This window comes from Neoarius graeffei, chromosome 15 (genome assembly GCF_027579695.1).
Source record: "Neoarius graeffei isolate fNeoGra1 chromosome 15, fNeoGra1.pri, whole genome shotgun sequence".
In the NCBI taxonomy this organism is placed as follows: domain Eukaryota; kingdom Metazoa; phylum Chordata; class Actinopteri; order Siluriformes; family Ariidae; genus Neoarius; species Neoarius graeffei.
In genome coordinates, this window is record NC_083583.1 from 13,305,487 (window position 1) to 13,377,575 (window position 72,089).

A 72,089-nucleotide genomic window follows, 5' to 3' on the forward strand; every position below is an offset into this window, starting at 1 on the left:
ACAACTCTGAAATGGCATTTTTGCCAAAAGGGGGTGTTTACGTATTTCACCTGAAGACTGCATTTGTATGTTTAATTTATTAATTTACTATTTAACTTTATTTATATTTCATGGAAAATATCACAGGACAGCACGGTGGTGTAGTGGTTAGCACTGTCGCCTCACAGTAAGAAGGTCCTGGGTTCGAGCCCAGCGGCCGACGAGGGCCTTTCTGTGTGGAGTTTGTATGTTCTCCCCGTGTCTGCATGGGTTTCCTCCATTTGCAGTCCAAAAACATGCAGGTTAGGTTAATTGGTGGCTCTAAATTGACTGTAGATGTGAGTGTGAATGGTTGTTTGTCTCAATGTCAGCCCTGCAAGAACCTGGCGACTTGTCCAGGGTGTACCCCACCTCTCACCCATAGTCAGCTGGGATAGACTCCAGCTTGCCTGCGACCCTGTAGAACAGGATAAGCGGCTACAGATAATGGATGGATGGAAAATATCACATATCCGCGAATAAAAGATCCACGTGTACTATATATTTTTATTTTCTGCAAATCCGTATACAGTGACTCGTCCATATTTTGTATATTTTGTAAACAGGCATTTGTGGTCATTGAGACAAACATGAACTCCACTTTATAGCAAAATATTCTTGAGACAAAAGTTAGGACATCTGTCCAGCAATTTGAGCTGGGTCAAAATGGGGTCATGCAACAGGACAATGATCTCAAGCACATCAGCAAATCAACATCTCATTTCATCTCATTATCTCTAGCCGCTTTATCCTGTTCTACAGGGTCGCAGGCAAGCTGGAGCCTATCCCAGCTGACTACGGGTGAAAGGCGGGGTACACCCTGGACAAGTCGCCAGGTCATCACAGGGCTGACACATAGACACAGACAACCACATTCACACCTAGGGTCAATTTAGAGTCACCAGTTAACCTAACCTGCATGTCTTTGGACTGTGGGGGAAACCGGAGCACCCGGAGGAAACCCACGCGGACATGGGGAGAACATGCAAACTCTGCACAGAAAGGCCCTCGCCGGCCACGGGGCTCGAACCCGGCCCTTCTTGCTGTGAGGCGACAGCGCTAACCACTACACCACCGTGCAGCCCAAATCAAGATCTAAATGTCAAAATAAAAAAAATCAAGGTGCTGGAATGTTCAAGTTAAAGTCTAGGCCTCAACCCCACTGAGACTCTGTGATGGAACTTAAGAGAGCTGTGCATCAGTGAATGCCCTCAAACATCAGAGAAGCAATGCTGGAAAGAAGAGCGGGTCAAAATTTCTCAAATGGTGTGAAAGACTGATAAACACCTACAGAAAATGCTTACTTCAAGTTGTTGTTGTTAAAAGTGATTCTATATGTAACTGAATTAGAGGGTACACTTATTTTTCCCCACCTGGGTTCTGAATGTTGGGTTACTTTTTGGGGTAAAAACACGACATATTGAAATCTTTTATGTTTTGGGTTGGGTTTTTTTTCCACCTGAGGTTATTTTTGAGGTTATTGGGTTACATGTCAATCCTGAGATCGAGATGCTGACCTCTTCTGCTCCTCGGACCTGCCTGATCCATCCTGATACCCTATGTCTGGTTGGAGTCCCATCATATCGCTCCTGTGGAGGACGGCCCCATATGGACAGTTGAAAGTCACACTTGGAAGATGCTCTGGACACTTACAGTAATGCTTTTATGGCTGAGGACTACAGTTGACTTGCTAGCTTTAGGACTGCAGTTGTCATGAACAGTTTTGCACTCAAGTTTCCATCAATGAAGAGTTTATAACATCAACGAAACTGACTTCATGTTAAAACTGTTATTGTTATAGTCATGTTGTCTGTTGTTGCCCGAATGAGGATGGGTTCCCTTTTGAGCCTGGTTCCTCTCGAGGTTTCTTCCTCATGTTGTCTGAGGGAGTTTTTCCTTGCCACCGTCACCACAGGCTTGCTCATTGGGGATAGATTAGGGATAAAATTAGCTCATGTTTAAAGTCATTCAAATTCTGTAAAGCTGCTTTGTGACAATGTCTATTGTTAAACGTGCTATACAAATAAACTTGACTTTTTTGTTTGGAGAAGATCAGTTGTTATTTAGGCCCTGAAAAATAAATATATTGCATTAGGGTGCACTAATTGATGAGCCACACCATGAAGCTATGGGAAAGGGTATTGGAGGCAAGATTGAGAAGAGAGGTAACAATCTGTGAACAGCAGTACGGGTTTATGCCAAGGAAGAGCACGTCGGATGCAATTTTTGCTTTAAGAATGTTAATGGAGAAGTACAGAGAAGGCCAGAGAAAGCTACATTGTGTGTTTGTAGACCTGGAGAAGGCACACGATAGAGTGCCGAGAGATGAGTTATGGTATTGTATGAGAAAGAGTGGAGTAAATAAGAAGTATATTAGAGTGGTGCAAGACATGTATGAGAACAGTGAAACAGCAGTGAGGTGTACAGTTGGGACAACTGAATGGTTCAAGGTGAAGATGGGACTCCATCAAGGATCTGCTTTGAGTCCTTTCTTGTTTGCCATAGTGATGGATAGCTTGACGGACGAAGTGAGGCAAGAGTCACCATGGAACATGATGTCTGCGGATGATATTGTGATATGTGGTGAAAGTAGAAAGGAGGTTGAGTTGGGTTTGGAGAGATGGAGGGATGCATTGGAATGAAAAGGAATGAAGGTGAGCAGTAGCAAAACAGAATACATGTGCATCAATGAGAAATGGGATGAGAGTGTAGTGAAGATGCAAGGAGTAGACGTAAAGAAAGTTGGTGAATTCAAGTACCTGGGGTCAACTCATCTCATTATCTCTAGCCGCTTTATCCTGTTCTACAGGGTCGCAGGCAAGCTGGAGCCTATCCCAGCTAACTACGGGCAAAAGGCTGGGTACACCCTGGACAAGTTGCCAGGTCATCACAGGGCTAACACATAGACACAGACAACCATTCACACTCACACCTACGGTCAATTTAGAGTCACCAGTTAACCTAACCTGCATGTCTTTGGACTGTCGGGGAAACCAAAGCACCCGGAGGAAACCCACGCGGACAACATGCAAACTCTGCATAGAAAGGCCCTCGCTGGCCACGGGGCTCGAACCCGGACCTTCTTGCTGTGAGGCGACAGCGCTAACCACTACACCACCGTGCCGCCCCCTGGGGTCAACTGTGCAGGAAAATGGAGGCTGCAATAGTGAGATGAGAAAGAGAGTGCAGGCAGGGTGGAGCAGTTGGAGAAGGATTCTGGGAGTCATTTGTGATTGGAAAGTCTCAGCAAAAGTGAAAGGTAAGATGTATAAGACGGTAGTGAGACCAGCTGTGATGTATGGATTGGAGACCGTACCCTTAACGAAGAGGCAGGAGGCAAAGTTGGAGGTGGCGGAGTTGAGGATGTTAAGGTTTGCGATGGGAGGTTAGACAGGATAAGGAACGAGCACATCAGAGGGAGAGCACATGTGGAGAGCTTGGGAATTAAGCTAAAATTAAAGCTTAAAAAATTAAATTAAAGAGATGAGACTGGGGGGCGGCATGGTGGTGTAGTGGTTAGCCTCACAGCAAGAAGGTCCGGGTTCGAGCCCCGTGGCTGGCGAGGGCCTTTCTGTGCGGAGTTTGCATGTTCTCCCCGTGGGTTTCCTCCGGGTGCTCCGGTTTCCCCCACAGTCCAAAGACATGCAGGTCAGGTTAACTGGTGACTCTAAATTGACCGTAGGTGTGAATGTGAGTGTGAATGGTTGTCTGTGTCTATGTTTCAGCCCTGTGATGACCTGTCCATGGTGTACCCCGCCTTTCGCCTGTAGAAGAACCTTTATTCGTCATGCACACTTCAAGCACAGTGAAATTCATTCTCTGCATTTAACCCATCTGAAGCAGTGAACGGACACACACCCAGAGCAGTGGGCAGCCCAGAGAGCAGTCAGGGGTTCGGTATCTTGCTCAAGGGCACCTCAGCCCACGTCAACCTAACTGCATGTCTTTGGATTGTGGGGGAAACCAGAGCACCCGGACGAAACCCACGCAGACACAGGGAGAACATGCAAACTCCACACAGAAGGCCCTCGCCGGCCGCTGGGTTCGAACCCGGAACCTTCTTGCTGTGAGGCGACCGTGCTAACCACTACACCACCGTGCCGCCCAGTAGTCAGCTGGGATAGGCTCCAGCTTGCCTGCGACCCTGTAGAACAGGATAAAAGCGGCTAGAGATAACGAGATGAGATGAGACTGAGATGGTATGGGCACATGTTTGAAGGAGAATGTTGAGGATGGAGCTGCCAGGCAAACGAAAACGATGAAGGCCAAAGAGGAGATACATGAAAGTGGCAGGTGTGGTAGAGAAGGATGCGGAAGACAGGGAGCAATGGAGACCAAAGATCCACTGTGGCGACCCCTAATCAGGAGCAGCCAGAAGATGATGATTAGGGTGTACTTTCTTTTTCCCCATGACTGTACAAATCATTTGTTCAGTTTTTAAAAAGAAAATCTAACAAGGGTGTAGTTTCTTATAAATACAGACCAAAGTGACAGAGTATATTATTAATTTGCTTCTTTAATTACACCTGTTTAATACTCTGCGCCATTTTGGTCTGGTCTTTCTTTTTAAGGCGTGTAGTTTCAGGTGCCGTAAATATCGCGAGAGTTGAATACAGTCACGTGGATACGCCTCCACCGTGAATGGTCATGGCGGGACAGCTGAAGGTAGCTTAGCATATAGCATTCACATAAACACAACTACTGAATAATAATAACAACAGAAAAAGTGCGGCAAATAGTATAACTCGAAATATAAATAGTATATAAAATGACGTGTTTAACTCGCGACTTTTACCAGTTGAGACTGAATGTTAGACATGGCAGATTAGTTTTCTCTCTTTTATATTTAGTATGGTCGTCTTTTCTCATTTTTTTTGTGTTAATTCATCACTAATTTATGCCTTTCACAGCTCGAAGGCTATAACCTGTGTATTTTGATAAAACGTGAGCAATTTTGCCACACGCGCAGACATTACTAATACTGATAAAATTTCCTTCTGCCATATGACTGCTGCCCTTCTGAGTTCTCTCTTGTACGCATGCGCAGTATGTGTTGCTGTTGTGTTATCGTTGTATTATCGCGATACTGGCCTTCTGCAACAGCGATATGTCAGGAAACGAGTTCTACAAATCAGAGCACTTTTATGATATTCTGAGATAATCCCCAACTCAACTTTGTTTATATAGCACTTTAAAACAACCGTAGTTGAAAACAAGGTGCTGTACATAAAATACATAAAAAAATTAAAAGCAATGAAATCATACATTTCAACCTTTGGTCAATCAAACCTGTATAACCAACCTCCAAAATCCGTATTTCCCTTATAAAATCCGTATAAGATGCAAATTAAAATAATTGACCTAAAATTTGAATGATAATTAACAATGATATATCCCAGTTACTTTTTATTCAATATTAATAACAATAAACCTTCAGAATGAATACAAAGCTCCAATGTTTGACAAAAACACAAAGTATTATCAGCGTAGTTACGATGGAAATACTTCGTTGTTTGGAGACAGGTTTCACCGAGCGGCTATTATGCACGAGACTTCATATTAGCCACAAAGTCAGAAAAATCTGTTCGTAAAATTACGTTATAATGACCAAATACAATGAAAAGTATTTTTCCAGTCTCACCTGTGAAAGGTAATCCCATGTGATCTCGTTTGGACGGTAAACCTGTTGGTACAGTTAAACGCAGCACATGAATGAGGCATCTTTATTCTCGGCTACTGTCTAGACGCTATACCAGAGACGGGTGAAGAATCTCCACTTTGCCACATCCAATATGGCGGCGAGGATGATGTATAATTCTACGCAGAAGGCGGCGTCTATGTTTATATGTCTATGACTTCATGGTTGGCGGGATTCTCGCAATGCGGTGTGCGCATGATCAAAAGTGGAACGAAGTCTCGCTACCACAAGATAACGCGCGATTTCATAAGACTCTTTACTGGCTGTCTGTGGTGTACAGTACGTTTGTAAATGTTATGTGCTCTTTTATCATCATGGGAATTGATTATAGCTCTAAATAAATATTGAAGTTTTTTTAAAGAATCCGTATAACTTTATTTATACGCCCGTATACTACGTTTATTGAATCAAATCCGTATAAAATACGGACATTCCGTATAGGTTGACATGTATGTGAAATAAATAAAAACAGTCGAACAGTTTTCATTGTTTTTTTTTTAAAAGCAATTAGAAACAATAAAACAATAAATAAAAGCAAACCATAAAAACACTAAAACAAGAGCAGAGTCTCATGCGGAGTTAAAAGCCAAGGAGTAAAAATGGGTTTTAAGACTAGTTTTAAAAATGGACAGTGAGGACGCTTGCCTAATGTGCAATGGTAGCTCGTTCCATAATTTTGGAGCAGCAATGGAGAAAGCTCTGTCCCCTCTGAGCTTCCGTTTGGACCTTGGTACGTCCAGGAGCAGCAAGTCAGCTGACCTGAGGCACCGAGCAGGAGCGTAGGGTTGAAGGAGCTCAGAGAGGTGGGGGGCGAGACCATTTAAAGACTTAAAAACAAATAAAAGAATCTTAAAATGGACTCTAAAGTGCACAGGCAGCCAGTGGAGGGAGACCAGGATGGGAGTTATGTGCTCCCTCTTACGTGCTCCAGTTAGGAGGCGAGCGGCTGCATTTTGCACCAGCTGGAGACGTGCGAGGGAGGACTGGATAACTCCAAAATAAAGTGCATTACAGTAATCCAGCCGAGATGTTATGAAGGCGTGGATTACTGTCTCAAAGTGTGTTTGTGCAAGGAAAGGCTTCACCTTTGCCTGCTGCCTAATTTGAAAGAAGCTAGACTTCACTACGGAACTAATTTGCTGATCCAATTTAAAATCACTGTCCATCTTAAAACCCAAGTTTGTGACTGTTGGCTTTACATAGTCTGCCAAATCCTGATTTAATTCAAAATGGTCCTGATGAATCCTAACGTTCTTGCGATCAGAGAGCTGTGAATAGTTTTGGTCCTGTTTATACACCACATGGACTTGAGAAGCTCTCATCTATCACCTTGGATATGGCTGCCCAGCATTGAAACTAGTCATGTTCTGTCGCATGGCCCCCCCCGAGCTCTCTTGTCCGTAGCCATCACTTTGCCGTGCTCGTGTTGGAGGTCGGTGTGGCCAGTCACTAACTCCAAGTCCTCTTCGACGCACTTCAACCAAGTGACTCACTGTGCTCCAAATGAGTGGTGACCATGCCATGGTGTCCACTCTAGTAGATACTTTGGTAGGCATGAGTTGTCCATGCGTAAAACATGCCCATACCATCTCAAACGTCTCACTACCAGGTGAATTCGAATACACCATATGGATATTAGTAAACTGTCGGGTTTTCCTAAAACCATCCAGGGTGTATTCCTGTCTCACATACAGTGTTTCTGGGATGGTCTCCGGGTTCCATGACCTTGACCAGGATAAAGCGCTCACTTAAGAAGGAACGATGAATGAATGAATGAATGAATGAATGAATGAATGAGAAATCCCATTGAAAGGATGTAGTGTGGTAATGTTTAAAGGAAATGCTTTGCGCTATAGATTAGTGGATTCCTGTTTTTAGTATACTTTTCACTATTTTACTTGCCAGAAATAATTGTCTAAGTCCCGGACACATTCACGAAACATGATCACGAACTGCTCTGTTTACTACCAGAGTGATAAAAGATCAGGTTTTATATAGTCCTTTTTTTTTTTTTCCCCCACCACAGAAGCGTCTGAAGGATGCTATAAAGATCCTAGGATGTGGCAGCACCTTATTCTTGGGATACCTCACTGTGACTGGGGATGAGCGCTTCTACGCGTCCGCTCTCATGCCAGTGCTGCAAAGACTTGTGGGAGCAGAAACTGCTCACGTCATGGCTGTGCGCTTACTCCGCCTGGGCCTGGTGCCCAGAAATCGCTACCAGGATCCTGCATCGCTGGTGAGTTTGGAAAATGTACTCACGTTAACACATGAGCTGTATTGCAGTCTTCACGAAAAACTTTTTAGCATGCCAGCCAGTCGGACTACCAACAAACCAGAATTTACTAGCTCGAACCTGTCCTCAGTCATTTGTACGCTAATGACCTTGTACAGCTTTACCTGTCAATACAGATGTTATTTTTAACACCGGTATAATTGAACAAACACCAGCTGTTGTTAAATCAGTCCACTTTTTATTTCATTTGTGTCAAAGGATTGTTTGACAGTGTTCATAGGTAGCCAGTGAGCATGTCATTCACAAAATCCTCGCTCATTTCATTGTCAAATTCATCTGATGAATATCCATCATCAAAGTCGGGTAGGTTCTGGCCTGCGGCGTGATCATCCATCAACTAAAACAAAATTATAAAACCTGGGTTGATTTCCATGCAAAATACTTATTTTTTTAATAATACAACCCCGATTCCAAAAAAGTTGGGACAAAGTACAAATTGTAAATAAAAACGGAATGCAATAATTTACAAATCTCAAAAACTGATATTGTATTCACAGTAGAACATAGACAACATATCAAATGTCGAAAGTGAGACATTTTGAAATTTCATGCCAAATATTGGCTCATTTGAAATTTCATGACAGCAACACATCTCAAAAAAGTTGGGACAGGGGCAATAAGAGGCTGGAAAAGTTAAAGGTACAAAAAAGGAACAGCTGGAGGACCAAATTGCAACTCATTAGGTCAATTGGCAATAGGTCATTAACATGACTGGGTATAAAAAGAGCATCTAGGAGTGGCAGCGGCTCTCAGAAGTAAAGATGGGAAGAGGATCACCAATCCCCCTAATTCTGCACCGACAAATAGTGGAGCAATATCAGAAAGGAGTTCGACAGTGTAAAATTGCAAAGAGTTTGAACATATCATCATTTACAGTGCATAATATCATCAAAAGATTCAGAGAATCTGGAAGAATCTCTGTGCGTAAGGGTCAAGGCTGGAAAACCATACTGGGTGCCCGTGATCTTCGGGCCCTTAGACGGCACTGCATCACATACAGGCATGCTTCTGTATTGGAAATCACAAAATGGGCTCAGGAATATTTCCAGAGAACATTATCTGTGAACACAATTCACCGTGCCATCCGCCGTTGCCAGCTAAAACTCTATGGTTCAAAGAAGAAGCCGTATCTAAACATGATCCAGAAGCGCAGGTGTCTTCTCTGGGCCAAGGCTCATTTAAAATGGACTGTGGCAAAGTGGAAAACTGTTCTGTGGTCAGACGAATCAAAATTTGAAGTTCTTTATGGAAATCAGGGACGCCGTGTCATTCGGACTAAAGAGGAGAAGGACGACCCAAGTTGTTATCAGCGCTCAGTTCAGAAGCCTGCATCTCTGATGGTATGGGGTTGCATTAGTGCGTGTGGCATGGGCAGCTTACACATCTGGAAAGACACCATCAATGCTGAAAGGTATATCCAGGTTCTAGAGCAACATATGCTCCCATCCAGACGACGTCTCTTTCAGGGAAGACCTTGCATTTTCCAGCATGACAATGCCAAACCACATACTGCATCAATTACAGCATCATGGCTGCGTAGAAGAAGGGTCCGGGTACTGAACTGGCCAGCCTGCAGTCCAGATCTTTCACCCATAGAAAACATTTGGTGCATCATAAAACGGAAGATACGACAAAAAAGACCTAAGACAGTTGAGCAACTATAATCCTACATTAGACAAGAATGGGTTAACATTCCTATCCCTAAACTTGAGCAACTTGTCTCCTCAGTCCCCAGACGTTTACAGACTGTTGTAAAGAGAAAAGGGGATGTCTCACAGTGGTAAACATGGCCTTGTCCCAACTTTTTTGAGATGTGTTGTTGTCATGAAATTTAAAATCACCTAATTTTTCTCTTTAAATGATACATTTTCTCAGTTTAAACATTTGATATGTCATCTATGTTCTATTCTGAATAAAATATGGAATTTTGAAACTTCCACATCATTGCATTCCATTTTTATTTACAATTTGTACTTTGTCCCAACTTTTTTGGAATCGGGGTTGTAAGTTATGAACTATAATTCCCCCCCTTGCATTAAAATTCCTAACTCTGTCCCTTTGAATCATTATCGAATATTATTGTTGTTGAAATTCATGAATGTTTATTTACTTACCTGCAAAAGTAACAAGAAAATGATGACATCGCCATCAGAGGCCAATTTAGCTAGTCCTTCTGCCTTGGCGTTGATGTGTGAAGCATTTCCACTTGAGCCCTGAGGGCACGATATTCACAAACAAACGCATTATGTGACCTCTCCATGTGACGCAGCCACCTCGTGCCTCCAACGCACGTAGGAAGGATCTGCTTTATCTTCAAACCTTTCGATGCACATTTCAGCTGCTTCTTCATCTTCGGACTTCTCTGGTACAAACAGTAGAGGCCAATGAGTAAAGTCAGAGTTCAGGAATGTTTGTATGGCGTGAAAGACACGCAATCTTTAGAAAAATTTACCATTGGTCAAACAGTTCACCATGAACCAATCAATCACGCTCAAGGTTAAAAAAAAATAGCAATGTCAAAGGTTGATGCTAATAGCGGAAATGGTCAGGAAAACACAAGTGCCTCACATATGTGACTATTTTTAGTACAGTTGGCTTTTCCAAAGTAGATCTTGCGTCAAGTTTCGTTTTGACAAAAATAACACTGATTTTCGTAATTATTATTATACGCCTGTTCCAAAGGAGGGGGGAGGGGAATACTGGTTTATTTAACTATGTCCGTCTGAGGGAACACAGACACTTCAGAATATTCTGTTATAGAAAAATAATCATCTTCATGGTTGTAATAATATCTTTGCTTCATATTGGGCCACATCACACCAACTGATGGTTGATTATTTTCCTGGAACAGCATACCCCAAGTGTTGTATTCCTTAAATATTGTTATACCCCTGCTCCGAAAGGGGGGTGGGGTATATACTGGTTTGCCTCTGTCCGTCTGTATTGCCGTCTGTCCGAAACACCCTTTTTCTCATCAACCACAAATCATAGTCGCTTGGTACCAAACTTCAGCTTGGGGTTCTGTACCATGTATACCGTTTTCAGGTCTGTCGCACATCAACTTCCTGTTTACCGACTGAATGTGTTTGCGAAACATATAGGGTGGATTTACAAAATTTTTTGTCTCACTTTTCTCAGCAACTACAAATCACACCTGCTTGATATTTGGTACCGAGCTTCAGCTTTGGGTTCTCTACAGTGTATACCGTTTTCAGGTCTGTCGCACATCGACTTCCTGTTTACCGACTGAATGTGTTTGCGAAACATGTAGCGTGGATTTTGACGCTGTTTCAAAATGACAGTTTCCCAGGTTGCTATTTGAAATCCCTGGGGAGAGACACTGCTCTTTACTTACTTGTTTCAGGGTTCATTATTTGTTGAAGTCAACATTCATAAGAAGTGTCCTATTCCTTTGATCGCTTGCGTTCTGATATAAGTGAGAGCTCACAGTTGATCTTGTTTGATTTGCATTTTCAAAAGTATTTTGCATTCAGGAACAAATTATTACACTACTTTAGGAGACTGTTTTCACACCAGCTCGTCAGACTAGTGACCTAAATAAATTCACTAGACCGATACGGTGTTCTGTCAGCCTCGAGCTTCGGACTACCGGCTAAGTTCGAAGACTTATTGTTATTGTCTGTTGCTCTAATTATTTTAAATGGTGTGCTTTTGAGCAACATGAATTGTATCCTTTGTCACTTTTCAGTGAATAAAACATTTGCTTAATGTAAATTATAATTTTTTTTTCAGAAGTTTGATACAATTTGGCATGCATCATGTGACATTTTCTACTAAGAAATAGCAATATTATAATAATAATTTATTATTATTGTTGTTATTGTTATTATTTTTGTGTGTGGGGGGGGGTAATCCAGGAGGTAAACGTGATGGGACGGAGGTTCGGGAATCCTGTTGGGATCGCAGCAGGTTTTGATAAGCACGGCGAGGCGGTGGATGCACTGTACCGGCTGGGCTTCGGCTTTGTCGAGGTGGGCACCGTCACCCCAAAACCACAGGAGGGAAATCCAAAACCTCGCGTGTTCAGACTTGAGGCTGACCAGGCGGTTATTAACAGGTATGACGCAGCTTTGAGTGTCACTGCACATTTTGTTGTTCTCTTCTGCAACCTCGAACACAGTTTGTTCAGCTCCAGAACGTGATAATGCACCTGATCTTCAGTCCTGCCTGCAATAACCATCCTAATACCATAGTGCTGTTGAATTGAAGCTGATTGGTCAGAAGGTGTTGATTAACTTGGGCAGTAGTACCAGCTGTAGTTCAAATCACAGCTTTATATTAACCCTCCAGGGTCGAGAGCTTCGCCAGTGAAGCTCGGCAGGTTCAGATAGAGTAGGTCATGTATTTAGATAAATATCTTTGCGAGTTTTTATCAAACAAGTATCATAATAATAAGTTTATATAGCGCCTTTCAAAAAACCCAAGGACGCTTTACAATTATAGACAAGGAAAGAAAAAATAAATAAAAATATAATAAAAAATAAAGTCCACCAAGTAGGGGTCAGGATGTAATTCCCGTGGTGTAGCAGCCACAGTCCCACCAAAAGGCGCACGAAAACAAGTCCCACATCTCCAGCACCGCCGCCGTGACGCCGTCAGCAACATCGCTCAACACCACGCCATGGATCCACACAGCGAGCAGAGAAGCTCCGCCACGCAGAGCGCTGGTGTGTCCCAAACCGCCTGCACAGCCGCCGCGACACCACCGAGCAACATCGCTCGGAACATCACGCCAAGCGTTAAAGCACAGAGCGCTGGACAACCACGATGTAAATTGAGCAACAGGCTCACTGCAGTCCACAGCTGGGAGTGCAGGCATCACCCACAGCGAACCAAGGCCTGGAGGGAACCGACGCCCAAACTAGGTCCGGAGCTACACCACAACCGGCGGACAAAACACTCAAACACCAAACTACACAAACACACAGAAAAGAAAAAAAAATAGAAAAAGAAATAAAATAAGAGCTCCGGTGAGAAGCGGCAGCCAGAACGCGCACGACGTACTCTCAACCGGAAACGGAAACTTTGCATAAACATATTGACAAACTTTACACTTTCGTCTGTGCCCACTGCCAAATAATATATTCTATATTTTAAATTAACTAAATTAGATGAAACACAAAACTTGTCACCTTACTCAGTCACACCTGCGTCGGAGCGCTGAGCGCCCACTTACGTGTTCATAAAAGACTGTTCCCATGGTACCGGCATGATGATCACTTTCACTCTTTCGGTTTCGATTGGTTTCTCTTTCGCAGTGGGAACGCACACCGTAAACAGGATAAAATCTGTCAGACATAGTTTAGGCTATTTGGAGGTAAAACTTGTTACGAGATGGCACACAGATTTTATGCACTTCGGATGAGTCAGGACAGCGATTCAATTCAGTCTTGAGAACTGTGACATTGATGATGAGCGGTGCCTTTATTTATTCATTTATTTATTTACTTATTTTTGACTTTGACTCGATCCAGCCAAAGATCAACTCGAATAAGTGTAAATATTTCTTCTATTTATTATGAGCAGATCGGTTGATATGCGTGCGCTGTAGTGCATATACAGGAAAAATGACTGAGCAATTTTTCCAGAGTTAAAAGTATTTTCCTCAAAAATAGTTAATTTTGCTCTATTTTGAGTTTAGAGGGTAAATGTTGGAGTGGGAGCAAAATTAGAGTTGGTTGTGGCTCTGAACTGAATACAGTGCTGCTTGAAAGTTTGTGAATCCTTTAGAATTTTCTATATTTCTGCATAAATATGACCTAAAACAACATCAGATTTTCACACAAGTCCTAAAAGTAGATAAAGAGAATCCAGTTCAACAAATGAGACAAAAATATGATACTTGGTCATTTATTTATTGAGGAAAATGATCCAATATTACATATCTGTGAGTGGCAAAAGTATGTGAACCTTTGCTTTCAGTATCTGGTGTGACCCCCTTGTGCAGCAATAACTGCAACTAAACGTTTGCGGTAACTGTTGATCAGTCCTGCACACCGGCTTGGAGGAATTTTAGCCCGTTCCTCCGTACAGAACAGCTTCAACTCTGGGATGTTGGTGGGTTTCCTCACATGAACTGCTCGCTTCAGGTCCTTCCACAACATTTCGATTGGATTAAGGTCAGGACTTTGACTTGGCCATTCCAAAACATTAACTTTATTCTTCTTTAACCATTCTTTGGTAGAACAACTTCTGTGCTTAGGGTCATTGTCTTGCTGCATAACCCACCTTCTCTTGAGATTCAGTTCATGGACAGATGTCCTGACATTTTCCTTTAGGATTTGCTGGTATAATTCAGAATTCATTGTTCCATCAATGATGGCAAGCCGTCCTGGCCCAGATGCAGCAAAACAGGCCCAAACCATGATACTACCACCACCATGTTTCACAGATGGGATGAGGTTCTTATGCTGGAATCCAGTGCTTTCCTTTCTCCAAACATAACGCTTCTCATTTAAACCAAAAAGTTCTATTTTGGTCTCATCCGTCCACAAAACATTTTTCCAATAGCCTTCTGGCTTGTCCACATGATCTTTAGCAAACTGCAGACGAGCAGCAATGTTCTTTTTGGAGAGCAGTGTCTTTCTCCTTGCAACCCTGCCATGCACACCATTGTTGTTCAGTGTTCTCCTGATGGTGGACTCATGAACATTAACATTAGCCAATGTGAGGGAGGCCTTCAATTGCTCAGAAGTTACCCTGGGGTCCTTTGTGACCTCGCCGACTATTACACGCCTTGCTGTTGGAGTGATCTTTGTTGGTCGACCACTCCTGGGGAGGGTAACAATGGTCTTGAATTTCCTCCATTTGTACACAATCTGTCTGACTGTGGATTGGTGGAGTCCAAACTCTTTAGAGATGGTTTTGTAACCTTTTCCAGCCTGATGAGCATCAACAATGCTTTTTCTGAGGTCCTCAGAAATCTCCTTTGTTCGTGCCGTGATACACTTCCACAAACATGTGTTGTGAAGATCAGACTTTGATAGATCCCTCGTCTCATCTCATCTCATTATCTCTAGCCGCTTTATCCTTCTACAGGGTCGCAGGCAAGCTGGAGCCTATCCCAGCTGACTATGGGCGAAAGGCGGGGTACACCCTGGACAAGTCGCCAGGTCATCACAGGGCTGACACATAGACACAGAGAACCATTCACACTCACATTCACACCTACGGTCAATTTAGAGTCACCAGTTAACCTAACCTGCATGTCTTTGGACTGTGGGGGAAACCGGAGCACCCGGAGGAAACCCACGCGGACACGGGGAGAACATGCAAACTCCACACAGAAAGGCCCTCGCCGGCCACGGGGCTCGAACCTGGACCTTCTTGCTGTGAGGCGACAGTGCTAACCACTACACCACCGTGCCGCCCCTGATGGCCAGTTAATTGTCCAAATCAATGGAGCAGGTTTAAGTTTTTGTGCTTGATCCATTCCTAAGACTGAACAGAATCACCTCAAGTGACCAAAACGGTTCGTCACAATGGTTAAGGTCATATTTTTTTCCCCACACATTCCAATACGGTTCTAAAACTGCTTTTTACAACATCTTTATTTATCTGTTATTCTTTTTAAAGAACAATCATAACATACTGCATAGATATTATTGTAGCTGAACTGGTACTGAATACAAAAAAAGTCATATGACTTTGAAAATACTGCTTAGATTTGTTGAAATTGACAGCAAAATCAGAGCACGCTAAAATCATTAGAGTGACAGAAAATACCCTCAGACCCCAGAGGGTTAATAGTATATTTGAATGTTATTTTGACGCTAGCAGTTTATTCTCTTGCATTATACTCGTATGGCGGTTGTATTTCTACATTTTAGACAGTACAATCATATGAAGTCATTTAAACAAAGCATGCTATAATGAAAGTGTTTGTTATATATTAAGATTTAACAATATCTAAAAAGCATACTGAAGCAAGTAATATTTTGAAGCAGAATTCAAAATATTTAAGATGATAAATAAGTCATTGAGAATCTGGTGACGTTCAAATGGACTGGAAAGAAACTCTTTGCATATAGACGTGACTGGCAGCTTGGATTTTATTTGGCTGCACCTTTAAGTCGCCTTAGGTTAAAATGTAAAAGGGTCAGAAGGAATAAATGTGGCTTGCTGAATTTTAAACGGGGGGGAAAGAACAGAATGAGAGAAGTAACTTGAAATGAACTTCGAGTAGCTGCTTTTTCTTCTGTTTTTTTTTTTTCTTTTTTTCTCTTCGTGAAGTCCGAGTGGACAATTTTATCTGCTCACAAACACTCATAAGCAAAATGAGTATAGGGTTTATGTAAATAAGATGCAGGATATTTGAATGGTTCCCAGTGTTGTCGAGAAATCGGCATGAATTTAAAAATCTGATACATAGACACGTCCTGGGCTACGAAATTTAATTAAAAATTCCTCCCTGCATGGCCTGTGAGTTTGTGACCAGTTTTCATCCATGCTGGACACCACGATCCACCATTCTAGCAAGTTCCTCACAGGCAGGTTAAGCGTCCGAGCCTCTGCTTTTGACGTAAACGAGCAGTGTGTACACACACCTGGTTTTGAAAGGCAAATTCTCTCTCTTTGGTACGCATACTGCATAAGATTGGAAAAAGGTGCCCTTAGACAAGTGACGCTCATGAAATCTGAAGTGACGATATTTGTGCGCACACACCCACAAAATAAAAACAAAACACCATTTTTACTTTCATCATAAGAGGCGCACCTAACAAATTTTCTCCCATTTTAAGAAATTTTAATATGCAGAGAGAAGCATGAAGCATTTAAATTATATGTATATACTGTGCAAAAGTCTAGGCACCGTGTGTGTGTGTGTGTGTGTGTGTGTGTGTATGTATGTATTTTATTTATTTATTTATTTTTCCCCATACAAACTTTGTTATAGATTTCTATTTTATGACTAATACATTATCGAGCCAGTACAAAAACATTTTAGAGTCCAAACGTTTGTTTGTTTTCCAGCACAAAATTTAAATGTTGCAGAAAAAAAAAATGCTTGTATCTGAGCAGTGTATTCCATAAGAGAGCACTTTTCAGATTAAAAAAGAAACCATAATGAAGGCTACTGGGTTTTGGTGTAAAATGAAGAAGTGAGTGTGACAAAAGGGGTGTTCACACGGCAACTTTTACTCCGGTGTAGCACCGGGGCTGCCCCGGTAGAGCGTTCACACGGTACAAAGTTATCCCGGTGTAGCCCCTGAAAGCTGCTTAAACCGGTGCAAATCTAACCCTGCTCGGGAGGTGGTTTAAGAAATTTACTCCGGAGTAAATGCTAGTTTGCGGTGCAGCACCGATATAAAATGGGACGTCTGAACGCTACAGGGGTAGACTCGCTACGCGTGAGGAGAGTTGATTACATAATTTGCATCCTGGTATTTTGCACTTCCAAAATGGCGAATATCAACAACAACAGAACTGCGTGTCTTCCAGTGTTGCCAGATTGGGCGGTTTTAAATGCATTTTGGCGGATTTGAACATATTTTGGGCTGGAAAACGTCAGCAGTATCTGGCAACACTGGTGTCTTCATCCACGTTGTTTTCCCGGTGCTTGGTGATGCCATGACAACCGGGAAAAGGAAGTACATTTTCACGCATGCGCATATTTCATTTCCGCATTATTACTATCGTATAGCACGGTCGCAAAAACTGCCGTGTGAACGCAAGTGGGGCTGCACCGGTGCTAACACGCTTCTCTCTAGTAAGCAGGTTTGTGACGTGTGAACGCTCCACAAAATTTACACTGGTGTAAGATGTATTGCAACAAAATACATCGGTGCAGCATCGATGCAAATATGTGCCATGTGAACACCCCTAAAGTGTCCAGAAGAACTGTGGCTGGTTCTGGAAGATGCTCCGTAAAACCTACAGCTCATTTCCTTATCAAACTGCACTCATTAGACCTCAGACTACTATTTTTTTTAAAGCAAAGGGTCATCTCGCACCAAATATTGACTTTGTTATATTGATTTATTATGGCTTCCTGCTATTTATAGTATTTTATTTTTTAAATGTTGAAACATTTCATTTCATTATTTTTAAGCCATTTTTGGTCGACAGCATTTCTTTACATGTGCCTATGACTTTTGCACAGGACTGACTGTAAAATATATATTTTAAAGGTAGACTGCTTTTCAGATTTTTCAAGTGTAGGTCATGAAAAGAATTTCCCCCGACACCCAGTTATTTTTGTTTCATGGATCAAAAACTACTAAATTCGAATCACAGACTTCCAATTTTATTAGGTTTTTCTTTCTAATAGAACGATTCATGACTTTAGGACCACATGGCCCTAAATTCGCCGCTATTTTTTCCTGCTTCACCATGACCCAATTCAAGATACGACATCATGCATCACGTGGTGGGCTTTCCCCGTTTGCACAAGGCATTGTGGGATACAAATTTGAAACAGGAGAGGAAAATGGAGGACGTGAGTGTGCGAATGAAACGTCAAAGACCGACTACAGTAACGGAAAGCGAGAAGAAAAGATGTTATGTTATATGCGAAGGAAAGGAAAAGCAGGACCAAACTAATAAATATCGGCGGTCAGCGAGCACTTCGGTGTGATCAGCTGTTCGTTTAGTGACAGAATGATGGAACGGTCAGTGCACGGTCAAAGGTAAACCTGCGCATGCGCGCACGGACTTCCTCTTGTCTGCTTGACTGCGCGAAACGAGCGATTTCATGCACATTATTTGCTTTAATCCCCTCAAATTAAATAACTTCCCAGCCACAGAATGGCTTGATATTTTGTGAGATATTGCAGAAATAAACATGTATCACAATGACCACATTTCAGAGGGAACTAAATTTCATTGATTTTATGAAATCGAAAGGACATCTCGCTTTAAAGCAAAACTAAATATCATGAAATACTGTGGATCATAAAGTCGCTGTTGCCAAATTATATCTTTTTAGACTGAACATGTTGACTGTTGGGGCGGCACGGTGGTGTAGTGGTTAGCGCTGTCGCCTCACAGCAAGAAGGTCCTGGGTTCGAGCCCCGTGGCCGGCGAGGGCCTTTCTGTGCAGAGTTTGCATGTTCTCCCCGTGTCTGCGTGGGTTTCCTCCGGGTGCTCCGGTTTCCCCCACAGTCCAAAGACATGCAGGTTAGGTTAACTGGTGACTCTAAATTGAGCGTAGGTGTGAATGTGAGTGTGAATGGTTGTCTGTGTCTATGTGTCAGCCCTGTGATGACCTGGCGACTTGTCCAGGGTGTACCCCACCTTTCGCCCGTAGTCAGCTGGGATAGGCTCCAGCTTGCCTGCGACCCTGTAGAAGGATAAAGCGGCTAGAGATAATGAGATGAGATGTTGACTGTTCTTATAGCTGTAGCTTAACTTTGTATAAGTCAGTGTTTATTCACTCCCAATCTGGCAACCGTACATAAAGAATTTTTTTTTTTAATTGCCTTTTCATCTGTTCCTCTTGTCCAGTATATAGTTACTGTTATATGATTATCACTTTAGACAGATTGCATGAAAAAACCACTCCGAATCTACTAACATTAAACAGCTATATAAATATTGGCTCCCCTCTATCATCATGTGTATTCTCACAAAAGAACACACAAATCTGCACAGCCATCTGTTTTCCCTTCCTGTTTTTCCAACCTGATATTAATTATCACCTTCAGCTTTACAGTATATTTGCCTCAACTTAAATGGCCGGGGAAAGAAGTCGTTTGCATTTCTATTTGTTGCTATGGAAACCTGTGATTGATAAATCTTAACAACTGTGCGGTCACTGGAGCTGTTTGCCTCGCTCAGATTTCAACAGCAATCAAAATATTGTCATGCTTTCAGGCTGAAAGGAAGAGACGTCAGCCGGTTTATAGATGATTACGGATTACACTTTGATAGTCAGATGTACACGAGTGAGGAACGAGGCACGAGATGAAAGGCTGCGTTTATTACATACAGAGTTTATAAGCAGAAATGTTTTCCTTGAGAAATGCTCTGTGATAAAGACTGCTAAACGCAAACATTAGATTAGATTAGATAGAACTTTATTGATCCCTTTGGGAGGGTTCCCTCAGGGAAATTAAAAATTCCAGCAGCATCATTACAGGATAAACGGAGAATAGAAAATAGAGAAAAATTCTAGATAAATTAAGTATTTACATATACAACCCCGATTCCAAAAAAAGTTGGGACAAAGTACAAATTGTAAATAAAAACGGAATGCAATAATTTACAAATCTCAAAAAACTGATATTGTATTCACAATAGAACATAGACAGCATATCAAATGTCGAAAGTGAGACATTTTGAAATTTCATGCCAAATATTGGCTCATTTGAAATTTCATGACAGCAACACATCTCAAAAAAGTTTGGACAGGGGCAATAAGAGGCTGGAAAAGTTAAAGGTACAAAAAAGGAACAGCTGGAGGACCAAATTGCAACTCATTAGGTCAATTGGCAATAGGTCATTAACATGACTGGGTATAAAAAGAGCATCTTGGAGTGGCAGCGGCTCTCAGAAGTAAAGATGGGAAGAGGATCACCAATCCCCCTAATTCTGCGCCGACAAATAGTGGAGCAATATCAGAAAGGAGTTCGACAGTGTAAAATTGCAAAGAGTTTGAACATATCATCATCTACAGTGCATAATATCATCAAAAGATTCAGAGAATCTGGAAGAATCTCTGTGCGTAAGGGTCAAGACCGGAAAACCATACTGGGTGCCCGTGATGTTCGGGCCCTTAGACGGCACTGCATCACATACAGGCATGCTTCCGTATTGGAAATCATAAAATGGGCTCAGGAATATTTCCAGAGAACATTATCTGTGAACACAATTCACTGTGCCATCCGCCGTTGCCAGCTAAAACTCTATAGTTCAAAGAAGAAGCCGTATCTATACATGATCCAGAAGCGCAGACGTCTTCTCTGGGCCAAGGCTCATTTAAAATGGACTGTGGCAAAGTGGAAAACTGTTCTGTGGTCAGACGAATCAAAATTTGAAGTTCTTTATGGAAATCAGGGACGCCGTGTCATTCGGACTAAAGAGGAGAAGGACGACCCAAGTTGTTATCAGCGCTCAGTTCAGAAGCCTGCATCTCTGATGGTATGGGGTTGCATTAGTGTGTGTGGCATGGGCAGCTTACACATCTGGAAAGACACCATCAATGCTGAAAGGTATATCCAGGTTCTAGAGCAACATATGCTCCCATCCAGACGACGTCTCTTTCAGGGAAGACCTTGCATTTTCCAACATGACAATGCCAAACCACATACTGCATCAATTACAGCATCATGGCTGCGTAGAAGAAGGGTCCGGGTACTGAACTGGCCAGGCTGCAGTCCAGATCTTTCACCCATAGAAAACATTTGGCGCATCATAAAACGGAAGATACGACAAAAAAGACCTAAGACAGTTGAGCAACTAGAATTCTACATTAGACAAGAATGGGTTAACATTCCTATCCCTAAACTTGAGCAACTTGTCTCCTCAGTCCCCAGACGTTTACAGACTGTTGTAAAGAGAAAAGGGGATGTCTCACAGTGGGAAACATGGCCTTGTCCTAACTTTTTTGAGATGTGTTTTTGTCATGAAATTTAAAATCACCTAATTTTTCTCTTTAAATGATACATTTTCTCAGTTTAAACATTTGATATGTCATCTATGTTCTATTCTGAATAAAATATGGAATTTTGAAACTTCCACATCATTGCATTCCATTTTTATTTACAATTTGTACTTTGTCCCAACTTTTTTGGAATCGGGGGTTGTACAAAAATAAATAAAAAAAAATGTGAAAAAGGTCCAGCAGGAGAGGTATTGCACATTTATATTACTTCATTTATTTTTATATGATTCAGTATCGGTATGGTTTGCTTTCATAATTTAGTATATATATTAAGTTAGGAATAAAACACATCAGAGTGCAATTATTGTAAAACAATCAACGATGGGATGCTGTGATGCCACTGAAGCTGATTATTTACCATTAATATCACATCCCAAAGCATTTCAATAGTCTTTTACCACATTCATATACCAACAGTTAAAATTTCTTTATTCAAAAACAAATTAAAGAAACAGGGCGGGATTGGGGGGCGGCACCGTGGTTTAGTGGTTAGCACTGTCTCCTCACAGCAAGAAGGCTCTGGGTTCGAACCCAGTGGCCGACTGATGGGGGGCCTTTCTGTTTGGAGTTTGCGTGTTCTCCCCGTGTCCGCGTGGGTTTCCTCTGGGTGCTCCGGTTTTCCCCCACACTCCAAAGACATGCAGGTTAGGCTAACTGGTGGCTCTAAATTGGCCGTAGATGTTAATGTGAGTGTGAATGGTTGTTTGTCTCTATGTGCCAGCCCTGCAACGATCTGGCGACTTGTCCAGGGTGTACCCCACCTCTTGCCCATAGGCAGTTGGGATGGACTCCAGCTTGCCCGCAACCCTGCACAGGATAAGCGGTTACGGATAACAAATGAATGAATGGATGGAGCGGAATGGAATTAAAGAAACATATTTGGTTTATTTTTGTCCACTTATAGTTACTTTTAAATGTTACCACGTGTTCTAGTAGCTATAAGTAGTCGTTCCTTCACCAGTTTAAACGTTGTCTTCCAGAAAAGATCACCATATCATTGTATTATGTGAAGTGGCCACCAGACAAGTCCCTGTGAATGAGCTGTTACTATATGAACTGTAAGGTATTAGAAGATGCACATTTAATATGAACCTGTGATGAAACCGTCCGCGCTGCTGTTACAGAGACTGCATCAACACCTGCGCTGTGATATTCAGTGCCTGGTATTAAATTAGGAATGATGACATCACTCATTTATGTGTGTCTTTTTCAGATACGGTTTCAACAGCTGTGGTATTGGAGCTGTTCAGGAGAGATTAAAAGCCAGAGAAAGAGTTCAGTCTGAGCTCGTGAAAGGTAAACCTGAGACACCATATAGCCTTGTTATGAACATGAGAGTCACAGAACAATCACTTCAATTCATTTCCTGTTATTTTAGTAGAAAAGATAAGTTAAGATCAGATATTCCTTTATTGATCTCCATGAGGGGAAATTCAGGTGTTACAGCAGCACAAGTACAGAGTAAAATATATATGTTATTTACCAGCTGGGAGGTCCGTATCGTGAAATACCGTGACCGAGGTCTTGAAAGTACAGGTAGTCGTCGACTTATGACCTATGTGACTTACGACCGATCGACTTTACGACCGTCTGGTTATGACTGACAAGTGTTTCCCAGCTGAGCTAGCTGAGCATACGACAGTTTCCGCCCCAGCTCCAGGCACATGCGCAGTCTCTCTCGCGCTCCCTCGCGCACTCCGTCATACAGTTTCCGCCCCAGCTCCTGGTTTATGAAACGAGCAAATGCTCCCGCCAGCCCGAGCGCTGCAACAGCTGATGATGACGTAGACGACCCACAGCCAAGCACCAGTGATGCCAGCGGTCACTAAATTTTGTATTTTGCTATGTTTTACATTTGTATTTTGGTATGTTTCAAACTAAAATGTTTTCAATTTTTCACACCTGTATTTCGTATTTTTTGTTTTGCACATATTAAACGAATTGTACTGTACGCAGTGTAGTACGCAGTGTTTGACTTAAACCAAATAATGAGCCAAGGTAATGAAATAAGAAAATGTTGATAAAATAAGACTTTAAGATGATTACAATATCATTACACATCACAATATACTTGCGTTCATTTAACACAGGCCGACTTACGACCAGATCGGTTTACAACCGGTCAGTCGTAACCAAATGCAGTCGTAAGTCGACTACCTGTACTGACCAAGGCCCTCTGGGCCGAGGTCAGTATTCAAGGCCAAGGTCACAGTATTTCACCATACGAACAGACCTTAAGCTGGTAAATAATATATTTATTTTTTTCTTTACCAAATTCTAACCGAAAACGGGAGCGCCCGAAAGGGAAAACCGAGCCGAGGCGAGCCGCCATTTTGAATCCTCATTCACGGCTGTAATGCAAATTGCTTCTTCCCTGGTATACAAGTGCACTTCCATAGCAGGAAAAAAAACTACATTTTACCGCCTATGTCGTCCCCTATTTATACAAAATTGAGTCATTCAGGATTCAGCCATGTTTTTGCTTGGCGTTAGCAACAGTTACAGGTTTTTAGCTTTCTCCTGAAATGTTTTCTTTTATTTCTTCTTCCTCAGGGTAGTAAAACTCGCTTTCGCTGTGAAGACTGTCGTTATCACTATCCGTGATGTAAAATTAATGCTATTCTCCTGAGAAATGCTGGCAAAGATTTACGGTATAAGATTTTTGATAATCTTGTAAATAAATCTTATTTTTAAAAAAAGATAAACGTTGACAAAAAAATTCTACTGTTTGTTGTTGTGAATGAGCGAGTCGCCAGAGGTCCGTAACCGGGGTCCGTAACTGGCGTCCGTATCGTAGGATACGGACCCGCTCGCCAGCCAATCGGAGCGCAGGATTTGATGGAAACCGCACCGCGAAAAAAATAGCGTATTATCCATACAGGACATTTTTTCGTTGGAATTAAAACGTGTTCTATTCCCTTCTAGCAGGTTTCATTCATTTGGTTCGATAGCATGCAATATTGTTAGCATATTGCTTATCCTACATCTATTATGTCACTCTACCCAATGGAGAATGAGCGTTGAATATGGTTTACGATATTGCATGGATGTCAAGACATGACGAAGACGTAAAAATTCTACGCTAGCGAGCGACTGTGACAATTTGTAAACAAACCTGGCCGCCAAGTTTGCTTCATTAAATATGGAAGATTTTGAGAGAATTTCGAAAGAGAAAGATGCGTTGAACACCCGAAAGGAATGTGTATGGATGTTATTATTAATAATAATAATAATATTGGCTGGCTTTTTTTTTCATTGTATATCAGATATATTCCATTCAGCTACTCGTCTTCGACTCGTTCAGTATCATGCTAGCTGAATGGAATATATCTGATATTCCACGCCAGCCAATATTATTTAAATATCGAACATTAATCAAATATAACATGCACTGAGAGGCTCTGGTTGAAACTATGGATCCTCTGAGGTGACTCCGCCCCTCAGAAAATGGTACCATGTCAGCATCCTGACAGCCTGGTGGATGAAGCTGTTTAGCAGTCTTGTGGAGCGGGCGCGGAGGCTCCAGTACCTTTTCCCTGAGGGCAGGAGGTTGAAGAGTGAGTGAGTGTGAAGGGTGGGAGGTGTCCCCAGCGATGCTGATGGCTCTGCGGGTGAGACGGGAGTGATAGACGTCCGTAAGGGAGGGCTGAGGGGTACTGATGATCTTGCTAGCCGTGTTCACTATGCGTTGTAGAGTCTTCCGGCAGGAGGCACTGCAGCCTCCGTACCACGCACTGATGCAGCCAGTGAGGACACTCTCAATGGTGCCCCTGTAGAATGAGCACATGATGGGGGGTGGGACTCGTGCACTCCTCAGTTTGCGGAGGAAGTAGAGGCAAGTTTGAGCCTTCTTGGCCAGCGATGCGATGTTGTTGGACCAGGAGAGGTCCTCAGCGATGTGCACCCCTAGGAATTTAGTGCTGTTCACCCTCTCCACTGCAGCACCATCGATGGTCAGAGGGGGATGCTGTGAATGGCCTCTCCTGAAGTCGACTACAATCTCTTTGGTCTTCTCCACGTTCAGGAAGAGATTGTTGTCTTTACTCGACCAGTTGGCTCACCTTATTCCTGTAGTTGGCTTCACCGTTGTTAGTGATGAGGCCCACCACAGTCGTGTCATCCGCAAACTTTGATGATATGGTTGGAGCTGTAGATTGGTACACAGTCATGGGTCAGCAGGGTGAAGAGCAGTGGGCTGAGCACACACCCTTGTGGGGCCCCTGTGCTCAGCATGATGGCCCTGGAGGTGTTACTGCCGACCCGAACGTTCTGTGGCCTCCCTGTAAGAAAGTCCAGCACCCAGTTACAAAGAGAGGTGTTGAGTCCAAAATGTCCGAGTTTTTGTATTAGCTGCTGGGGAATGATTGTGTTGAATGTGGAACTGTAATCCAAGAACAGCATTCGCACATAGGTGTTCTTTGAGTCCAGGTGAGTGAGGGCTGGGTGGAGAGCAGTGGAGATGGCGTCCTCTATGGACCTGTTTGACCTATATGCAAACTGGAATGGGTCATGAGAGGGAGGGAGAATGGACTTTATGTTCTGCATGACCAAAGCACTTCATGATGGAAGTCAATGCTACGGGCTGATAGTCGTTATAGTTAGATGGGAGGGGCTTCTTTGGCACTGGTATTATGGTTGTAGCTTTGAAACATGTGGGGACAACAGCTTGGTTCAGGGAGATGTTAAAGATGTCAGCGAGGACATCCCTGAGCTCCATGGCACAGTCCTTCAGAACACAACCAGGTATGTTGTCTGGTCCAGCTGCCTTACGTGGGTTGATCCTGGAGAGGGTCCTCTCCATGCTGGTTGGATCCAAACATACGGCCTGTTCGTCTGGGGGAGGAGTGGTCTTCTGTGCTGGTGTGTTGTTTTGTATTTCAAAGCATCCAAAGAAGTCATTTAGGCAGTTTAGCAATGTGATGTCACTCTCACAGGTCTGTGGTGGGGGTTTGTAGTTTGTGAGGGTTTGAATGCCATGCCAGAGAGACTGTGCATCTCTGGTGTTGTTGAAGTGTCCAGATATTTTATTGCTGTCCTGACGTTTTGCCTCCCTGATGCCGCGGGACAGGTTGGCTCTGGCTGTTGTTAGACCTGCGGTGTCACCGGCCCTAAAGGCTGCATCTCGAGCCCGCAGGAGCCTGTGAACCTCTCCTGTCAGCCAAGGCTGACAGGATTTATATCCCTCATCAAAAAATTCCAAACTAAAACGATTTAGCTTGAATCTTGGCATAAACTCACTGGAGGCAGCCGTGTTTGTTGTTTACATCAGAATGACCTTTGACCTGTGTATGTGCAATGTACTATGCTATCGCCTGCCTCGTTAGGCATGATCATGATGCGTAGATCTACACACACACAAATGCTCACGGAGCCACAGCTGTGACTCGAGTCTGCCGTATAGCTTGAAATTGCGATGTCAGTTCGTGGTATATCCAGGATATAACATGACTAACACTGTGTCCTCCTTTTTTTTTTTTTTTGTTGTTGTTTTGTTAATTTTGACGTGACGAGATACATTGCTTAATCAATGGTGGAACTATTTTATGTCACATGAGCCATCCTTGGCCAATCCCTGCATGGGAATTTTTGAGGAAGGATCTCATCTCATTATCTCTACCCGCTTTATCCTCTTCTACAGGGTCGCAGGCAAGCTGGAGCCCATCCCAGCTGACTACAGGCGAGAGGCGGGGCACACCCCGGACAAGTCGCCAGGTCATCACAGGGCTTGATGAGGGATATAATGAGAAATATAATAGAATCAGGACAGAGCTAAATAAAGACAGTTGCTTACAAAAGACAATAATAGTGCAACATGTGATGCGGTAAATAATAATAGTGCATATAAGAGGTGGGGGACAAAAAAAATACACAGAATATTTAAGTTATTCCACGAAATTGAGTCGTACGTGAGCTGATGGCTGATGAGGCACATAGCACCGAGTTGGCTATAAGCCATGTACGACAAGATTGAGTGAAATAACTATTTTATTCTATCCACATTCACTGCATTTTGAGCTTTTTTTTTTTTTTTCAAATTTGATAAATAAAAACTTTTATAAAAAACGTCTGACAAAATAATTTCTGCTTAGAATGTAAACAAACCGGTGAAATGACAGTAGCAATTTGTGAAAACTGCTATAATTATTATTGAAAAATAAAAAAGATGCGTTCTTACCATCACATACTTTTTATTCCATATTTTGTTGCTTTTTTAAGTAATTTTTGGCGGTTTTGTTTTCGAGTAGTTTTTATTTCGTCCTCGGTTGATTCAGCAACACCCTCTGCCTTTTTGTTTTTCTCTACTCACAGTATATGAGCTGATATCCTAGTTGTAGAGTAGCCAATCAGAGCGCGAGATTGCTCATATCCAGTGAATGTGGATAGAATAAATACATATGTGCCCTGTGTGCTGCATGAGTCCTGTGCAGAAGTGTGTGTGTGAGTGAGCATGATGGTAGTCTATGTTCTCCACTGTTGTTACACAGTCCGATGGCAGTGGGCACAAATGAGCATCTAAAGCGCTCCGTCTTGCTCTTGGCTGGAATGAGCCGGTGACTGAATGAGCTGCCCAACTGCCACAGTTCCTCATGGAGAGGATGAGAGGAATTGTCCAGGATAGCTCCGATTAATATTATTTTCCCCCCTCATCCTCCTCTCACCCACTGACCTATTAAAAGTCATAATAAACTGGAATTATTATCCAATCTCAGCAGGCAAACCGCTCGGCATCAACTTGGGGAAGAACAAACTGTCCACTGATGCCGTGGCTGATTATCTGGAGGGAGTGAGGACACTTGGCCCCCTCGCTGACTACCTGGTGGTGAATGTGAGCAGCCCGAACACTCCGGGTCTCAGAGACCTGCAGGGGAAGAAAGAACTGCGCCATCTACTGGAGCAGGTAGAACAGAGTTCAGTTCCTGAGTGCGAAATGACTGTCGGTGTCTGTGAAGGCTTTACTCATTCTATTTATTTATTTATTTATTTAATACCTTGGCTTGACTGAAGCTACAGACAAACCGTGCTGTGTTTTGGCACACCTTGTATGAGTGCAACTGATTTCTATGTAGCCTGTATTACACAAAAAAAAGCTGTTTTTGTGGTTTTAAATCAATGAGTCATTATACATCACTTTTTTTTCCTTCTTTTATTTATACGTGTGATATTCAATGTACAATGCAAGTGACACCAGAAATTTGCAACAAGAACAACACAGACAAAAAAAGAGGATGAAGGCAGGGGAGGAGTGTAACAATGCCTGGTGCAAAAAAACAAATGTTCTCGTGTTTTTGCTTAAAAGTTCCCAGTCTGCGTCAAATACGCTGAGCACTGCGTCTGGATATTGGTCTTTATGTAAAAACAAATGATATCATGACACAATTAAGATTGAATAAATGCAACTATCATACAAACAAACGAATCAAAACAGAAATCAGATTTGTTCACTAAAGTTGACGGTCAGATAAATCAGATTTAGCCTGCGGGCTGAAGAGAAGTCGAGTTACACAATTGAAATCATGACGTATAGGGTTTTTTTTTTTTTTTTTTTTAAATCTTGCCAGTCACCTTGGAAGTTAGGATTCACTGTGGAATTACACTGTATCACTATAGTGTGTTGTGTTTTTTTTTTTTCCCCCGATTGTGAGTTCAGGTGCTGAAAGCGAGAGACTCTTTGCAAGGAGCAAATCATCCACCAGTAATGGTTAAGATTGCTCCGGATCTCTCCCAGCAGGACAAGCAGGACATTGCAGAGGTCATCACAGAGGTCAGGGTGCCCCCCCCCCCCCACACACACACACACACACACACACCACACACTTTTAGATGTAACATTCAAACCACTGACAGGTGAAGTGAATAACATTTTGATTATCTCACCTGTCATGGGATGGGATATATTAGGCAGCAAGAGAACAGTCAGTTCTTGAAATTGATGTGTTGAAAGCAGGAAAAATGGGCAAGTCTAAGGATCTGAGCGACTTTTACAAGGATCAAACTGTGATGGCTAGACGACTGAGTCAGACACGCATATATACAGTGCCCTTCACAATTATTGTCTCCTCCCCCCCCTTGTAAAGATTAGTAAAAAGGGTTAGAACAAATCCACCATTTGGTGAAGTCAGTTCATCTCACACTGAAAAAAAAAAAAAATTCCAACCTTTTAATTGAAAAATTTATTCGGAGAAAAACAAATCCCTCATCAAGAAATATATTTTCAACAAAAACATTATTGGCAACCCTGGAAATGACAGTGAACACAATTACAGTGAACTGAAGCATGTTTCCTATTTAAATTGTGTATTTTTGAGTTGATTGGAGTGCATAGGAACTTTCAAGCTGTAATCCATGACTTCCTGATTAACTGGGGAACAAATATGAGGTGACACAGAAGCCAAATTCCTTTACCCTGTGTCCGAAATCACTCCCTACTCACTATATAGTGGACTATATAGTGAGGTCGTCATTTTGTCGTGCTGTCCAAATGTATAGTAAGGATTATTACACCCTATATAGTGCACTCCGAGTATCCCACAATGCATCACGAAAAACAGTGTCGTGCTGAAAAACATCAAATCAAAAGCCTCAAATTTGATTTAATAAAAGGCAGCGGCAAAGAAGAAAGTATTCAGCCTTGATTTAAAAAGAACTGAACGATGCAGCAGACACAGTATTTTGTATTTATTAATGTAGGAAATGCGCTCAGTATAATATGGATTTATCACAAAAACACATGCATGTATTTATTATTTTGAAAACCCACCAGCCGACTGATCTGGCATGTTTTAATTGTGCAACAGTAATGACGCAAATAACGGCACGGCGGAATAGTGTCTGAAAGTGTGGTCCCCCCCCCCTCCATTTTATCAATGAGCTCATTTTATAGTCCTCTCTATATAGAATTCCCTAGGTAGGGAGTAATGGATGAGTGAGTGATTTTGGACACAGGGTTAGTCATCCATCAACATGGGAAAGATAAGAGAACACAAACCAAATGAGGGGAGAAGTGTGTTGACCTTCATAAGTCAGGGAACGATTTTAAACAATAGCTACTCATCTGAAAATGTGCATTTTTACTGTTAGGGCAATAATTATTTCAAAAAAAAAAAGGACACCAACTGGAACTGTTACAAGTTTGCCTGGAAGAGGAGCCAAGTTTATTTTGCCCCCATGTACAGTGAGGAGGGTAAGAGAGGCAAAAAAAAAATCCCCAAGGATCACTGTTAGTGAATTACAAGACAAAGTAAAATGTTGGTTTCCAAGTCTCCAAAACCACCATCAGACTCCACCTCCATGCCAGCAGATTATATGGAAGGTGCCAGGAAAAAAAATCCTTTTCTGTCAGTTAACCACAAACGTAAGCACCTGAAGTTTGTGAATCACTACGACAACTTTGACTGGAACCGTGTTCTCTGGTCTGATGAAACAAAAACGGAGCTTTTTTTGGCAATAAACACTCTCAGTGGGTTTGGTGTAAAAAGAAGGATGGATATAATGAACAGAACCCGGTCCCAGCTGTAAAATATAGTGGAGGTTCTGTGATGTTTTGAGGCTGTTTTTCCTCCAAAGGCCTGGAAACCTTGTTAGGGAACACTGCACCATGGACTCCATGAAATACCAGGACATTTTAAATCAAAATCTGGCTTCTCTGGTAAGAAACTAAAACTGGGTCGTTATTGGATCTTCCAGCAGGACAATGATCCGATGTCCAGTTCAACACAAGAATGGTTCGCTGAGCACAGAATCAAGCTTCTGCCCTGGCTATCTCTGTCCCCTGAGCTGAACTCCAGTGAAAACCTGTGGGGTGAACTGAAGGAGAGAGCACAAGAGAGGGTCGAGGACCCTGGATGATCTGGGGAGTGTGTGTAAAGAGGAATGGGCTCAGATGCACTGCTCTGGATCTCCAACCTTATAAAATGTTCTAGGAAAAGACTCGGTGCTGTTTTAGATTAGATTAGACAAAACTTTATTGATCCCTTTGGGTGGGTTCCCTCAGGGAAACTAAGATTCCAGCAGCATCATTACAGATAAACAGAGAAAGAAATAGAGAACTTCTAGATAAATTAAAATAAATTAAGTATTTACATATACAAATATAAAAAGAATAAGATATGGGGGGGAAAAGGTGGGGGGGGCGGCGACAGGAGATATATTGCACGTTATATTGCACATTGTCCGGTATTGCTTATTGTTAGGCTAGGCTACTACTGCTCCTTCCCATCCTCTGTCCTCCTGTTACCCCTCCTCCCCCCCAAAGAGGAGTTGTACAGTCTGATGGCGTGAGGGACAAAGGAGTTTTTAAGTCTGTTCGTCCTGCACTTGGGAAGGAGCATTCTGTCACTGAACAGGCTCCTCTGGTTGCTGATGACTGTGTGCAGAGGGTGACTGGCATTGTCCATGATGTTCAATAGTTTGTCCATAGACCTCTTCTCTGCCACAGTCACCAGAGAGAGTCCAGCTTCATGCTGACCACAGAGCCACCCCGCCTGATCAGTTTGTCCAACCTGGATGTGTCCTTCTTGCATGTGCTGCCCTCCCAGCACACCACGGTGTAAAACAGGACACTGGCGGCCACAGACTGATAGAACATCCACAGGAGTTTCCTGTAAATGTTAAAGGACCGCAGCCTCCTAAGGAAGTATAGCCTGCTCTGTCCCTTCCTGTATAAGTGTTTGGTGTTGCAAGTCCAGTCCAGCTTGCTGTCCAGCCACAGCCTGAGGTACTTGTAGGAATGCACAGCCTCTACCTTGACTCCCTCGATCAGAACTGGTTGTGACCTTGGTCTGGACCTCCCAAAGTCAATGACCAGCTCCTTGGTCTTTGAGGTGTTGAGCTGCAGATGGTTCCTGTTGCACCACACAGCAAAGTCCCTCACCAGGCTCCTATACTCCTCCTCTCTGTCGTCACTGATACACCCAACGATGGCTGTGTCATCGGCATACTTCTGGATGTGACACAGCTCCGAGTTGTAGCAGAATTCTGCGGTCTAGAAGGTGAAGAGAAGAGGGGCCAGCACCGTGTCCTGGGGTGCTCCGGTGCTGCTAATCAGTGTCAGATGTGATGTCCTTCAGCCTGACGTACTGCGGCCTGTCAGTGAGGTAGCTGGAGATCCAGGTGACCAGGCAGGGGTCCACTCGCATCCTGTTCAGTTTGTCCTGAAGCAATAGGGGCTGGATGTTGTTGAAGGCACTCGAGAAGTCCAAGAAGAGGATCCTCACTGTGCCATTTCCCTTATCCAGATGCGAGTGGGCTTGGTGTAGCAGGTAGAGGATGGCGTCTTCCACACTGACACCTGCCCGGTACGCAAACTGCAGACAGTCCTGGGCATGTTGTACCTGGGGTCTGAGGAGGCTGAGGAAGAGCCACTCCAACGTCTTCATCAGATGTGAAGTGAGTGCCACCGGTCGGAAGTCGTTCAGCTCGCTGGGCCGATTCTTTTTGGGAACTGGAACGATACATGATGTCTTCCAGAGGGTGGGCACTCTCCCCAGCTGCAGGCTAAGGTTGAAGATGCGTTGGAGTGGTTCACCCAGTTCAGCAGCACAGGTCTTCAGTAGTCGGGGAGACACCTTGTCCGGGCCTGCTGCTTTCCTGGGGTGAAGCTTCCTCAGTTGACCTCTGACCTGGTCTGCAGTAATGCATGGAGGAGTCTGTGTTGAGGAGGGGGCTGCTGTGATAACTGGGGGGAGGTGTGTTGAGGGAAGAAGGAGAGATGGCTGCAGTGAGGGAGAGGGTGGGGGGGACGTGGGCTGGTTGAACTGATTGAAAAAGTCATTCAACTCATTCGCCCTCTCCACTGTCCCCTCAATGACTCTGGTCTTTGTATTGTGGCCTGTGATGGTTTTCACACCTTCCCAGACCTTCCTCATGCTGTTCACCTTCAGCTTCTGCTCCACCTTTCTCCTGTAGCTGTCCTTAGCTTCCCCCACGCAGCGTTTTACCTCCTGCTGTGCTGCTTTCATTGCCTCCCTATCCCTGCTCCTGAAGGCGGCCTTCTTCCTGTTGAGGACAGCTTTGACTTCCTGTGTTACCTATGGCTTGTTATTAGGGTAACACCGTACAGTCTTAGCGGGGGAGACCACGTCTGCACAGAAGTTAAGGTAATCTGTCAGACAGTGTGTCAGCCCCTCTATGTCCTCACAGTGTGGGCTAAGCAGCATATCCCAGTCCGTGATGTCATAACAGTCCCTGAGGGCATCTTCCATTTCAGGGGACCACCTCTTGATGGAGCTAGTTGTTGCAGGCTGCCTTTGAACCAGGGGGGGTGTACTTCGGCTGTAGAAGAACCAGGTTGTGGTCAGACTTCCCTAGTGGGGGGAGGGGTGTGACTCTGTATCCATCCCTCACATTAGCATACAGCAAGTCAATTGTCCTGTTGTTCCTTGTTGGACAATCCACAGCCTGGTAAAAAGCAGCCAAAGTAGAGTCCAAAGTAGCGTGATTAAAGTCCCCAGAAATGATGATAAATGCCTCAGGGTGCTGTGTCTGCAGCCTTGCTGCGACAGAGTGAATCCCCTCACATGCAGCGGCTGCATCTGCCCTCAGAGGGATGTAAACACAGATGGTGATCACGTGACTGAACTCCCTCGGCAGATAATATGGCCGCAGGCTGACGGCTAGCAGCTCCAAGTCCGGGCAACGTAAAACTGTCTTTTTACGGAGATATGTCCCGGGTTACACCAGCGGTTGTTAACATAAATGATGAGTCCCCCACCTTTGCTTTTCCTGCATGTGTTCGTGTCTCTGTCAGCTCTCACAGCAGTGAATCCCCGCAGGTCCAAGTTAGCATCCGGTACAAGGTGTGTTAGCCATGTCTCCGTAAAGATAAATAAGCTGCTCTCCCGGTAAATCCGCTGGTTGTTCAGAGCGGAAGGCTCATCGACTTTATTCGGCAGCGAGTTCACATTCCCCATGATAACGGAGAGAATGGATGGTTTGTAGCGCCGCTGGTTGTCTGCTAGCCTAGCCTTTAGCTTAGCTCCAGCCTTGCAGCCCCTGGGTTTCCTCCTCAGCTCGGCCGGGTGTCGTATCCCGGCTCGTCCCATTGTTTTCAGGGCCAGCAGCTCCTCTCTCGAATAAGTGAGTAAACTGGCTCTTGGTTGCGTGTTAAAGTTAAATATATCCATGTTATATAGTAAAACATACTATGTCTTCGTAAGAAGAGCAGAAAAGTGAAAAAAAGAGGTTTAAAGAGCTAAAAACTACAGAGCTACTGGAGAGGCAGCCGTCTCACGCAGCGCCCATATTGATCTTACTGGCAAAGGGAGGTACAAAGGATTAAATTCAGGGGGGCCAATAATAATAATTAGCTCCATACCGTCAAAGCAAAATGAGGAGGGACCTCATCTTGTTGAACGAACAGTTTGGTGAAGTTGTGCCTGCTGTAATTCAAATGACAGATTTATATTAAGGCACTCATTCTCATATGTTCTTGTTTCTATAGTAACAACTTGCACGTGAACTGGTATAGCAGACCATTTACCTGAACACATTTTAAAAATGTCATTGTTGTGGTAATGTTAACTTTGATGGAAGGAGTCTCCAGTGTCAGTGTCCGAGTCAGACGTCAAGCTGTAACTAAGTTTTACAACATGACGGACTTTGTGGTTTCTCCGTGGTTTCTTCAAGAGAGAAGGAAAAAAAATGGACTGGTGAAGGAACACAAACACTTCAAAATATTCTGTTATAGAAATTTTTTTTTTTAAAGATTTTTTTTTGGCCTTTATTCACCCTTATTATTGGATAGGACAGTGTAGAGACAGGAAATGAGTGGGAGAGAGAGACGGGGAGGGATCGGGAAATGACCTCGGGCTGGAATCGAACCCGGGTCCCCGTATTTATGGTATGGTGCCTTATCCACCTGAGCCACGACTGTTTTCAGGTCTGTCCCACATTGACTTCCTGTTTACCAACTGAATGTATTTACGAACCCTATAGCATGGATTTACAAAATGTTCATAACACTTTTCTCAGCAACTACAAATTGCAACTGCTTGATTTTTGGTACCGAGCTTCAGCTTGGGGTTCTATACCCTGTATACCGTTTTCAGGTCTGTCACACATCAACTTCCTGTTTACCGACTGAATGTATTTACGAAACGCACAGCATGGATTTACAAAATTTTCATAACACTTTTCTCAGCAACTACAAACTACACTGCTCTTTACTTGCTTGTTTCAGGGTTAATTATTTGTTGAAGTCAACATTCATAATAGGTGTCCTATTCCTTCGATTGCTTGCGTTCTGATACTGTATAAGCGGGGGGGGGATACGTAAGTGAGCAGTAGCTCACAGTTAATCTTGTTGCTGCTGTTGTGTCTGAATCATCATTTTTGTGCCTTAGCTCAGTGTGGATGGTTTAATCGTCTCCAACACGACAGTGTCCAGGCCAGAGACCCTGCAGGACCATAACAGGAAGGAAGTGGGAGGTCTGAGCGGGCAGCCGCTTAAAGAGCTGTCCACGCGCACAGTCCGGGAGATGTACAGCTTAACAAAAGGTAAAAACCTCCATGGACTATAAAGAACGTTTCTGCTTAGAGAAAGAAACTTGTGTCTAAATTAGGAACTACAGTCTTATTTGCACACAGAAATAAATCTATGGGTCTATTGTTCCAAAACCTAAAAGGTTGCACTGAACATGCTGAAAAAGTCAAACAAGGTGGGATATGATATTTAAGAAAGAACACTTGTCATGATACAAAAGTTTCAGTTGATGGCATGTTGAATTGGGATATCAACTTCGAGAAAAATACATATATTTCATTGCTAAAATTAATGGGTTTTGGGTGTTTAAATCGCCAAAATCCATCAGCTTCGCCCCCTGGCCCCCACTGGGGACCTGCGGGCCGGCCCCCCCGCTACTTTTCAGATTTTTTTCTCAACATGCACTCTCATCCCTGATCTAATCATGTCAACCTTTTTATTTTATGAGCCCATTTTTGCAACGCTAAACCCCCTTTAATATAGAATAGAATAAACTTTATTGTCATGCCAGCATGAAATTTGTCTCTGGTCTCACTATAAAAACACGTATAAACATAAACATTCATACCATTGCACAAAAACATAAATACATACATAAATCATTCTACCCCCAGTCGCCCCTCCCAGTATACACATCATATACAAGGTCAGCACCAGTTCCAACCTACACCTGTCTAATTTTTCCATTGCTTGTTGACCATGGAAATTGCGTTTGGTATAAATGAGTGTTTGTATATATTTTTCCTTGCGATGTGTGCCCTGTAGCGCCTCCCTGAGGGGAGCAGTTCGAACTCAGAGTGAAGAGGGTGGGTATCATCGTCCAAAATATTCATAGTTTTCCTATCAACTGCAGTCCTATATAGATTGTCCAGTGGTTTTTGAGGTTGTCCTACGATTTTTCCTGTCATTTTCACAACTCTGGACAGCCTATTCTTGTTGGATAGGGTGAGGTGGCCATACCATACAGAGATGTTATAGGTAAGGACACTCTCTATTAGTCTTACATATGTTCTCTCCAAGATGTTAGGACTTACCCCAAAGCCTTTCAGCTTTCTAATTAAATACAACCTTTGATTAGCCTTTTTGCATATAACATCAACATTTTCTGTGAAGTTCAGCTTGCAGTCAATGTATGTGCCTAAGTACTTAAAACAGTTGACAATTTCAACTGTTTGGTTAGATAATAGAAGTGGTGATGGAACACCTACGTAGTTAAGAATTAGCTCCTTGGGTTTTACATACATTGAGTAAAAGTGAGCTCGTCTTACACCACTGCTCTAACTTAAAAACATGATCAACATAGTCAGATATGCTGTCATTCTGATAAGAGTCCCACTAGAGCCATATCATCTGCGTATTTCACTAATTTAAAATCATTACAGTGAAGTGATATTTCATTTGTGTACACAGAGAACAGCACAGCATATGACGTTTGCGTTATCACCATGCTCAAAGGTCAACACTCGTCAAACATCATCTCTACATAGTTATGCTCTGCAAACATTTAGCAAAGCATTCTTAAAGGAACAGTCCACTGTACTTCCATAATGAAATATGCTCTTATATGAATTGAGACGAGCTGCTCCGTACCTGTCCGAGCTTTGCGCGACCTCCCAGTCAGTCAGACGCAGTCAGACGCGCTGTCACTCCTGTTAGCAATGTAGCTAGGCTCAGCATGGCCAATGGTATTTTTTTGGGGCTGTAGTTAGATGCGACCAAACTTTTCCGTGTTTTTCCTGTTTACATAGGTTTATATGACCAGTGATATGAAACAAGTTCAGTTACACAAATTGAAACGTAGCGATTTTCTATGCTATGGAAAGTCCGCACTATAATGACAGGCGTACTAACACCTTCTGCGCGCTTCGGCAGCGCATTGATACGGAGCTCAGATATCAATGCGCTGCCGAAGCGCACAGAAAGTGTTAGTACGCCTGTCATTATAGTGCGCACTTTCCATAGCAAAGAAAATCGCTACGTTTCAATTTGTGTAACTGAACTTGTTTCATATCACTGGTCATATAAACCTATGTAAACAGGAAAAACGCGGAAGAGTTTGGTCGCATCTAACTACAGCCCCAAAAAATACCATTGGCCATACTGAGCCTAGCTACATTGCTAACAGGAGTGACAGCGCGTCTGACTGACTGGGAGGTCGCGCAAAGCTCGGAGAGGTACGGAGCAGCTCGTCTCAATTCAGATAAGAGCATATTTCATTATGGAAGTACGGTGGACTGTTCCTTTAATGCTAAATGGAAACTTATTAGAAAAAACTTGCACTCGCTGGCCACTTTATTAGGTACACCCATACATCCACCTGCGTTTTATGCAGGTCTCTAATCAGCCGATCCCTTGACAGCAGCACAATGCATCAAATCATGCAGATTCATATCAAGAGCTTCAGTTAATGTTCACCATGTTCAAATAGCAGAATGGGAAGAATTGTGATCTCAAAGTGTGACTTTCTTTCACTGTGGCATGGGTGTTGGTTTGAGCCAGATGGACTGGTTTGAGTATTTGCGAAACTGCTGATCTCCTCTGGTTTTCACACACAACAGTCTGTAGGGTTTACACAGAATGGTGCGAAAAACAAAAAACATTAAGTTCTGTGGGTGGAAACAAATGCCTCGTTGAGAGGTCAGTGGAAAATGGCTAGATTGGTTTGAGCTGCCAGGAAGGACATAGTAACTCATATAATCACTTGTTACAACCGTGGTGAGCATAAAAGCATCTCGGCATGCAACAGCAGAAGAACACGTTGGGTTCCACTCCTGCAGCCAAGAACAGGAATCTTAGAATCAAGAACAAGTTCTTATTAAAGTGACTGGCCAATGTCTGTTGTCGTTTATGTAGATATTTGTGATTTTTATTGGATGTGTTGGCTGTTCAGGCATCATGTTTCAAGATCAAATTTCTTTCTCCCCCTTGATTTGAATCGTCTAAGGCCCCCTTTTTTTTTTTATTAATTCTGGAAGCTAAAACCATCTAACTGGAAACAAAAATTTGTTTGTGTTATAGGGAAGGTGCCCATAGTTGGAGTCGGCGGAGTGGCTAGCGGACAGGATGCCCTGGATAAGATCCGTGCCGGAGCATCTCTGGTTCAGCTCTACACAGCGCTGGTGTATCAGGGTCCTCCGGTTGTAACCAAGATCAAAAGAGAACTGCATGAGCTCTTAATGCAAGTACACTCCTACATTTTCTCATATTCTTTATATATACATATACCATTCTATAATCGTTGGTACATTTCAAGTGTTGACTCCGTTAGTCATCGTCAGCTCTGTTATCGTTAAATTGGGCAATCCGCTAACAGAATCGATGATAACAGAGTTGACATTCTCCATCATTTTGTGTCTTAACTTCACATACTAACCTCAAACTAGCTACCACACGACATGTAGAAAAATAGAATTTTATGGATTTTAATCATCTCATCTCATTATCTCTAGCCGCTTTATCCTGTTCTACAGGGTCGCAGGCAAGCTGGAGCCTATCCCAGCTGACTACGGGCAAGAGGCGGGGTACACCCTGGACAAGTTGCCAGGCCATCACAGGGCTGACACATAGGCTACGTTTACATTACGTCGACTCAGCGGATCATCAGATTAACGTTCTTAAAATGATTCGCGTTTACACTAAAACCGTTAGCCGTGCACACAGCAACACCAATACACGGATACGCTCGGCTCCGCAGGCATCCTGCGCTCCAAATCACTCCGCCCTGAACAGCGAGTGCCCTCTGGAGGGTGCGCACTCCGGCCCTGCGCAGCTCACAGAGCGCGCGAGTGAAGTGCACAAGCCACGATTCGGGACTGAGCCGCTGTGTGTGTGATCCCAGCGCATATCACTTACTACTTGCAAGTGGAAGAATGGCAAGCCTAAAGACAATCATAACTACACAATGGGCAGTATTTGCATCAGTATTTGCAGTATTTTCATACTTTTATACTCTTTAATGAAAGGTGACACAAGGCGGAAGTCCGCACCGTTTTTCAGCAGTCGCGTCACATGACCAACGCCAGCGAATCAGGAAGGTGGATGTCACAGTGACGTTGTCCAATGAGGACGCCAGCTAGAGCTCAGCACAGCGTATTCGCGTATCTCAATGTTTACACAGCACCGGACCAGATACGATCTAGATTGAATACGTGGACGCTGGCGGATTCCCGTTTCCCGGCTTTTCCAGGTGGTTTAATGTAAACGGACAGTGCATCTGCGAAGAAAACAAGACAGATACGGTCTAATGTAAACTTGGCCATAGACACAGACAACCGTTCACACTCACATTCACACCTATGGTCAATTTAGAGTCACCAGTTAACCTAACCTGCATGTCTTTGGACTGTGGGGGAAACCGGAGCACCCGGAGGAAACCCACGCGGACACGGGGAGAACATGCAAACTCCACACAGAAAGGCCCTCGCCGGCCACGGGGCTCGAACCCGGACCTTCTTGCTGTGAGGCGACAGCGCTAACCACTACACCACTGTGCCGCCCGGATTTTAATCATATTGTTAAAAAAAAAAAAAAGAGTGAAAGATTCACTCCAGGATCACAATAACCAATTTGATGAACAATTAATCTCCTGTTGGTGTAAAATCCTCAACATTTTCTTCAAATCAATGAGAGAAGAAACTTAACATACCTCACTGCCTTTCTGAAGTTTCCTGCCAGAGAAGTGACCTCACTCGGTGCAGGTGTCATACGTATTATTAAGTGTTTGTGGATTTTATGCGGTTTTATAACGGAGTTGACGAGAACATTGGGACGGATTAAAAAAAAAAAGTATAATTTTTATTACTGAAATTTCACATCATACAGAAAATATACTTTCGATGTAGATTTTATAACAGTTAATAGAATAAGCCCCAAAAAACGGATTGAATCACTTCCTGTTTATTCAAGTTGAGTGGATGAATCAGGAGTCGAAGACAGCCAATAATGTGGGGGGAGGGGTGGGAGTCATTTAGTTAATGTTTTATGGATAAATTGGGTCCAAAATGTACATTAAACATTGCTATTGGTGAAAGTTTATCATAATTTGCATTATTGTTCAAAACTGATTCAATACAAATTTCTTTTGTGGAAAATAAAAGGTTTATCTTGGAGACCTGAAGGCTACGTTGACACTGCAGGCTGAAGTGACTCAAATCCGATCTTTTCGCCCATATGTGACCTGTATCCGATCTTTTATTGACAATATGAACGACACAGATCCGATTTTTTTCAAATCCGACCCAGGCTGTTTGGATATGTGGTCCTAATTCCGATCCCTATCCGCTCTTTTCATATGCGACTTCAGTCTGAACCGCCAGGTCGCATTCATCCGACTTACACGTCATCAACAAGCCACAAACGTCACTATTCTGCGCTGAAGTAGGCGGCGGGTCTCTCAAAAAAAGTTACAACAACATGGCGCATAATCACGGGCGCAGATAGAGGGGGGGACTCGTCCCACCCAGATTTAAATTCACCTCGTTCGGTCCCCCCCACTTATAGGGAGGAAAAAACGTCTATGCTGTCTTTCTTTGCATAAGGCAAACCTCACGGAAAAATCAAAAGACTAATTACCATTCGGTTTATTGAGGTGCACAGCAGTGTATACATAGTTGCAACAACTCACATAAAGACTGATATTCGGTTGGTTGAGCTGCGCAGACTGCACAGGTTGCGAGCTCGAGCTTGGTTGCTATGGTTACTAACAACAAGTTTGACAGGCATATCGGGGTTGGGGTTGGTTTGCTGGCAGCTTTGTCCCCCCCAGTTTTTTGTCCCTCCCAGTTCAAAAAACGTATCTGCGCCCCTGCGCATGACATCAGTGCGAGGGACGCTTCGGGCTGTGAAGGTTCTGAATCTTCTCAATGGAAGGACGCAGAGGTTAGGGAGCTGATTTCCATTTGGGGGGATGCAGCTATTCAAGCTAGATTGGATGGGTCATACCGCAACCGGGCGGTTTTACTTCCGTAAACACTGGCCATGCTCACTGCGTGTGACGTCGTCGTATCCTGCAATGCGCATGCGGAACACTTTTAGGTCGCTTTTCGTTCATACTGAGGATCACATACAAGTCGCATATATTTGTTAATGTGAACGACCTCACAAAACAATCGGATTTCACAAAAAAATCGGAATTGAGCATTAAGCCTTGCAGTGTGAACGTAGCGGAAATGTACCTCGAATTCTAGAATGACCCATATTTAAATTTATATATTCTTATATATTTGTCTGTCTCTTGCAGGGAACAAGGCTTCAGTAGTGTATCAGAAGCAGTCGGTGCTGATCACAGGATGTCTAATGGTGTGGCATCATCTCCCACAGAAGGAGTGACGGTGAATTAGGCTGTAAAGCACAGCTCGTGTTTTAAAGGCTCTAAAACTGACTGGTGTTAGTTGGTGGGGTCAGCTTTCCAATGTCAGATTTTCTCCTTTATCTGACCTGATTTGTGGCTTCACAGCATTGACACATGACCCTGAGCTGAAACATTTGAATATGTTCCAGGATGGAATTGTGAAGGTCAGGTGTATGAGATCACACGAAGAAACTCAAGTTCAGTGTCAGGACTGTAGCCCAAGATGGAGTGTTGGGACTGTTAAAAAACATTTAACAGAGGACAGAGGCGTCTTCCAGAAGATTAAACAAGTTGAACTTTCGGCTCAACTTTCGTAAAGGTTTTGTGATATGACTTGTCGGATTTTCATAATGTAGTAATAATAAATTAGTATAAATACACAGGTAATTATAGAAAATTGCACATGCTGATTTGTCAAGAAATTCAGACTATTTCTTGATCACTTCGAGTGGCGGCCAATCGCTTTGTCACAGTAAGTGAGGAAGAATTACAAATTATGAAAGAAAATGCTGTTCCTAAAAGCGCTAAAGATGCTACGAAGTTTGGTCTAAAGTTATTCAAAGGTATGGTGGGATTGTGCTCTATTTTATCGATTTCAAAACAAAGTATTTTATGTGACTCGGCGTAGATAAGTGACACAAATCTGCACCGTGCCGTTATTACACTGAACAAAAATATAAACGCAGCACCTAAAGATTTTATTTATTTTGTACATCCGATACTGATTTTTTTTTTTCTGCCCACATCAAATGATAGTATAGCATACCAGTAAACATTTTTTGAAAAAAAAAAATGTCCCTCTACTCAAGTTCTGAGCAGTGCCCAGACTTGAGATAATCCATGATCCAGTCGGGTGTGACCATTGCAGACAAAAATTTCACTGAGTAATGCATGTCATGACCATCCTTTATGTGGGGCCAATAAAAGGCCACCCTAAAATGACAAAAATGTTCAAATGTCAAGATGCCACAGATGACCAGAATCAACCGGGAACGAGCCATTGGCATGCTGCAGGCTGGAATGTCCATCAGAGCTGTAGGGCGTCAATTGGGGGTGCTATTCCACGATAGTCCGCCTCCGACGGCGATTTCAGCAGCATGGCACCACAGACAACATGCCACATGCACGCAGGCCACGTGTCACCACTCCAGCACAAGACCGGCATATCCGTCTGACCCACCTGCGTGATCGGTGCCGGACTGCAACACGGACCGCAGATGAGACCATGGGGAGACACAATCGCAGGGTCAGCAGTCAAACTGTGAGAAACCGACTCAGAGAAGCTGGCCTCCATGCACGTAGACCTCATCGAGGATTGGACCTGACTGCTGGGCGACGACGTTCTCGTCTGGACTGGGCTCGGGCACATAGAAAATGAAAATGAATTTCTATCTGAACATTTGTATTTCATAAAATATGGACCGCTGCGTTTATATTTTTGTTCAGTGTACATTTGCATGCTGATTTTGATGTTTGAAATACATTATTTAAAAAAAAATCACCTGTGTATTTATACTAAAATAATTATCCACCTAGCGCTGTCGCCTCACAGCAAGAAGGTCCTGGGTTCGAGCCCCGGGGCCGGCGAGGGCCTTTCTGTGTGGAGTTTGCATGTTCTCCCCGTGTCCGCGTGGGTTTCCTCCGGGTGCTCCGGTTTCCCCCACAGTCCAAAGACATGCAGGTTAGGCTAACTGGTGACTAAAATTGACCATAGGTGTGAATGTGAGTGTGAATGGTTGTCTGTGTCTATGTGTCAGCCCTGTGATGACCTGGCGACTTGTCCAGGGTGTACCCCGCCTTTCGCCCATAGTCAGCTGGGATAGGCTCCAGCTTGCCTGCGACCCTGTAGAAGGATAAAGCGGCTAGAGATGATGAGATGAGAATTATCCACCTCGGGCTTGGTGAATATCAGTGTATAATAACCTCAACTTCATCTCGTTTATTATTTAAATAATATTGGATGGCTTTGAGTGGTATATCAGATATATTCCATTCAGCTACTCATCTTCGACTTGTTCAATATCGTGTTAGCTGATATACCTTGAAAAAAGCCATTATTATACATACATGTTTGATAGAACAATTATAGATTTTGCAAAAAGTTAAGAACGGGGGGTAACTTACTGATATTGAATGCTGATTCTGATCGAATGTAATTCAATGTTCTGTCAATCCAATGTACTGTACAAAGTCAAAATTCTAATAATAAAAATGGTACCAGTCCAAAAAGCCTGAACAACAACCCAACTTGTATGCAAGCTATATACAGGTTGACAGTTCAAGTTCACAGTTACTTTTGGTCGTAGTTAATTGTTACATTGCAGTTGTTCAAAACAAAAGGGCTTTGCTGAGTGAAGTCCATGAGTGATGTCCTCTTGTAAAAGTCTCCGTCATGTTTCCTCACCTCCAAGTAGAACTTTGACAATATTTCCGCTATTGCTCTCCCAGTTTTTTTGATGCTCATTGGTATGTTTTTCTCTTGTAAGTATGCATGAAGAATATCCAGGGAAGTTTTGGTAGCCTTTCAGGTGTTCAGCGCATCTGTCTCTTTAAATCTTCCGCTTTTACTGAAGCAAACCTCGCGGCCATGTTTGTGTACAAACTGTCAGTCACTCACTAGTACAGAAATTTCACATCTCTGTCTCTCTTCCAGTTTTTCGATGTCCGTTGGTCTGTTTTTCTCTTGTAAATATGCATAAAGAATATATAATGAAGTTTTGGTAGCCTTTCGGGTGTTCAGCGTGTCTTTAGTTTCAGTTTATTTATTTAGTACTTAAACCTAGCACTGAATTAACCCGTCTTCTCTCTCTCCTGACTGACAAAGAAATGATTGTGCACATGCGCAAGAGAAAAGTTTTGTCATTGGATCTTCATGTGTGACGTCAAGTTGTCTTGACAACATGCAATATTATAACAGTATTGTACACTCATTCTCCATTGGGGAGAGTGACGTAATATATGGAGGATAAGCGATATGATAATATTGCATGGCATCAATAAACCCACTAGAAGAGAATAGAATACGTTTTTTTTTTTTTTGCTGTCCGGTTTCCATCAAATCGTGTGCTCTGATTGGCTAGCGAGCGGTCCGGAATCCTATGATACGGACCCCGGTTACGGACCTTTGGCGACTCACTTGTTCACAAGTACAAAAAACATGGTAGCAATTTTTTGGCAACATTTATTTTCGCATTTCTCAGTATAATAGCATTAATTTTACAACATGGACAGCGATAATGACAGTGTTCACAGCAGTAGCGGAGATTTGGGGGGGGGGTGCTGCGGCGCGAACAATCCGGGGCCTCTCTGCTAGGGGGGGCCTTGGGATTTTTTTTTTTATTATTATTTTTTTTAATACAGTTTATTGACCACATGTCCATTCGGAATTATTTACAACAAAATTGTTCAATAAAAATATATTATGTAGGCTGGGTTAGGCATAGTTGTTGTCCCTTTAACATGTTAAATGAGTTTGCAAAGTTGTTGTTTGCTTGTTTGACCGGAATAGGCAGCTATGATCAAAGTTGTTTTTTTTTTCTCAAATAAACATATATTAAATATTTTGGTTTGTACTGCATGTTACATGTGTGAATGGAAAGGTTGCTGAAATTACGCGAGTGTAAGCCAACGTTTAGAATTGGCTAGTATAATAGACTGTTTGGGCTACTGCAACATATCAGTGGGGGGGGGGCCCCAAACACCCCCCCCCCCCCCCCCCCCCCCCCCCCCGGACACAATACCCGAGCTCCGCCCCAGGTTCACAGTGAAAGCGAGTTTTACTACTCTGATGAAGACGAAATAAAAGAAAACATTTCAGGAGAAAGCTGAAAACCTGTAACTGTTGCTAACGCCGAGCAAAAACATGTCTGAATCCTGAATGACTCAATTTTGTATAAATAGGGGACTACATGGGTGGCAAAATGTAGTTTTTTGTTGTTGTTTTTTTCACCTGCCATGGAAGTGCACTTGTATACCGAGGAGGAAGCCATTTGCATTACAGCCGTGAATGAGGATTCAAAATGCCGGCCCTCCTTGGCTTTGTTTTCCCTTTCGGGCGCTCTCATTTTCTGTTAAAATTTAGTAAAGAAAAAAATTAATATATTATTTACCAGCTTAAGGTCGATCCGTATCGTGAAATGCCGTGACCTCGGCCTTGAAAATACTGACCCTGGCTCAGAGGCCTTGGCCAGCATTTTCAAGACCTCAGTGGCCCGTATGTATAATAATCACTGATATTCACTTCACCTTTGGTGAATAATTGTTAAATATCATTTGAACACAAAGTACACTTAAATTGAATTTCTGAGCAGTCAGGAAAAAAGTGGATACATTTTTAAATAAAATGATTAGATCGGGTTGCCAGGACCAGTGTAACTGTCGAGGTAAAAGAAAACTCTGTAGGGAACCTAAAGGAAAATTAAACCCTGAACATCATTTATACTTTATTAATCTGTTCAAGATTTATTTTGTAATAAAATTCCCTTTTTTTTTAATTCTTTCATGGACATGCTTGCTTTACTTTCATATTTTCAATGAATACTTGCTTTTGGCAAATGGCTTCCTGCATTACCCACAGTTCTGTTTGTTTGACCGTGGTGCAATGGGATTTAGCCTTCATTTCATCTCTAACTCAAGCATGCAATGCAGCAGCGCTTTAGTCTTTCAGTCTGCTGAAACAGACTGAAAGACTACACACTGCTCAAACAGAAGTGCTTCCAAAGAGCTTAAGCTTTGGTGTTAATACCACCGTCACCATCATGGCACTTGTCATTTTGTAGATCGCTGACTAGCCAAATCTCAATACAACGGTGTCTCCCTGTAATGTCAGCGTGACTTCACAAGGGAATAATGCAAATAATACAACACTAACTAACAAACTGGCACCAGAAGTGCTCCATTCATCACGTTTAAATAGTTGAGTTTTATAAAATGGTGTAGAAGCTAACGGCTGTGCTGAATTAGCATGTACAGTCACTTGGCATTCATATGGGCACCAGTTATACTTGTAGTCCTATCTCCAATGTGACCTGAGCAGTACAACAGAAATATAATGAAATGAAATCGCTTGCAAGGTTTACTGTCCCATGTTTCAAAGTACACAATAGTGCACTCTCTCAAAATATTATGTAATTTCAGAACATGAACAGCTGTGATGACTTTTCACAGCTTTTCTTACACAAATCCAAAAAGATCTTTCCTGAAAACTTTCCCTGTCACTTTCACAATGATTTGTCCTTCCGGTCTACAAAAGAAAAAAATCTCAACCGGATGTCACAATTGCATAATCTTTTGAGATTTGATTCTGTGAGTTTTGTAAGGATGGAAGATGGCATCCCATCCCGTTTCCCTTCTTTTCTTCTCTGAGATAGGGGAGATAGTCTATTAAAGAAATAGCCCACAGTCACTTCAGTGAGCGCTTTTATTGAACAGCATCTGCCCTCCTGAGTCCTGCTTTTGTGTGAATGTGAATTGCTTTAAAATTAGTGTGTGTCTTTTGAAGTTTTCAAAGGTCTCAGAATTTTACAGGCCTTTGTTCACCCAGCTCAGCTGTTAAAGCTCTTAAAGCATGCCTCCCTTTTCTAGCTCTGAGTTCAAATGATCACTGGTAGCTCAGTGGTTAAAGGAGATACGCAGAACCATGGCCTCACTTTTTGTTTATAAATGCCTTGAGACCTCAAGAATGGCACAGGAATAATTTTAAGCATTAATAATAAATCTAATATAGTAATTTTTACAATTAAAGTGATTCATATAGGTAGCGGTCTGAGTGAATGACCTTGACATCTGTGGTGTCACAGCAAGAAGTCTATCAGTCTCATCGCCATTTCCGCTATACTAAAACACAGAGCTGACTGCAACTCCGATCCTCCATTTTGAGCTAATTTATCGCCATGCCATGTAGATGTGCTGCTGGCGGGTGCAGCAACACGACAGAAGGTGGATTTATGTTGCATTCATGGCCCAAGAATGTTCAAACTGCAAAGATTTGGACGCGTTTTGCGAGAAATTCACGGATTGGACACCTATGAAGTGGTCTCTCCTCTGCTCTGCACATTTTACTGAGGACTTGTATGAAACCTCTGATCTGTTGAGAAGCGTTGGCTATAAGCCCGTATTGAAAGAGGGTGCAGTACTAACAATTAAAGGAAAAGAAAACTACAAGAAAAGGAAAGTAAGTTCAGTTGCACCAGTTCTCCTGGAGTGTGAGCCGAGCAGTAATGGCGGAGTACTCCATATGGAGAAAATGAGGAATGAGTGGACCAATTGTCAGATTTCTCTGCTGGATATGCTTGCCTCAGCAACAATATCTCGCCCTTATGTGGAAGAAGTGAATGAACAAAGAACTGAAAGTCAGATTGTTTTGAAACAATCGGCCACAAGAAGCGAGAGCACAGATGGGTAAGATGTGACTCTCATTTGGTTACATAACAAAAACAACAACACTTGTTTACCTGCATTTAGATTAATACATGTATTGTGTATTTAAGTTACTGGTGTAAGATTATTTAATTTGCTTCAGAAAGTGATTGTCTCAGTTCATCTGATTTATTTAATTAGCCTTTTATGTTTTATCAGTGAAAATGCATGCATGTACACTTATGTTGCATAAGTTATAACACCTATCCTGTTTTAACGAGAGAGCTACATGAGACTGTCCAGTTCAATTCCATCCAATTCTGTAGACGGCTTTGTTCTCTGGCTTTATTTCATGAGGTGGGGGCCTCCGGGGCCGACGTGTTACTATTGGATTCACTTTCTGATGGTTCGAACTGATATGGTTCTACATGTATAGCAGTAGCATGTACACACACTCCAATTTCAGGACCATCACAGTCAGATATACTACTATCTGAGGAATCGGAAGAATCTCCAATAAATCCAAACGAAGAGGCCATTGCAACCACCCTCACCTGCTGAGTCTGGCTTTGGTCTATAGCAGTGGTTCCTGCTGTGACGTCACGCACTCAGGGCTGGCTGATATCAATTTTATGAAAATAAAAATGATATTATCAATGATAATATCAATTTTAACCAATTTTAATTTTAAAAAATGATAGTCAATTTTAACTCTCAATTTTCTATATATTTTTATTCCCAATTATGCAGCATACAAGAGTCAAGGATGGAAATACTATCCACTCAGAAATATATTTAAAAATAAAGGTTCTATGTATCTCCTTTAAGGCATTAACTCATCAGAAGGTCAAAATCCCAGCACTGCTAAGCTGCCCCTGCCCCTGCTGGGCCCTTAGACAAGGCCCTTAACCCTCATCTCTGCTCATTTGCATAAATATAATATGTCCTTTTACTTCTGTACATCACTTGGTGTAAGAGCGTCCTGCCAAATGCCATGAATGTAAATTGACTTTTTGGCTGATAATATCAATAAAGTTGAATAAACATTTCCAGTTTAGCTGTATTTTCAGCTTTTGGAACCCTTACTATACAATAATACACAAGTTACCTGAAAATTACACTTGTACAATCTTCAGCATGTAGAAATTCACCTGATGGAAAAGTTAGTTCACTGAAGTAGACAGGGATGCGAGACCTGAAAGATGTTCATCTGCTTCGTGCAGCATTTTCTTTCACTTTGCACCAACTTTTTCTCCATGAATGTATGTGGCCTATTCTATAATTGTGGGTACATTTCAAGTGTCGGCCCTGTCTGTCATTGTCAACTCTGTTGTCGTCAAACTGGGCAATCCATCAACAGAATTGATGGTAACGGAGTTGACGCTTTCCACCATTTTTATGTCTTAACTCCACATGCTATCCTCAAACCAGCTACCACAGGGCATGTATAAAAACAATTTTATGGTATTTAATCATATTCTTTTTTTTTTTAAAAACGAGTGAGAGATTCACTTAGGTATCACGATAACAGATTTGACGAATAATTAATCTCCTGTTGGTGTAAAATCCTCAATTTTGTTCAAATTAACGAGAGAAGAAACATGACGCCTTGCTGCTTTTCTGAAGTTTCCCACCAGAGGAAGTGACCTCACTTGGTGCAAGTATCATGTGCATTATTAAGTCTTTGTGGATTTTATGCGGTTTTACAACAGAGTTGACAAGAACATTAGGACGGATTTTAAAAAAATTACTGAAATTTCACATAATACAGAAAATACTTTCCATGCAATTAATTTTACAACAGTTAACAGAATAAGCCCCAAAAAACATATTGTTGGACTGAATCACTTCATATTTATTCCAGTTGAATGGATGAATCAGGAGTCGAAGACGGCAGGTAATGTGGGGGGAGGGGTGGGAGTCAGTTAATGTTTTATGGATAAATTGCGTCTAAAATGTACATCAAGCACTGCTACTGGCGAAAGTTTGTCATCATTTGCATTATTGTTCAGAACTGATTCAGTAAAGATTTATTTTGTGGAAAATAACAAAGTTTATCCCGTGGATGTAAAATGTACCTCGAATTCTAGAATGACCCAAAAACTTGAGCTTGATGAGCCAATAGGAAAGTCTCATCTCATCATCTCTAGCCGCTTTATCCTTCTACAGGGTCGCGGGTAAGCTGGAGCCTATCCCAGCTGACTACGGGCGAAAGGCGGGGTACACCCTGGACAAGTCGCCAGGTCATCACAGGGCTGACACATAGACACAGACAACCATTCACACTCACATTCACACCTACGGTCAATTTAGAGTCACCAGTTAACCTAACCTGCATGTCTTTGAACTGTGGGGGAAACCGGAGCACCCGGAGGAAACCCACATGGACATGCAAACTCCACACAGAAAGGCCCTCGCCAGCCACGGGGCTCGAACCCGGACCTTCTTGCTGTGAGGAGACAGCGCTAACCACTACACCACCGTGCCGCCTCCAATAGGAAAGTCAATGGGAAAAAAAAGAGTGGGCTTTTTTTTTATTTTATTTATTTATTTTTAAATCAGAGTACATTAGAATGTGGTATTTTCCTTTTGTGCTGTCAGCATGGAGCCTGTCCACTGATATATTCTTGGGATTTTGCACTAGGAATTTGTTGTTTATCAAGTCTGTGTCCCTGCGTGCAATTAAATGTGACCCCTGGTTTTTAACCATACGCTCATTTCCTGGGGCGTCACTGTTTCCCACTCAGTGCTTATGATCTCTAAATAAATTCCAGTGTACATCAGCTGTCAAGTGCTCACTCTGTCCCTGGGCCTTGACTATTCTGTATCGGAGGGTGGACCAAGTCTTCAAGAGACTGGCATCATACCAGATGGCATCACACTCGCCTTTCTGTCCTGTATTCAGCTGTTGAATTCTCAATTCTGATTGGTCAGAAGGTGTTCGTTACTTTTCTATAACTGCAGCTCTGACAGTAGTTCTGGCTATAACTCCAGCAAAAGTTTATATCAATGCACTTGTTCTAATATGTTATTGTTTCTATAGAAACAGGTTATTCAGAAAGACTTAGAACCACCTAACGTGCTCCACATAATCTACGCCCAATTATAATACACAAATTATTATTTTTTTAGTATAATGATTGATATGGTAGCATTTATTTACTTTAAAAAAACATTTCTTTCACATTTCTGGAAGGAGTCTCCAGTGACAGCACTTTTGGGGCTTTTCCACTACCAACACGGCTGAGTTGGGCTGAGTCGAGCTGAGTGGGGCTGTTGGCGTTGCATTTCGACTACAACCGCGCTGAACCGTGCTGGCTGGAAGTGGGTGGACACATTGGGTGGAGTTAGCGAAAGTGGGTGGACGTCACGTGATGTCGTTAGGCGGCGCAAACAGTGACATCAGTAACATTTTAAGCGGTAGTCTCACGACCCGGAGAGTAAACAATAAACATGGAGGACACGGAGTCATTAGTGTTGCTGGTCTTGGTGCTGTGGCTTGTTGTCACCGACAACGCCAACAGATACTGGCAAGAGCGTATAGATGAAGCGAGGTGCATAATTTGTCGTAATTCTTCTTCTTCCGGGTTTACGGTGTTTATAGATGGTGGTTCCCAGCGTGCTCGCGGGGCGTGTGTGGGCATGTGAGGACACTCCTCCTCACCAATCAGTGCACAGGGGAGTGTTTCCTCACGCCCCTAGCCCCGCTCAGCTCGGTTTGGCTCACTTCAGCCTCACTGCAAAACTATGCAAGTTTTGGGTGCTGAGTAAGGCTGAAGTGAGCTGAGTCGTGCTGCTCTGAGGTAGTCGAAATGCGAGCCGCAGGGGTGATAGCGTTCCGGCGCCGCGCCGGATTTCCGGCGCGCCGTGGCTGGGGAAAAAAAAAAAATCTAGTTCGCCCATTGTCCTGTGTCATTCTGAGATGCGCAGATAGACAGTAAAGGGAATTCGGAATTCCCTTTACTGTCTATCTGCGCATCTCAGAATGACACAGGACAATGGGCGAACTAGATTTTTTTTTTTCCCCAGCCACGGCGCGCCGGAAATCCGACGCGGCACGCCGGAACGCTATCACCCCTGGAGCCATGTTGGGCTGAAGTGAGCTGAAAAAGGGTAGTGGAAAAGGCCCATTAGTAATGGTGCTTTTCCACTACCAACGCGGCTGAGTTGGGCTGAGCCGTGCGGTGCTGAGTTGGGCTGAGTCGAGCTGAGCGGGGCTGTTGGGGTTGCATTTCGATTACAACCGCGCTGAACCGTGCTGGCTGGATGTGGGTGGACACATTGGGTGGAGTTAGCGAAAGTGGGTGGACGTCACGTGATGTCGTTAGGCGGCGCAAACAGTGACATCAGTGACCTTTTAAGCGGTAGTCTCACGACCCGGATAGTAAACAATAAACATGGAGGACATGGAGTCGTTAGTGTTGCTGGTCTTGGTGCTGTGGCTTGTTGTCACCGACAACACCAACAGATACTGGCAAGAGCATATAGATGAGGCGAGGCGCATAAGGCTTCAGAAAGAGAGGGAACTTCTTCAATTCCTTCTCAATGAAGATGACGAGGACACAGATGAAACGGACGACACGGACGACACAGACACAGACGATGGAACAGTTTCTGACACGGAGTTCGAGCTTGCTAGCAAGAGACAACGTGTAATGGTAAGCTAACAGTTAAATTTCTAGCTTTCCACCCTGTCTCGTATAGCGCAACAACATTATAAGTCGGCGTGAAGTACTAAAATGTGTTGTGTTGTGTGCATTTCAGGCGGTTATTGGAACACGCCGCACTCCTTCAGTGTGGTCGTTCAACCGGACATCTGAGTGGTGGGATGCAATTGTGCCCAGTTTCAGTACAGCGCAGTGGATTGAAAACTTCTGGATGTCCGAGGAGACATTCGATTACCTTTGCGACAAACTACGTCCAGCTATGAAGTTGCAAGACACGACCTTTCAAAGATGCATGCCTTTAAAAAAGAGAGTGGCTGTTGCGCTTTGGAAGCTTGCTACTGGCTCTGAATACAGGTCGGTTGGGCATCTTTTTGGAGTCAGCATCCCGTCTGTGTGTCGATGTGTGCAAGACTTCTGTGCTGCAGCACAGGCGCTGTTGGTGCCCGAACTAATCCGGTTTCCAAACCAGGAGAAGTTTGCTGAGATGTCAGCATATTATGAGAGCAGATGGGGTCTCCCACATTGTGTTGGTGCGATTGATGGGTCTCATATACCCATCATTGCTCCACAAGACTATCACTGTGACTATTTTAACCACAAAGGCTGGCACTCTATTATCTTGCAAGGTGTTGTCGATGGTAAGGGCCTCTTCTGGAATGTTTTTGCTGGAATGCCAGGGAGCTTGCATGATGCCAGGGTTCTGAGATTGTCAACCATGTGGGAGCTTGCCACCCGAGGAAACCACTTTCCTGCTCACACCAGGAACATTGGCGGGGTCAATGTCGGGTACTACATCTTAGGAGACTCAGCATACCCTTTGCAGAATTGGCTCCTGAAGCCATTTCAAGACACAGGGCGACTCACTCCAGAACAGCAGACATTCAACCGGAAATTCAGCCGAGGTCGAGTTGTTGTTGAAAATGCCTTTGGAAGACTGAAGGGGAGGTGGCGTTGTCTGCTGAAAAGGAATGACTGTGATCTCTCACTGGTGAGGTCCATGGTGGTGACTTGCTGTGCTCTTCACAACCTATGTGAAAGTCATGGTGAAAGATACGATACAGAGTGGGACCCTGCAGCAGTAGCATTGCCACTGCCAGGTGTTGCAGGGCCACAAGAGGTTGAAGAGGAGGGCAGAGATGTTCGGGAGGGGTTGATGCATTACTTGTTGTCAAACAGTTAAATGTGAATGTGAAGTAACACTTCCTGTATGTATATAGTAAAATTTTTGTTATTGCTGATGATACCGGTGTTGCAGTTTTCCTGCCCTCTCCTCAGTGATGTTGTCCACCCACTACTTGCGCATGGGCACAGCCCTTTTTTTTTTTTTAATGTGCCTTCAATCTTTGAATAAAACACCAATGCAATAGATCCATCTGCGTTTTGATTTCAGCTTTTAGTGACATCGCAACATATATTTGGTTTGTCTCATAGTGCAGCATTCACGATACACGAAGAGGCAAATATCAAGTGCACATATGAAGCATTGTTTTCATGGTCAAGTTTTCACCATCTGTAACTGTTGGAGTGTCAGAGTATGTTTACAGACAATGAGCATCCCATGATCTCATAAACCCAAACTATGATTTTCATTACAGATGTAGGTCTCAATTACTTTTATGTACGTGCAATCTTGGTCATTCAATATTTTTATGTAATAACTAATCCCTCCACATCTTCAATTCTGATTGACTCGGTGCCTCTGTGATGGTCTTTAATCATGTATATTTATGTTGGCAGTCAAAGCTGCCATTTTCCGGCGCTTATGAAATGCATGTGTAACATGCACATTATCACATACTATCTCAATTCAAACATAAATACAATGATCTTAAAACATATTCTACACAAACACTTTTGGCCCTTTTCCACTACCCTTTTTCAGCTCACTTCAGCTCGCTTCAGCTCACTTCAGCCCGACACGGCTCGCGTTTCGACTATCTAAGAACAGCACGACTCGGCTCGCTTCAGCCCTGCTCAGCCCCCAAAACTCGCACGGTTTTGGAGTAGGGCTGAAGCGAGCCAAACCGAGCTGAGTGAGGCTAGGGGCGTGAGGAGACACTCCCCTGTGCACTGATTGGTGAGGAGGAGTGTCCTCACACTCCCACACACGCCCCGCGAGCACGCTGGGATCTGTAAACACCGTAAACCCGGAAGAAGGAGAATTACGAATTACGAGAATTATGAAGCCTTATGCGCCTCGCCTCATCTATACGCTCTTGCCAGTATCTGTTGGCGTTGTCGGTGACAACAAGCCACAGCACCAAGACCAGCAACACTAACGACTCCATGTCCCCCATGTTTATTGTTTACTATCCGGGTCGTGAGACTACCGCTTAAAAGGTCACTGATGTCACTGTTTGCGCCGCCTAACGACATCACGTGACGTCCACCCACTTTCGCTAACTCCACCCAATGTGTCCACCCACTTCCAGCCAGCACGGTTCAGCGCGATTGTAGTCGAAATGCAACTCCAACAGCCCCACTCAGCTCGACTCAGCCCAACTCAGCACGGCACGGCTCAGCCCGACTCAGCCGCGTTGGTAGTGGAAAAGCGGCATTTGTATTTTGTCCCCTGGGCTCATTACAGGGGTCGTTCATAAGGGGCCTCATAACCCTGTGGTCAGGTTACCTGGAGTCAGGTGAAATGTGAGGGCCCCCCTTTGTCTACTGAAAATGATGCAAATGACACATTACAGGGACATTAGGCTGGTTCATTGTGAGTTAATCTAACAAATCCACAAAAATCAGGATAACCGATGAAGAAAATACATGGATGTAGACAAAAATAAATTAAGCAGAATAACTAGGCCTATAAAGTTAATAAAACAGAGAGGATAAAAAAAATATAAATAAATAAAAGCTAAATAAAAAATAAATAACCTCAGCAATGCAGATGTTTAGATAACCCTGGAGTCAGGTCACCTGAGGTCAAGTGTGAGCCACACCCCCCCTTTTTGTCTACTGAAGATGATGCAAATGACACATTACAGGGACATTAGGCTGGTTCATAGTGAGATTGATAACCCTGAAGTCAGGTCACCTGAGGTCAAGCGAAAACATGATGAAGAAGAAACCTACAATTGAGCTGCTAAAATCATGTCTAGAACAAGAAATAAGTTGTTGTCTTTGCATAATTCTCCAACTTAAGTATGGGTTGAATGTTTTGGGGTTGTAAATGACACATTACAGGGGTATTAGGCAGGTTCATTGTGAGATTGATAAGGTCAAGCGGTCAGGTCACCTGGGGTCCCCCCATTAAGTAATGGATGGTTCAATGCAAGATTCAGAAACCTGTTGTCAGGTTAGCTGGGTTCATTGCCACATTATGAATCAGGTCAATACATTTATGACACAAGGCATTTTGTTTTTTTTCTGTAAAACACAACTGTTTATTAAAACTCTCACCAGTGACCATCTCATCTTATCTCATTATCTCTAGCCGCTTTATCCTGTTCTACAGGGTCGCAGGCAAGTTGGAGCCTATCCCAGCTGACTACGGGTGAAAGGCGGGGTACACCCTGGACAAGTCGCCAGGTCATCACAGGGCTGACACATAGACACAGACAACCATTCACACTCACGGTCAATTTCGAGTCACCAGTTAACCTAACCTGCATGTCTTTGGACTGTGGGGGAAACCGGAGCACCCGGAGGAAACCCACGTGGAGAACTCCGCACAGAAAGGCCCTCGCCGGCCACGGGGCTCGAACCCGGACCTTCTTGCTGTGAGGCGACAGCGCTAACCACTACACCACCGTGCCGCACCAGTGACCATAACACGTGCAATTAAAAATAAGGTGCAAAATTTAAGTGATTCAAATGACACAAACATACAATAACAACGAAACACAACGACGATGGTGAATAGTGCAAACTATATACATGGGCATGAACTATATACAAGTGCGTTGTGCAATAGTCAGTGGACTATGCATTGTGCAAAGGCAGTAGTCAGGGATCAGGGAACCCAGAGTCAGGGGTTTGTAGTGCCACTACAGCTGCGATGTCCGGTTCCTGTCAGCCATCGCCTGCGCCATCCGGTCCAACACCCCGAGTAGTGCTTGCCCAAAGGCTTCAGACTGAGCTGCCTGGTGGCTTCGTGCGGCAAATTCTAACTCCCTCGCAGCACGGGAGTCTTCCAACATCAGCTCAAAGAGGCGTTCCCGATGGGCCTCACGCCAGGCCTCATGCTGTTCTCGCTGGGCCTCACGCCGTGCCTCACGCTGTTCGCGCTGGGCCACACGCTGCGCCTCATGGCGTTCGCGCTGGGCCTCTGCGGACGGCTGCAGCTCACGCAGGACAATGCCCTGTTCCTGGAATAAGCTCCTTTTCCTCTTTCCTAAACAATGGAGACATTCAAAGAGAAACATATAAATGGGGGGCAGTAGACATTTTTCATGCAGTGATTCCTTTGCAACCAGTGAGACCATACCAAACATAATGTAGGCTGGCCAGCTCACTTTTGTTAGAGATTACAATGCTGTATGTCTTCATGTTATGCCTGATTTTCTACAGGAGTGGCAGAGTGTTTCTGGTGGTGTGACTGGGTTTGATTTGAGTACCCAGAAGTATTGTGATCACTTGTGAAGTGGCTACTGTTGAAATGCGTTGTGTTGCAACCCAGAATACAAGTCAATGGAATTGTACACGTAAAATTATTCAGGCAATTCATTGTGACAGCAAGACAAGATGTATGTTTAGTTTGCACATACCAGCATGAGGACACGGAGCGCTCACAGCCAGCACTTGCGGTTCCGACGCTGGTGTCGAAACTCCTGCAGGCGTGAAGTCTGCAGACGGGGAGGGAGTAACGTTTTCGTACTGTTCCGAGGTAGACGCCAGTTCCAAGGCGGACTCCTCCTCAACCAAGTCTTTTGGGGGAGAAAAAAAAGGTGTATGAAATAAGGCAGAGCCAAAGACACACACGTAGTTCTCACATGGCAACACTGCAATACTGCTTGGTATGTAGTATCCTATGCATTCGTTGTTGTGTTAAAAACTGTACCAACGTGTAACAGCTATTGTTAACTCAAAATGGCAGAGCAAAAGACACACATGTGGTTCTCACATGGCAACACTGCAATACTGCTTGGTATGTAGTATCCTATGCATTCGTTGTTGTGTTAAAAACCGCACCAATGTGTAACAGCTATTGCTAACTCAAAATGGCAGAGCAAAAGACACACACGTAGTTCACACATCACAACACTGCAATACTGCTTGGTATGCAGTATCCTATGCATTCGTTGTTGTGTTAAAAACCGCACCACCGTGTAACAGCTATTGCTAACTCAAAATGGCAGAGTAAAAGACACACACATAGTAGTTCACACATCACAACACTGCAATACCGCTTGGTGTGTAGTGTCCTATGCATTCGTTGTTAATGTGTTTAAAACCGAACCAAGTCTAGCAGCTATTGGTAACTCAAAATAACTGAAACGTGACTTACCATTATCTATCGCCTCCAACAAAGACATTGTGGTGTCAAGACCTGTGTCCCTCTGGTTCGCCGGACGGTGGCCGTAGATAGCGTCCATCTGGTCGTACCATTTCCACCGCTTGCGGCTAGCCCCACTTTGTCCGTTGTGGTCCTTCACTTGCCTATATTCACTCTTCAGTTTCTTCAGTTTATCCTGGCACTGAACCACGGTGCGGGGATAACCGTGTTCCGACATCAGCCGGGATATCTCCTGGAACACCTTCTCATTACACGTAGCACCGTCGAGATTTTTCTGAATGTGCTCCTCAGCCACAACACAGAGAAACATCTGTGTCTCCATGATGGACCACTGGCTGGCCTTTCCTCACTTGGGTTGGTCTTCCATCTTCTTTTCTTGCTGATCTTCTTCTTCTTCGTCGTAATTCTTCTTCTTCCGGGTTTACGGTGTTTACAGATGGTGGTTATTTAAAGATCCCAGCGTGCTCGCGGGGCGTGTGTGGGCATGTGAGGACACTCCTCCTCACCAATCAGTGCACAGGGGAGTGTCTCCTCATGCCCCTAGCCCCAATCAGCTCGGTTTGGCTCACTTCAGCCTCACTGCAAAACCGTGCAAGTTTTGGGTGCTGAGTAAGGCTGAAGTGAGCTGAGTCGTGCTGCTCTGAGGTAGTCGAAACGCGAGCCGTGTTGGGCTGAAGTGAGCTGAAAAAGGGTAGTGGAAAAGGGCCATAAGAGTCAGTAGGTTTTCCACCATGGGAAAGTCTTCAGGAAGGAGGACTTTGTGTTTTGTGGTTTCCTGTAAGAAACTGGCTTATTGACATTTTATATATATAAAAAATCTCAGTGGGCGGCACGGTGGTGTAGTGGTTAGCGCTGTCGCCTCACAGCAAGAAGGTCCTGGGTTCGAGCCCCGGGGCCGGCGAGGGCCTTTCTGTGCGGAGTTTGCATGTTCTCCCCGTGTCCGCGTGGGTTTCCTCCGGGTGCTCCGGTTTCCCCCACAGTCCAAAGACATGCAGGTTAGGTTAACTGGTGACTCTAAATTGACCGTAGGTGTGAATGTGAGTGTGAATGGTTGTCTGTGTCTATGTGTCAGCCCTGTGATGACCTGGCGACTTGTCCAGGGTGTACCCCGCCTTTCGCCCGTAGTCAGCTGGGATAGGCTCCAGCTTGCCTGCGACCCTGTAGAAGGATAAAGCGGCTAGAGATAATGAGATGAGATGAGAAAAAATCTCAGTATTTGGCTTATTATCTTTAAGAGAAAGTGACAGAACAACTGTTTATAGCTGGTGTAATGTAAATTATAAATGAACTACAAAAAGAGAGGAATAATACACTTTAGGACATGATGTTATAGGAAAATAATTGACTTCTTCATGGAAACAGTTGTTCCGGCTTATGTCAGGCCACGTCGCACAACCTTGTGCCTGATTTGTTAGCTCATCTGGCCGACATGCGATGAGTTTATGCTAGCATATATTGTCTGTCGTCCAGCTGGTGTTGTCCACATTTCACAAAAATTGCTTCTTCTTCTCTCAATTCTTCACCAATTTTTATTCTTTTTGGCAGGAAGGTAGGTCTGCCTGGGGTGCATATAGCTTCTACCCAAATTTGCATAATGGCAATTAATAATGAAGATATGGCGTAATTAAGCCCTAATGAGCAGTTTCCACACAAATCACTACTACTCCCTCAATTCTTCACCGATTTTGATTCTTTCTGGCATGAAGGTAGAGGTACCTAGGGTGCATATAACTTCTACCCAGATTTGCTTCATTACAATTATTAATGAAGTTATGGACTAATTAACCCTTAATGAACAGTTCAACAATAATCTCTTCTCGTTCAATTCCTCGTCGTTTTGAATTCTTTCTGGCAAATAGTTAGGTATTCTTAGGGTGGATATAGCTTCGATATATAGTGTATATAGCTTGCAACACTGATTTGTGGCTCACTTTAGATTGTTCCTTCTGGACTAGACAGGGCCGAAGTGAGCTACGCTGTCATTGATGGTCTCATTATTGGTGTTACTATGTCCATTTAAAAAAAAAAGAGCTACTCTTAAACATTGAGCTTTGATAAGTAAGAAAACATTTTGAAAAGGAAATGATCCACACTTCCTGCTCAGTTTCCTCATCTTGTACAGATCAGTAAGTGAGCTGTAGTAGATCCTCGTTAAATGAAACAAGCAACATACTGAACACTCACTCTACCAGTTCAACTGATGAGAAACTGAGCCATGATTGTAGCTTTCAAGTTTCTAAAGCTTGTGAACATGCTGGGTCATGGGCAGAGCATCTGAAGCTGTGAGAAGAGCTGCCCTGCAGGAAAGGGCAGGAAATGTCATCACCTTCCCTGGATGACATTTACCAAAAGAGTTTTTCACAGTTATAGATCTAGTCAGTGTAAAGATATTCAATAAAATTACTCAGACACACTTTTGTGTGCTTTGTGAAAGACATTAGATGTGCTGCAGGGGCAGTTAAATCAACTTGGCCAAAAAAAAAAAGGATGTGAGGAAATCAGTCATGATGTCTCCCACTGAGAAGGTGATGTGATGTCTTTGACATAGAGAAAAGAAAATTGAACAAATTCCAGCTATCCATTGTGCTGTACAACCCCAAATTACCCCATCTTAAGATTTATTTAAAAAAAAAATGTTAGTCCTTCCTGTGCCAGAACCTGTTCTTCCCAGGCAGTCTCCCATCCCAATACTAACCAGGCTGCACTGGGTGGCTTCGATCTCCACTTCTATAGCCCTCAGCCTCTCAGCTACAGCTAGGGTTACAGTGGGGGGCTAGTCCTCTGGGAACTGTGAGAGTTTGACTCCCCACTCGCATCTGTATTGCAGTGTGCCTTGCCAAAATGGTACAGTAGGTACCATTTTTTATGATGGTCTTTGGTATGACCCAACCACGAAGAGAACTCATGATCTCCCGGTTGAGAGGCGGGCACACTCACCACCAGGCCAGCTTGGTGTTAAGATTTGTTCACAGCTTTGAATTAGCTACAGCACAGCAAAGAAGGGTTACGACAGAATTACAACTTATCTTTGATGTTCCTGTGTAAAGTCTGTGAGAACAGAACAGAATTTCTTCTGAGAAAAAACAAACTCAAGCCAGAGGTAAGGTATACGAATCACCCTCTCTAGGTGTTTCGGTTTATTTGATTAAGATTTGCCAAGATGATAACACTTACAAGAAATAAAAATGAGATAAAAGCACAATCGTGTATCAAAAGCTATCAAAGAGGAGCTACAATTCTTGTATTATCATCAGAGACAGCATGAAGCTAATCTCTGGTTAAGACAAAGACTAGAGCTAACTAAAGCTTCCCAACATCATAGTTTTAGAGCAAGTATGGAAAATCTTTTAAGCTAAAGATCTTTCACCCAAGACTGAACAAGCATTCACATCATATATTTGGTCTGCTGGAGATAATCTCTGTTGTTGCAGAGATGTGACTGAAGCCATCTGGTGGTGTTGTGCTCATTCAGCTGGATTTCCTGCACTGACTGCAACATACAATCAACCTGCTGATGTAGCGACTCCATTTGGGGATTTTCTTTCAGCTTGGCGATCTCTGTCTTCAGCAGAATCAGCTTCTGGCGGTAGTTCATTTTCTGTCTTTCTTGCCTCTGCTTGCTTTTTCTCTGCTTTGTTTTCTTCTTTGTAGGGCAGAGGCTCATTGACTGAAAACACATTTGTTACACCATCCATCCATCTTCTGTACCGCTTGCCCATCAGGGTCACGGGGGAAGCTGGAGCCAATCCCAGCTGACTTTGGACAAGAGGCAGGGTAAACCCTGGACAGGACACTAGTCATATAATAACATATTATTGTATGGTTTATTGTGGAATTTTTAAAGCAATGCAGTTCAGTCCCTAAGAATAACATGAGAAAGTGTGCTTTGTACTCTAACCAGGTTTAGTTATGCCAGCTGATTTATTCATGTGTCCTGTGTACTGCCTAAGGCAGCATTCAGACCTGTTTCTCATGGGTGGGATGTGCACTCTCTCCTTATTCAGCTGGATTTGATGAGCCTACACCCATGGCATCCTCAGATGTGGTCAGGGGTCAGAACCTTAGACCAGAGAATGCAAATACAACCCCATCAGTTCCTTCACCTGGGTTGAAGAACAAGACACTGTCAATCAGAAAGAGTTGAAAGATGCATGGCCTGTAATATCATAAATACAGGGATATTCTAAAGAGGACTGCGAGTTGGCCTAATGGTTAGTGTATTCGTCTCTTGACTGGGAGATCGCGAGTTCTACTCGTGGTCGGGCCATACCAAAGACCATCTCAAAAATGGTACCTACTGCCATAACAGATGTGAGTAGGGAAGTCAAACTCTCGCAGTTACCAAAGAACTTGCCCCCCCACTGTAACCCTGGCTGTATATGTGAGAAGCTGAGGACTATGAGATCGGTGCCACACCCATGTGCCTCAAAGAGCTGGTTAGTACTGGGACAGGAGACTGCCTGGGAAGATCTAGTGTGGAAGGGACTTTTTTTTTTACTCTAAAGGAGTGCACTTCATACCATCCTTGCTTCAGTGAATACTCTCCTATACATTTGTACCCCAGAGCTGATGCTGAGCACTCTCCTGTGCTCATCCCAGGGCTCTTGGTCTTCACTGTCTGTGCGTTAGATGGGGATCTGTGACATGAGAATACAGCCTGAGGACTCTGGAGCAGATGCAAACAGCTCAGCTGTACTGCAGCTACAATTACATTGCATGATATGGTTCATATACGTATTTCTATGTAATGTTATATTGGTTGTACAATTTCCGACAAAGGTCAGCATGAGGGATGCACCAATACAATTTTTTTCAGGCTGAGTATGTTCTTTGGTAATCATCAATCCCAATATTGAGACTATTACCAAGATGAGCAACAACTCATCACCATAGGCTGTTTCTATTAGGGGTCACCACAGCGGATAATGTCCCTCCATCTCCTGCTGTCCTCTATATCTTTTTGTGTAGCACCAACTCCTCATGTCCTCCTTCACCACATCCATAAATCTCATCTTTGGTCTTCCTTTTTTCCTGCTACCTGGCAACTCCATCTCCAGCATTCTTTTCCCAGTATACCCTGGATCTCTCCTCTGTACGTGTCCAAACCATCTCAATCTCACCACTCTCACTTTGCCTCCAAGCTGTCCTTCATGTCCTGTCCCTCTAATATGCTCATTTCTAATCCTGTCTGACTTTATCACTCCCAGTGAGAATCTCAACATCTTCAGCTCTGCTACCTCCAGTTCAGCTTCCTGTCTTTTTGTCAGTGCCACTGTCTCCAAACCATCCACCATAGCTGGACTTACTACTGTCTTGTACACTTTTCCCTTTCACTCAATCTTCTGTCACAAATCACTCCTGACACTCCCTCCTTCCATTCCAATCTGATTGCTCTCTCTTCTTCACTTCTCTTTTGCACCCTCCATTACTTTGTACATTTGACCCCAGAAATTTGCAGTCTCCATTACTTACGCTACGTTCACACTGCAAGGCTTAATGCTCAATTCCGATTTTTTTGTGAAATCCGATTTTTTTGTGAGGTCGTTCACATTAACAAATATATGCAACTTGTATGTGATCCTCAGTATGAACGAAAAGCGACCTAAAAGTGTTCCACATGCGCATTGCAGGATACGACGACGTCACACGCAGTGAGCATGGCCAGTGTTTACGGAAGTAAAACCGCCCGGTTGCGGTATGACCCATCCAATCTAGCTTGAATAGCTGTATCCCCCCAAATGGAAATCAGCTCCCTAACCTCTGCGTCCTTCCATTGAGAAGATTCAGAACCTTCACAGCCCGAAGCGTCCCTCGCATTGATGTCATGCGCAGGGGCGCAGATACGTTTTTTGAACTGGGGGGGACAAAAAACTGGGGGGGACAAAGCTGCCAGCAAACCAACCCCAACCCCGATATGCCTGTCAAACTTGTTGTGGGTTACCATAACAACCAAGCTCGAGCTCGCAACCTGTGCAGTCTGCGCAGCTCAACCAACCGAATATCAGTCTTTGTTTTATGTGAGTTGTTGCAACTATGTATATACTGCCGTGCACCTCAATAAACCGAATGGTAATTAGTCTTTTGATTTTTCCGTGAGGTTTGCCTTATGCAAAGAAAGACAGCATAGACGTTTTTTCCTCCCTATAAGTGGGGGGGACCGAGCGAGGTGAATTTAAATCTGGGTGGGACGAGTCCCACCCTCTATCTGCGCCCGTGATTATGCGCCATGTTGTTGTAACTTTTTTTGAGAGACCCGCCGCCTACTTCAGCGCAGAATAGTGACGTTTGTGGCTTGTTGATGACGTGTAAGTTGGATGAATGCGACCTGGCGGTTCAGACTGAAGTCGCATATGAAAAGAGCGGATAGGAATCGGAATTAGGACCACATATCCAAACGGCCTGGGTCGGATTTGAAAAAATCGGATCTGTGTCGTTCATATTGTCAATAAAAGATCGGATACAGGTCACATATGGGCGAAAAGATCGGATTTGAGTCACTTCAGCCTGCAGTGTCAACGTAGCCTTAATGCCTTTTCTGTGACAGGCTACTGTTAACCGATGGTACATGTCCAAACCATCTCAATCTCTCCTCTCTCACTTTGCCTCCAAGCCGTCCTACATGTCCTGTCCCTCTAATATTTAGGGCCCGAGCACCATTCGGTGCGAAGACCCTATTGTTTTTCAAAGGAAGCTTCTTCTTCTTCTTCTTATTTTTCTGTCACGCTTGGCTTTTTTAAAGGCATTTCCCATGCATGAAAACTCATGTAATTTGATACACACATCAGTCATTGTAACCGCTTCTCAGCCACAGACGTTTGGCCTCGGGTGTGGCCCAGGGACTTCATAGTGCCCCCCTAATGTCATGGAGTACTTGGATTGGCATATAGTTTCAGCTACACACACCAAATTCGGTACGTATGTAGTTCGTCCCAAGTCGAACAACTTTCATATATACATTGCATTAGCCACGCCCAACAGGAAGTGAGGTAATTGGGCTTATATGCGTTTGGACACATGGTCATTTTTAACATACTCCTCCTAGACGGTTCATCAGATTCATGTTAAACTTGGCAAACGCGATGCCAAGATATTGCTGATGTTGAATTGCGAAGGGATTTTTGATATGTTGTAATATGTTGAAATGGCAATATCTCATCTCATCTCATTATCTCTAGCCGCCCCATCCTTCTACAGGGTCGCAGGCAAGCTGGAGCCCATCACAGCTGACTACGGGCGAAAGGCGGGGTACACCCTGGACAAGTCGCCAGGTCATCACAGGGCTGACACATAGACACAGACAACCATTCACACTCACAGAAATGGCAATATTATGAATTTTAATACTCGCCACATAAACAGGAAATGTGTCATGAAGTCATAATACATTTAATGATTTGGCTGAAACCTTTCAGGTTATTAGAGAATGTGATTTGTTATGACATCTAGATGCCCAATATGCCTGTCTGGTATAGCGCCACCAACTGGTCAAGGAAAGAATAGGGTTTTGAATATGTGTGTTTTGACACATGATGAATTTTAACATGCTCCTCCTAGACGGTTCATGAGATTCATGTGAAATTTGTTATACGTGATGCCAAGATGTCGCTGATATTAAATTGTGAAGGGATTTTTGATATCTTGTAATATGTTGAAATGGCCTTATGATTTTAATATCTTGCCACATAAACAGGAAACGTGTCAGAAAGCCACAGTGCATTGACTGTATGGTCGGACACTTCTTACTTCACTAGATATTATGATTATGATAACCTGACGCCCAATGGGCCTGCCTGTTATAGCGCCACCATCTGGCCAAGCAGGAAATGTGCCAGAAATTGGCAATGCCTTAACTGATTGATCTAACACTTTTCAAAAATATTGTGTATTATGATTGTGATGATATTCACATGTGTAATTCAGATGCCTAGCACAGCGCCACCATCTGGCCAAGCAGGAAATGGGGAAAAAATGTTCAATTCATTGATGGATTGATCTGAAACTTTACAAAATATTGGATATCGTGAGTCTGATGATGTATACAATTCTGTGCACACTCATACACACAGTCATATGCATATTTATGCATACACACACTCTCTCTCTCTCTCTCTCTCTCTCTCTCTCTCTCTCTCTCTCACAAGTATGCACTCACATGCACACGCAACATCTGAGCACACTCTCTTTCACACACACTTTTTCTCTCTCTCTCTCACACACACACACACACACACACACACACACACACACACACACACACACACTAATAGTGACCTGCCATCACTGTGCAGTTTGCTGCAGACATATGAATGTACATGCAGAGTTTTCATATGTCTGCAACAAAATGTACAATGATGGCAGGTCACTATTATTGTATGTGTGTGTGTGTGTGTGTGTGCAGGCAGAGTTCTCTCTCTTTCTCTCTCTCTCTCACACACACACGCGCGCGCACACGCACGCGCTGCAGACACAGGAAAGCTAGGATGACTTAAGATTACAGCGTGAGATAGAGATAAGGAGGAGACGCACATCACCTTTGAACATTAATGAATATATGACATGTGACTGTTTTGTTGGGTGGCAGAATGTCCTGGGTTGCAGAACCACACTATTATTATTCTTATTATTTTTTTGTGATGCTTGGCTTTTTTGGAGGCATTTCCCATGCACGAAAAGTCATGAAATTTGATACACACATCAGTCATTGTAACTGCTACTCAGCCACAGACGTTTGGCCCCGGGCATGGCCCAGGGACTTCATAGAGCCCCCTAATGTCATGGAGTCCTTGGATCGGCATATAGTTTCAGCTACGCATACCAAATGCGGTATGTATGTAGTGCGTCCCAAGATGAACAACTTTTCATACATACATTGCATTAGCCACACCCAACAGGAAGTGAGGTAATTGGGTTTGTGTTTGGACACATGGTAATTTTTAACATACGCCTCCCAGACGGTTCATCAGATTCATGTGAGCTTTGTTCTACATGATGCCAAGATGTTGCTGACATTTTTGATATCTTGTAATATGTTGAAATGGCCTTATGATTTTAATATCTCGCCACATAAACAAGAAATGTGTCAGAAATCCACAGTGCATTGACTGTATGGTCGGACACTTCTTTCTTCAATAGATATTATGATTATGATGATAACCTGACACCCAATAGGCCTGCCTGTTATAGCGCCACCACCTGGCCAAGCAGGAAATGTGCCAGAAATTGGCGATGCCTTAACTGATTGATCTGACACTTTACAAAATATTGTGTATTATGCTTGTGATGATATTCACGTGTAATTCAGATGCCTAGCACAGCGCCACCATCTGGCCAAGCAGGAAATGGGGAAAAATTTCAATTCATTAATGGATTGATATGAAACTTTACAAAATATTGGATATTGTGAGTCTGATGATGTAACATATACAATTCTGTGCACACTCATACACACAGTCATATGCATATTTATGCATACACACACTCTCTCACGAGTACACACTCACATGCACACGCAACATCTATGAGCACACTCTCTCTCTCTCTCTCTCTCTCTCTCTCCCTCTGACTGACAGACAGACAGACAGACAAACAGACAGACAGACAGACAGACAGACACACACACACACACACACACACACACACACACACACACACACACTAGTGACCTGCCATCATTGTGCATTTTGTTGCAGACATATGAAAACTCTGCATGTGTACACACACACACACACACACACACACACACACTAGTGACCTGCCATCATTGTGCATTTTGTTGCAGACATATGAAAACTCTGCATGTGTACACACACACACACACACACACACACACACACTGCAGACACAGGAAAGCTAAGATTACTTAAGATTACAACACGAGATAGAGATAAGGAGGAGACATGTATAGTTTTGTACATATATAAATGTACATTTTCACACCACAGAAACACACAGACACACACACCACACACACACACACACACACTTTGTCTTTGTCTGTCTATCTTTCATCCGTCAAGCAGTCGTGGCATTTGCAACATGCACATCACCTTTGAACATGTGATGAATATATGACATGTGACTGTTTTGTTGGGTGGCGGAATGTCCTGGGTTGCGGAACCACGCATGCGAGGGCCCGTCAAGCCCGCTAACGGCTTTAATCTTGTTTGTAATCCTGTCCAACTTTGTCAAAATGAGCGAGGTATTAAGTATTGGGTATTAAACCATTATGGATTAATACCTAATTTTATTGGGTATGGTATATGGTATTAAATATTAAACCCTTATGCATGCCACACAACATTTTCTTTAACTCTGTTGGCAGAAATCAGTATAAATAAACTCCTTGTGATGAGTTTTACATTACAGCATTAATAGAGAGCGTGAGAATGAGTGACGTGAGCATGCGGAACAGTGTTATTAAAAATGAGCACAAACAAACGTGTAAGATCCTGACAAATAAGAAGACAGGAAACTCACATGTCTGGGTGCTCAGTGCTTGCAGAACTGAAATGCTCTTGTGCGCATCAATTTGCCTGCATGCTCACTTCCCTGTACCACACTTGCAAATACCTTTGTGTGTGTGCAGTTCACTATGCTAGAGCTTATTTTTAACGATTGCAGTCACCAGTATTTCTCTGGAACATTTTACCAGGTTATGTCAGGTTACTATTCTAGGAAGATTCTGTAGTTTCTGTTAAAGTGCACATTACAGACCATTTTGCATTGATCATTTAATATAAAATACGTACCGTACTTCACTGTCATCTTAAAGTATCACACAGTATCAGAATACAAGTATGTAAATGGATGGATACTAGACGCCAGTGTCCCCAGTCAGCACTTGTCCTGCAGTTTATCAGAAAAATGCTGGAGTAAAGGATTAGTTCCTCAAGAGAGTGTGGAATCACATGCTGGGATTTCAAAAGATTTGTGAAAAGTATTATATTAATTAAATCCTTACGACAGCTGACCCTCATCAGCTAAAGTCCCAAATTCAATTGGTGACATGAAAAAGAAGCCTTTGTCACATATACTCACTGGCCACTTTATTAAGAACACCCATCCACCTGCTGTTTGATGCAGCCAATCCCTTGACAGCAGCACAATGCATCAAATCCTGCAGATACAAATCAAGAGCTTCAGTAAATGTTCACAATTTTCAAACATCAGAAAGGGAAAAATTGTGATCTCAAAGTATGACTTTCTTTCACTGTGGCATGGGTGTTGGTTTGAGCCAGGTGGACTGGTTTGAGTATTTTAGAAACTGCTGATCTCCTGGGGTTTTCACACACAAACAACAGTCTCTAGAGTTTACACAGAATGGTGCGAAAAACAAAAACATTGAGTAAGCGTCAGTTCTGTTGATGGAAACGTCTTGTTGATCAGAGAGGGCAGAGGAAAATGGCTTGATTGGTTCGAACTGCCAGGAAGAATATAATAAATCATAGCAACTCTTTACAACCGTGGTGAGCCGAAAAGCATCTCAGGATGCAACAGCAGAAAACCACACTGGGTTCCACTCCTGCTGCTAAGAACAGAGATCTTAGAATCAACGACAAGTTCCTATTAAAGTGGCCAGTGAGTATACATCACGCCACAGTGAAGTTGTTAGGAAGCTGGGGTTATATTTTAAATACTGTTCATTTTTACGTCAGAAATAAAACAGCGAACTTCCCCCAACTTTTGAAACTGTACATTTCACTTGAAATTGCATTTCACATCATGTCCTCCCCATCAACGAGACTACTCTTTATTAGACTTCATTAGATTGGTAGCATTTATCAAGTAAATGAAATAACAGGAACATGTCCATTTTAAGTATTATACTTTTCTTCACTCGTACTGACAGGAGATGAAACCCTGATAAATCTTTTTATTTTTATTTATTTATTTTTACAGGAAAGATAATAGTGACCAAGAGTCCAAGGGTAATTCAACATGATGCTACCACCATCATGCTTCAGTGTGATGCGAACACCTTCTCCCATTTGAGATTTGGATCTCTCCAGTTCCTAATACTCTTTCTACCCATTCATTTCTACCCTTCTAGTAACAGGTATATTTATTATGTTGAGATCACATAATATTTTGACTTCATTCAACTGATTGTGATTTCTGAGGACGACTGGTTACATCAGAACTAATTTAGGGCTTTAACAGCAACAAGGTTGAATATTCATGCAATTAGTGTCTTGCAAAAGTATTCATTCCCCTTGGTGTTTGTCCTGCTTTGTTGCATCACAAGCTTGAAGTAAAATGGATTTTTTTGGGGGGGGTTAGCACCCAACATTTTTACACAACATGCTTACCATTTTAAAGGTGCAAATTGTTTTTTCTTTTATTGTGACATAAACAATAATTAAGGAGTGTGCATAGGTATTCAAACCCCCCCCCCCCCCAAAAAAAAAAAAAAAAAAGCCAATACTTTATAGAGCCACCTGCAATTACAGCTGCAAGTCTCTTGGGGTATGTCTCTATTAGCTTAGCACATCGAGCCACTGGGATTTTTGCCCATTCCACAAGCCAAAACTGCTCCAACTCCTTCAAGTTAGATGGGTTATGTTGGTGTACAGTGATCTTCAAGTTATGCCACAGATTCTCAATTGGATTGAAGTCTGGGCTTTGATTAGGCCGTTCCAAGACATTTAAATGTTTTCCTTTAAACCACTCCAGTGTAGCTTTAGCAGTATGTTTAGGGTCATTGTCCTGCTGGAACATGAACCTTCATCCCAGTCTCAAACCTCTGGCTGACTCAAGCAGGTTTTCCTTCAGTCCTGACCAGCTTCCCTGTCCCTGCAGATGAAAAACATCCCCACAGCATGATGCTGCCTCCACCATGCTTCACTGTAAGAATGGTGTTGTCAGGGTGATGGAAAGTGTTGGGTTTGTGCCACACATGGCATTTCCCATGATGGCCAAAAAGTTCAATTTTAGTCATCTGACCAGAGAATCATCTTCCATGTGTTTTGGGGAGTCTACCATATGCTGTTGGGCAAACTCCAAACGTGTTTTCTTAAGCAATGACCTATTTCTGACCACTCTTCCATAAAGCCTCACTCTGTGGAGTGTATGGCTTAAAGTGGTCCTATGGACAGATACTCCCATCTTTGCTGTGGATCTTTGCAGCTCCTTCAGTGTTAT

At 43.2% G+C, this 72,089-nt stretch overlaps 2 protein-coding genes across 2 annotated transcripts; both read left to right on the plus strand.

The window, feature by feature from the left end:
• The first annotated feature begins 4,642 nt into the window (after positions 1-4,642).
• Positions 4,643-46,026, plus strand: dhodh (dihydroorotate dehydrogenase). Its single transcript, XM_060940883.1, has 9 exons — positions 4,643-4,683; positions 7,743-7,955; positions 11,891-12,090; positions 22,850-22,932; positions 28,347-28,534; positions 29,285-29,398; positions 35,976-36,129; positions 39,134-39,293; positions 42,354-46,026. Exons 1-9 carry the CDS (start codon positions 4,660-4,662, stop codon positions 42,451-42,453), a joined length of 1,236 nt encoding a protein of 411 aa, XP_060796866.1. The 5' UTR covers positions 4,643-4,659; the 3' UTR covers positions 42,454-46,026.
• Positions 46,027-52,942: 6,916 nt separating this feature from the next.
• On the plus strand, positions 52,943-54,856 carry LOC132898749 (uncharacterized). Its single transcript, XM_060940418.1, has 2 exons — positions 52,943-53,479; positions 53,586-54,856. Exons 1-2 carry the CDS (start codon positions 53,219-53,221, stop codon positions 54,666-54,668), a joined length of 1,344 nt encoding a protein of 447 aa, XP_060796401.1. The 5' UTR covers positions 52,943-53,218; the 3' UTR covers positions 54,669-54,856.
• The last annotated feature ends 17,233 nt before the right edge of the window (positions 54,857-72,089 follow it).

Excerpts from the sequence above, each read along its gene's own strand:
- dhodh (XM_060940883.1), top strand. The coding sequence starts at position 4,660 with ATGGTCATGGCGGGACAGCTGAAG. Across the intron at positions 4,684-7,742 it reads TCATGGCGGGACAGCTGAAG|AAGCGTCTGAAGGATGCTAT; the intron begins GTAGCTTAGCAT and ends CCCCCACCACAG. Across the intron at positions 7,956-11,890 it reads ACCAGGATCCTGCATCGCTG|GAGGTAAACGTGATGGGACG; the intron begins GTGAGTTTGGAA and ends GGGGTAATCCAG.
- LOC132898749 (XM_060940418.1), top strand. The coding sequence starts at position 53,219 with ATGGAGGACATGGAGTCGTTAGTGTTGCTGGTCTTGGTGCTGTGGCTT. Across the intron at positions 53,480-53,585 it reads GCAAGAGACAACGTGTAATG|GCGGTTATTGGAACACGCCG; the intron begins GTAAGCTAACAG and ends TGTGCATTTCAG.